Below are 72,089 nucleotides of genomic sequence, written 5' to 3'. Positions count from 1 at the left end.
CCATTTTGTTATAATAAAACAGCTGAACACTTCCAACAGGATTTTGCATTTCATGTTAGATTCCTTTCCAATATTTTCAAAATATCGTGTATTCATGCCACTGTTTGCATATTGTTTAATATAAAATCTTTCCCATTTTCATAATCAGCAGAAAAAAAAAAGGTGCATTCTAATAAAAGACGATCTATGGGTTCATAGTTACAAGTAGATATCTTCCATTCCAATACTCCCATAATATCAATTGTTTATCACGGTCCCCGGCATACATTTAAGTTTTAAACCATCAATATCTTTAGTTACTAATTAAAGAGAACTATAAGAAGTTGTACACATCGAAATGAATTAAACAGAATTGCATGTGATAATATTTGTTTATCCATGTTAGTTAAATATGCAGTCAAATTTTCAAAGTTTGACCATGGAAAAGCAAGTGAACCAGTTAAAAGAAGAATGGAGAGAGTGGTTGCCTACTACTCCTTGAACATCGAAAAACAATAATTTCAGAGGACAAGATAACAGTAAGTCATTTACTATACCACATCAAGAAGTATATTTGAGGCTTTAAAATCTCTATATATCACTTGATTGTCTGAACTATGCAAAAAAGCTAGGCCTCGAGCTACTCCCAAAACTATGCTCATCCGCTTGTTCCAGCTTAGTGGTTCAACACAGGAATTCCCTATAAATTTAAAGAGAGATTTAATTTTCTGTAAAAAGGCAATAATGTTGACAATCAATCACTTAAACACTTACTTCGGAAAAGATGGTGTTCCAAACTTCCTTTCGGTAAATATTCATACACAAGTAGCAATTCCTTGTCCTCCCAACAATACCCCAACAACTTAACCAGGTTGGGATGGGACAGCCTTCCCAAGAAGTTCACCTCTGACTGCAATTTTTAGAAGAAGCAGCAAATAAGACATGACCCAATAGGAAAGAATACCTGTCAGATAAATTTAATATGAAGAAAGCTAGACACACCATAATTATGATCCTGCTGAAAATATATTTTCAACAGCTACATACACTGACAAGATTATCAGATAGATCAACTACTACTATGAATCTTGATTCTAACATATCTAGATACTGAAAAGAGATTACACATGAGCAAAGTCACAAAATTTACGGACATTTCAGATATACGATTCAGCTGTGCGATTGAATGTCTTTATGCAAGCTAGGGTAATTGTTGATGTGATAATTAATTACTTGATTTGCTTATCCCATCAGAATTAAGGAGTAACAAGTAACACTTCAATCATAAATCTACTTTAATCTCTTTCTTTTTAATGACAAAGTTGGTCACAATTGGCATCAGGGTAGCTCAACCTCTTGGTTTCTTTAGTCCTTCAAAAAGAACTTATTGGCTGTAATGGGCAAGGTCATTATCATAATCTTTTCGCATGACTTGCAATGACATTAGCAAGATTTAAGCACGTAAACCCTGATCAACAGTTTCAATATTTCACCTTCACCATGAAAATGCCAAGATCCTGGTTTTTTAATTTTTTTTTCAACCACTGAAGACTAAACTGTTGAATTTCGATCATTAATAACAAGAAATGCTAAAAAATTGATTTACAATGTGCAACTTGAGAAAACAGGTCATAGCAAGTAGCAAACTAGCACAGTATGCATGGAAGACTAAAGTCACAAAAGAAGGTGACAACACCAACTGCCTCTCCATTATCAGCAACTATCAAAGGGGTAATTCTCTTCCTCTTTATTGGGTGCAAGTCCTTATCACAACTACAACTTTTACTTTTAACCCTCTACAAAGTTCCTCCAGCTGACCAATTCTAGCTAAACACAATCATTAAGTAAATATTTCTCATTAAACTTCAAAATAAAGAAGCATTATCACTGCAAAATCCCAATGGCGAGTCCAAATATTCATCATCGACAACACTAGTTATTTCCCGAAGGGAGCATAGCCCAGGCCAATATAACTCTACACAATACATCTTGGACCCAAATGCAGTAATTGATAATACATGCAGTGTTGTGCTTTTACATCTTCCTTTTTCTGGATCAATAAAGAATATTCATAGTGTAACCCCTGTACTTTTCACTTTTTTCTAAAATGATTCTCACTAATTCGCCACGATAATTGATAACCTAAACTTCAAAAATACACTTTAGAAGATTATCTATGATGATCTCCTAGTTGTGAAATACGGTTATTGTGGAAAAATGTCTATAGTACATGGTTACCACTTACCACAGATAATTTTGCCAAATATGGTAAAAAAAATTACTAACATATTTCAGTGCTAGATTATGAAATCAATTGATTACCTGCCATTCTTCAAAACCCTGCATACTCCCTGAATTCAACTTTTTAATGGCAACAGCAATCTTCAACCCACTTTTAGAAGATACATCATCAATCCAACCTTTGTACACCCTCCCAAACCCTCCTTCACCCAGAAGAGTTTCAGGCTTGAAATTCTTTGTAGCATTCTTTAACTCCCCAAAACTAAAAACCCTCAAATTGGGTTTTTCCAACAATTCTCCACTAGGAAATACATCCCCAGAACTGAGATGATCTCCAAAGGAAAACCCACTATTTCCTGAACTACTGCTCTCTGAAATCCCTATTCCAGATGTAAATCTAGAGAGTCCTGGAACATGCAAACAAACACAATTCCACATCAAACAATCACATTTTTTAGTAAATTTAACATAAAAGTCATCAAGATACCTTTTTTAAAGCAAATGAATTATGTATGTATGAAATGAAATACACATTATAGTCCTAAAAACTAATTCAAAGAACAAAAACCCAGAAAAAATAAAAGACCATGAACTACAGAATTGTCAAGAAGTTCACACACCCACAAAATGTAAAACCTTTGAACCATAATTTTCTCAAAGGTTAATGACTAATTATGAGAATTCCACCCAGAAAAGAACATGATAATGCTATAATGGTCAAAAAAGCACCAAAAAAAGGGGAAAAAAGAGCACCTGAAGAAGAAGTTGGTGTCAGTATATCATGAGGTAAATCAGACGTGGTGGATCCTCCAAAGCAACTTAATAAGTTACCCATATCAACAAACTTTCTTTTTTATGGTGAAAAAGTTGGAAACTTTGCTTCACAATTCACATAACAAGTTGTGTAACCCAGTTCTGCAATGGTGGTGGCTGTCACGGAGAGAGGAGAAAGGTAACATATGAGAGAAATCTTGTTGAAAATTCTTCCGAAAGTACCGTACATGTACATTTATTACTTGTAGTTTGTCCATTTCTAATTTTATAGAGTAGTTGAAAGTTCTATTTTGGAAAACTTTGGTCAACTTTCTTTTTGTTTTCTGTTAGAAATTTGCGAGAAAACTAAACCTTCCTTATCGTATTAGTTGTATTATTGAGTACCGACTTTTTTTTTTTTTTTTTTTTTTGATAAGGAAAAGAAAACTTAGACGGACCTCCTTAATCAGGAGGCCAGCCTAAAACATCCTTTCGGATGATAAGAGAGAAATCAACATCATACGGAGGAAAAGAGTACACGAGTGAAGGAGTAGTGACCACGGTTGGCCAGAAATCCGCCGCCTATTAGCCTCCGAAAGATGTGAAAAATTTGCACACTCTGGAATCGCCGCAGCTCCACATCTACATCAAAATATATTAGCGATCTCCCAGGGAACATTCCAAGCCTTTTTGAGGGCATTGATGACTGCAAGATTATCCCCTTCTATAATAATAACAGAGAAACCAAGAGCCAGAGCTGCACGAACACCTTCCCGAAGACCCCAGGCCTCAGCTTGCAGAATCGACAAAGACATACTAACGACTTAGCTCCCGCAACCTGAACCTCACCAAGATGATCACGAATAACAAAACCAAAAGAAGCCTGGCCATTGCGCAGCTTCGAACCATCAAAATTTATTTTAACACAACCCGGAGAGGGGGGGGACCAAATGACAGCATCACCCGAACGGGGGACTTTAACCAACCGAGTCCCCGGACGAGAAGGGGAGCCACCATCAACAAGCCCCGATCGCAACCACCCTTGAGAGAAGCGATGAATAACAACCGCTGCCGAAAGAGGGGAGGAGGAGGAAGAGACACTTGATTTCTAAAAAACCAAATAAACCACCTCCAATTGCCAAAAGGTTAAACACAGAAGCAGATAAACTAGCAAAGCAATGGTTGATGAGATGGCTAAAACCAAAAGTCTGGACTTGGTCAATAGAAGGTAGAGCAGGCCACGCATAGGCCCATGCAACTTAGCAAAAGTATCTAACATAAAAGGACAAAGGAAACAGAGATGAATAATAGTTTCAGAGTGATGATTACAAAAAGGACAACTTGGGGACAAAGATGTGACTCCTGTCAAGACGATCTTTGGTGGGGATCATTGCAAGCTTTCCAAAGAAAAAACTTAACCTTGGGAGGAACCGAAAGCGACCAAATCCACTCATATAGGGAACAAGAGTGACAGAGGAAGCGCCTTGGGCTAAAAGAGCCCTGATTTAACCGAGTATTCACCATCCGCTGACAAGCCCAGAGCAGAGAGTCCGGATGAGAATGAACGGGAATGAAGCACTCAGAGATGGTTCCACTAGATGACTAGGGAGGAAGTTAGTTAACAAGGGTCGATTCAGAGAAGGCAAAATAAAAGAACTAACCAAAAGATTAGAAGAGCCCGGGGGAGGGAGAATATGGACGCCAGCGGATACTGAAAAATCCAATTGTCTTCCCAGAATCTAATGCTCCGACCATCCCCAACTGCCAACGAAGCCCTTGGGAAAAGACCTCCCTTAATCTCATCAAATTTTTCCACTGCCAAGAGGCTAGCGAAGGACTCTATGAGAAAGTAGCGACCCATTCTTAATATATTTCTTGGAAACTAGCTTAACCCATAAACTTTGATCATCCTTTAATAATTTCCATAGCATTTAAGTTGTAAAGCACATTATTAACACGAGCCGTTCGAAGACCCAGACCACCAAACTTTTTAGGTTTACAAATTCTATCCCAACCAATGAGGTTAGAATTGCCATTGGAAGGATCCTTATTCCAGAAAAAATTCCGATAAGATTTGTCAAGAGAAGAAAGAACTGATTTAGGTAATGAAAAGCTTTGCATTTGAAAGTTAGCTTTAGTGGCCAGATTGGACTGGATAAGGACTGTTCTGCCTGCCTGAGAAAGAGAGTTGGCCTTCCATTTAGGTAATTGATTAATCACTCGGGAAGTGACTTTACCAAAAGTTTCTTTTGTCACTCGAGAGGAAATAATAGGACATCCAAATATTCCCTAAGTCCTGCGATTCATCCATGCCTAGAATGGTAGCAAAATTACGTTTGGCAAATTCAGACACATTAGCTGTGACTTGAAAGGACGATTTATGAAAATTAACGCAGTTGCCCGGATTGAGAGCAATATCTATCAAGGATATCTTTAATCAGTGAACAGCTAGCATCCGAGGCTTTAGCAAAGATCATAGTATCGTCTGCAAAAGTCAAGAAAGGGATGCGAATCCCCGAATGACCAGGCGTAACACCAATTAATTTATCCCATGACTGCTGGCCAGCGCTAATTGACGCGCCAACAGTTCAGCACTAAGAATGAACAGATAGGGAGATAGGGGGTCACCTTGACGAATCCCCCGAGAAGCTTGAAAGGAGTCCCCAGGCACCCATTCACTAGCACCGAAAAGGAGGTAGTGGAGATACACTCCTTGATCCATCCTATCCAGCGAGAACAAAAACCCAGTTGGGCAAGCATTTCAAGAATAAAAGGCCACTCTAGACGGTCATAAGCTTTTTCCATATCTAGCTTAATTGCAATCCAACCCGACTCACCACCTTTTTTCCGAAAAGAGTGAAAGACTTCATGGGCTAGGAGAATGTTATCTTGAATTAGACGTTCCGGGACAAAAGCCCCCTGCAAGGGTGAATGATCTTCCCCATAACGCCTTTGAGGCGATTAGTAATGACTTTGGAAATAATCTTGTAAATAGTGGAACAAAGGCTAATTGCCTAAAATGATTAGCTGAGGCAGGTTATCAATTTTAGGGATAAGCGCAAGGAAGGTATGATTAATTTCCTTTAGAATTCTTCCAGAATGGAAAAAGGCTTTGACCGCCCTTATGACAGAGTTTCCGACGAGTGTCCAATACTTTTGAAAGAAAAACGGCGGAAAACCATCAGGGCCATTGAGTACCGACTTTAAATAAGTATATTAGTCATTATCCCACCCGAAAACAATGAGTATTTGTTTGCAAACTATTCAAAGACTAGAGATTAAGGTTGAAGCGTGAAATTAGAGCTGATCAAATTAGTCCGACCCAGGTCGATTTTTGGACGGGTATTGGATAGATCTTTTTAATCTGCAGTCGGGTTTGGCCGGACTCGATTTTTTTCCTTTGGGCCAGATTTTGGGCAAGTCAAAAATGATTTTTTTGTATAATTTTTTTGTCCGACCCGATTTTGATTTGAAAAGCCCGCTCATTTTGGCCCGAAATAGCGAGCTTTAGGCACAAAATTTTGAACCGGCCCATGACCAACGCTAGGTGAAATAGTGGCATCGCTTTCCATCTCACATTCCTGAGTTCTAAGAAAAATCTCATATAACTCATTTGAGGATTTCCTCTTATAAGTCCCCTTCATCTTACCTCATTTCTAAATCATGGTAAAATTGATGGACTTTAACTTTGTAAGTTATGTCAATATTGGTAATGTTTGCTTACTTCCAATGTATCACTTCTTTTCATAAAATTTTATTACCATCAATACGCAAAACTTTGAAAAACAAAAATGTTTTAAGATGGATTCTCATTGGCATTGATATTAACATGAAATTTTTGGTAATTTATTTCTATTGTCGTCAATTATTATAGCCTATCAAAACGGGTGGTTAGGAAAGTTACCACTATTTATCTATGGTCGTAAATTCAATTAAGATTTCGAATTTGGCTCTAACCCTATCGAATTCGTAATTAATGTTTCCATGCTTTGAGTCCAATTATAATTTGTAGTTCTACCAATACCAGGTTTAAATTTTGTTAGTATAGATCCTATTCGGTAAATTAATGAAATTAATCCCTCTGTGCCACTTTAGTTTAAACAATTCAAACCATTGACATCTTTAATCCTTAGGAGATCTAAACGAATCTACAAGAGCTCACATTATTATTTTTTTACTCTTATGGTTCATAATTCGAAAGCCTTGATCATTCAAAATCGTTGTTTTTAATAAAATCTAATTTGACATATAAGCCTTGATATAAAAAAAATTACTCCAAATATGTAAAAATACATAACCATATCATAAGTCTTTAAAAGAATTCTCAAAAGTTGACTATAATAACTCATAGATCTTAAAAAGGATGTAAAATATTTATAAACTTAACTCAACTATTAAAAAATATTAACGACAACCATATCAATTTAAAGAGATGCATTCAAGAGTGGTTAGGAAAATAAATTTATTTTTTGTAAGTATAAAATATATTTTGACCAAAATAAAGGTCTAAATGAATCATATTTTTTTGGTTCCAAATAAACCAAATTCGAATCCAATTTGAAAAAAAAAATATAATTTTAACTATATGGATAAATTGAAATTCAGATTATTCCTAAGTTACACCCGTACTCTTCCCCTCGTATGCGCAAATGGACTGGTCACATATAATATCCAAATATAAAACAATAAAAAAAAAGTATAATCTTGTCGCATTTTTTCAAAACAAATCATAAAATCACCAATTCAACATATTCATGATAACAAATTCATGATTCTTGAGATGGGAGTATCATGACTTATACAACAAGTTGGATGATATTTTTATAATTTAAATTTGCAATCAGAAAATGAAAAAGAAAACGAATTTTGATCCTCCACAATATCACAAGTGGATATAATAAAATTATTGATAAGTAGGATAATAATAACTTCATTTTTTATTTATTTCTATTCCAATTACAATATTTTTACGATTTTAAAAAACTATTTCGATTTTAGACGTCAAATCAAATTCAGATTATAGGATACGTGGTATAAAAGTAGAGATAAATAGGTTATAACCTAGTGGTGGATAATATATATAATTACCAATTATTGTCCATGAACACGAATTATGATCATGTGGATAAAGAATTTAAAAATACATTTAATATATTCATTGATAGAATGAATTCACGCAAAATTGATGTAGGAGTTATAACTGGTAGAACTATTTTAATAAACTAATCTGAAAGTCATAATGTAAATTAATAATGTCCTAAAGTTAAAATTATTTCTACAAAACCTAAATCCACATCCGTGTCTAACTAGCGCATGCAAGGTGACTAGTTCATTCCCACTCAAATTTCAACATATGTACAAAGAAATATATAAAATATAAATAAGGTATTAACCTCTAAACTACCAATTATGAGACAAATAGTTTTGTGCTCTTTTTGGAGTGAAAAAAACAAACACTCCACCTACTAACACCAACAATTAATGCCTTGGACACTTATTAGTGCATTTCTCTAATCTCTATTCTATATGGGAAGAGGGGTGAGACACCAAAATATTAGAAACCCCAGTTTATCTTCATTACATCTCTATTCTAACTGCTACTTTAATTTAAAAATAATAAAAAAAAAACTACCTAATTAATTTAAAAAATAAAAAAAATCATTACAAAAATAAAATCATCAACAATTCAAATATCCCTCATTTATTAAATATAATTAACAATTAATTTAATTCTCTACATTCCCTGAAAAAAATTTCTACTTACTTTCGCACGCATCGCGTGTATATAAAAACTAGTATCTGCAAGTGGGATTCAATTATTTTAAAAGGGAGTGGTTCATGTATATTTACTTCTTCAAAATAGAATTCATGGCCAATCGAGAGCCTACAAGCAGGGTCGGCGTTTGGCATGATCGAAGTGATCGACCGCACAGGGCCTCAGTTTGACAGGGCCCCAAAAGCTCTGTACTTATAATGTTATTAACAATAATAAATCAAATAAAAGTGTATGGAGCAGTGGTGTATTTTGGGCCTTAGTTACATGAGGTGAAGGGATCGAATCCTTGTAACTACAATTTAAATTTTGCACTCTGGTACTCTTTTGGTGAGTCTTTCCATGCGGATTTTAAGGCCTCTTTTTAAGAATCCGCATAGGACCCCTAAAATCCTAGCCCCGGCCCTGCCTACAAGTGGCCAAGTGGGTGCACATACACTTGGGAGAATGTCATATTTTTGTAATTTTCTTTTTCGGCAACGAAGAATGTAATACTTTATATGGCTGCTGTGGCCGTTGTCATATTAGAAGGCATTGCTAAAAAACTTTGACGACAAACGATTTGGAAGTCAAAAAGGAAAATCAGAAAAGATATCAATCACTACTGAAAAAGTTTAGTTGACTAAAATAAAGTGCAAAGGCAAATGGGTCACCAAAATTTATTTTGAAGATTAATTATCTCATGGTCATGGATGTAAGCTCACTCCAGTAGAGAGATAAACAAGAGTTTAAGGCTATGGTTCCTGTTGTCAAAACATATGCAACATAAATAATACATCAAAAATCCACACAAACAAAGACCTTCGAACAAATTGATATCAGAACTATTAGGCCAGTCATAACTTCAATGCATTTGTAATACGGAATAAATTGGCCAAGAACACAACAATAATAGTGTTATGAATTCAATGATTTTTATACATTCAAATGATGATAACGCCGAATCTCTCCTACATTTCGGGCTGATTCTAGTTGGCTTTTCGGGCTGGGACAAAATCTGGCTTGTTTTTCAGACTCTAGGTAGCCCGTAGCCCGGATTTTTTGCGCAAAAAATCGGGTCGGGACCAACCACAGGCTGGAAAAACGTGCCCAAAACCCATCCAAAATCGTGTCGGGCTAATCTTGATCACCTCTACTTTCACCTATCGACCTTCGTCGACATGGGACCAACGATCATTACACCATCACCATCAAGCAAACTATGATGGCAACTTAGCAGGGTAGCAGATTAGAATTCTAAAAGCAAAGTAATATAAATTTTTTGCAGAAAAATTTTGTAGGAGAAAATGAGGATAGGGGTTGAGAGAATATCCACTGCATTGATTATAGATTTAGGATCATATGAAGTATCTGGTAAATTGTAGGAGTTTTCGACACCCATCACTAAGTCACAGCCTACTTCTGAATCCCAAGTCACTGTTTAACAGCATGAGCTCAATGTTGCAATCTACCTGAGCTCAACCTAGAGGCTACTATCTAAAAGTGTACAATCTACCTGAGCTAGAGTACAACTCACCACCTGCAATCCTTTACACAACCGCTTACCAGTCACCACACACCTACATGCTGTCAAGTAAACCCACTACACAGAATACAATTAAGCAAGACGGAAAGACATTTATCTATGCATCTGTTGCAACCTATTGTCATATCCAAAATGCTAACAAAACCAACTGGAAGGAAAGAAGCCATCAAAGAGAAAGGCACCAGGAAAGATGATATGCACGAATCCATATGTTTGAACCCTTGTATTATGAAGCATAACACCTAAAATAAGTCACAGTTTAAAGTCTACACTAACAAACTGACAAAGTACAGATTATACCGGTGAGGATAATAGCATAACAAAACAGTAAACTTTAATCTAGCAAATGAAACTGCAGAAATGATGTTTCTCAGCTACATTGCGCTCATCATTGCCTTGATCTTGATTCAGCTCGCCTTGCTTCTTCTGATGTTGAGGGAAACAGCTCCACATAACGTGAACCAATAGTCATCTTATCCTTGCACATGGCTTTCTTAGCCTCATCTGAAGAAGAAAACTCAACATATGCCTCTCCAGTAGCTTTACCATCTGCCCGGCATGCTATATGGATTTTATCCTCAATCACATTAAAATCTCCAAAGAACTTCAATATGTCTGCCTTAGTTACAGAAAAAGGAAGACCACGCATCCTAAGGATCTCAGTGTAATCCAATTGATCCTTGTCAACAGACCTCCTAGATCGACCTGGCGGGGAGTTTGGGCGGTCATTATCATAGATTCCTTCATAACTCACTTCACCAGCCACAGCATTGTAATAGTCCTGCTTCTTACACCTGAAAACTTCCACATATCTACGGCCCATGTTCTGTCTATCTCTGTTGAGCGCTAGGTCAGCTTGCACTCCTGAAGCTAGCACCACAAATGCTTCCCCCGTAAATCGCCCACCCTTGTTGACCAAGAGCACATCCACAATATCCAGGCCAGCAAAGAACTTAAGGATGTCAATATCAGTACAGTTGAAAGGAAGACCTCTAAGGCGAACGACAGGAAAGCCAGAAGGTTGAAAGCTGCTTCCGTAGTTGTAAGGCTGGTATCCTGCTGGACTGCTTCCCACTGCGAAGTATGGATTTGATTCCATCATTCTTTGTCTCTTTGAGCCGACCTCGTACCCGTCCGATACCCCCCCGCTTCCCAACATTGCCCTTTTCATACCCAACAAAGAAAAAAAAATCCCCCACTTAACCTGTTAATATAACCAAACCCAACCCAGAATTTCCTAGGAGTAATACCTAAAGTCTCAATCCCAGATATAATTTCAATTCAAAAGCATTATAATTTATAAAAATACATCTACCCTCTTTAAGAGCACAAAAACCCTACTCATAATAATTCACCGCCGATCCAAGCAATTCCAAACAACAAAAATCATTTTGAAAATTAAGTGTAAAAAAATCAACATTTATTTTCACAAAATTAAAGCATACACAGTATATAACAAAATCATAAGGGCAAAAAAACAGGCATAAATTGCTTCTTCTTTTTTTTGCTTTTGGAATCAAACAATCAACATAACTTGCAGACAAATTCTAGTATATAGTCAAATGGAGTTCGTAAACATCAAACGCGCACAGAAATTAACAAGTTAATGAAACGAAATTAAACAAGTTCAAGACATATAAAAAACCCTAAATCATGAAATCAGAATAAATATAAAGAAGAAGAAACGAAAAGAAAAAAGAGATTTTATGAACATACCCTCTGGAAGAGTAGCCAGACCCATAACTGGAACCATAGTTTGATCCGTACATCGTCTTCTTAAAAGCTTGCTGAATCACCAAAGAATGGAGGAGAGAGAATGAGAATAGAGAGAGGAAACCCTAAGAAGATGAAACTTTGAGCTTTCTTTTCCAGATTTCTTTAGTTTAATACGGGCCGGTAAAACTGTCTGCGCGGTTTAAGTTGGCCCATCAGCTGATATATTAGGAGGGTAAGTTGGGATACTCTTACATAGTTACACTTACATCCCCTCCCACTTTACAATTTGTTAGATCACTTTTACCCTTATTTTATTTTAAACTAGAAGTGATCATGGTTGGGTTGGATTCGGGCCGGGTCATGATTGAAAAAAGACCATTGATTGGGTCAGGTTGTGCCAAAAATGTGACCATGTACGGGATTTTCGGGTCGAAAATGGATCGTGTCAAGAAAACTGAGAAGTCATTTTTGGCTTGCCCAAACCAAAAAAATATCGACCCGGACCAAATCGCGGGCCAAAAAAATCTGTACAAAACCCGTCCAAAAATCGGGTCAGGCCGGGTTGAGTTGATCAACTCTATTTTAAACTAATAAAGTGATAGTCTGATAGGTGTTGTAGTCTAGGTTTTCGAGTTAAGAATATATTGGTAAAATATGGTGGAAATCAAAGTACTCAAGAGTTCACATATATAATAGATATTGGAGTAAGAAATTGTGAGGGCTGACATTAGGTTTGGAACCTTTTCATGATATAGTAGTAATATCTAAAAATTAAATAAAAGATGGATGCGTGACTTGATAGTTTTCTGTGATTTTGCTTGTTATATGCTTTTTTTCCCATTTTTTAAATACTTGTATGGTATGGGTTGAGTTTGCAGTTTAACAAGGAGATTAGATAAGAGTAAATATACAGATTCACTAAATTAATGTGGACATTGCTTCTTACACTTTTCAACTTCATTCATCGTACATTACTATTAACATTTATAGATCTGAACATGTCCAACTATCATTATAATTTTTTTACTCTTCAAGTATGATTAACCATTGTCGTCACTTCCTGTCAAATATAATTTCATTAACTTTATCATATATATATATATATATATATATATATATATATATATATATTTCAATAAAATAAAGATCTATACTATTATCTAAAGCAGAAGACAAAAGTTGACGTGTCAAGCTCACATTAACCGAGCAATTCTAGAGCTCCTCACAATTAAACTCTCAATGAGAGTGTCCACGTGGCAATGCATAATATTTTGGCCGAAAATTAAATGAAAAATGCAAAGGAATTCGGAAATTAATTGATTGATTTTTTAAATTAGGCAATTAATATCATGATCTCATATGAGATTTCCGGAAATCAAGGATATTCCATTCATATATTAATGTGATTGACGTTAATTATGGGTACAATTATGTAATTCAAAATTAAAATTAATATTGGTTGGCCGAAATTTTTAATTGCCATATTGGGTTTTTACGAATATTTTACTAACCAACTAAATACGGGAAGTAATTTAAATTATCAATCAATCTTATAAAACCACGAATATAAATTTGGCCGAAAATTAGCAAGAAATTAAAAATTATGTTTAAATTTGGCCGAAAATTTTGGAGATTCACTCCATATGGAAACAAGCAATTACAATCTTCAATCATGTGCAAGTTGATCACCTAAATCAAAATCATTCCTAATTTGAATGACGTGATTTTAGGGATTGATTCAATCAAGCTTTAATATGGAAATTCGTAATTTAATGATATTTTATTTTTATTTTTTAAAAAAAATCGTGTTTAGGAAGACATCCTTTATTTTGCACTATAAATACCCTAATCATATTTGCATTGCACTACAACATCAAATTCATAAACCCCAAACAGTTTTCATACATCATCTGAGGGAAAAAAATTATGTCAAGCATCATTCACGATTTGCAACAACATCCAATTTTCTGTAGAAGGTGAATTCGTCGCAACATTATATGGGAATATCAATTCGTTATTCATGGCTTGCGTGAATGAAATAGTGTATCATATCTCACATGGTTGCTTAATATTTTTGCATGGGATTGCATTAGAGTTTTTTGTAACAATGTTTAACATTATTTGTCATCTTATTTTTGTCGTGATTGTAACACAATTTGTCATTAATTTCATTAGTTTCCTCTATATCATTCTTTATATATATATATAATATATTATGGTCATAGTTAATTTGTATGAAATAGTGTAAACGGCATACTAAGAAGCTAAGGAATTTACATTTTTTTATTACTATTACATGCCCATAATTGTTATAAAAAAGAAGAGGTGATCTCGAATTTTGATTGATTTCTTTCCCAATCTTTTCCTTTACTTTTTAAGTTAGCAACAAAATCAACATAAAAATTTGTTTAGTTTACAAACTAATGCAGAATCACATAATTTCGAGTACTAATTGTGTTTTAAATATTCACTATATACTATTTTTGCACGTGATTACATTAGATTTTTTTGTCGCAATGTTTAACATTATTTTTCAACTAATCGCTATTTGCCGAGATAAATGAAGCACTAATTAAAATAAATAAAGAAGACGTATATAATTTTAATTTTTTTTAAGGGGAGGGGAAGAAGACTTATATATAATACAAAATTAACCACACCTTTTTTTTTTTGCTTTAGAGAAAACTATTTATAATGCACTTTCATATATTTTAATGAAGTAAATCGAGGACAATAATTAACGTAAGATGTCCACCATTCTTGCGCCACAATACTTCGATCAAGTGACTACAATAATACATTACCACTCCTCCTTAGATAAACAAATAATCCAAATTAAAAATTAATATAATTAAGTTAAGAAATAGGGATTTGAGAGAATTTAGCGTAACGAACCATAAATATAAGTCTAAGAAGAGGAATTAAGGGGATGTTACTATGTTATTACCATGGCAATTAACTCAGTTCTATACTATAATAATACCATGATTGTAATACAAATATTTAACATATCTACAGAAGGTGGAAAGAGTTCAAATTGTGCAATACCATAATGGTGGATTGTAATACAATTATGGTAATATAATTTATTTACCACCCTAATCCTTGGTAATCTATTAGATAGGAACTGTATATATGACAATGGGAGGCACTATCAAACGTGATTATTGGGATAGAATCAATTATCAAACGTATGCATGATTGTGTAATTTTTATTTGATATTTACCTACCTTTCATAATTATCAAATACTCCTCCTTTTTTTATTGTTACTATAACACCCCGATAATTTTCTATTTTTCAAAATCCTTTTAAATATAAAACTTAGAGAATTATCAAAGTATTTTGCAGTGGAAAATATAGCAATGCACGGGTTCATGCTCCTAAAACACAGATATAACATTTTTTATAATTCAATTCTTAAATAATGATATATACTCATATATTTAGTAGATTTAATTATATAGGTGTAATTTACTTTATTTAGTTATGAATTGCTATATGATACATTGCGATTATATCTAATTCAGTAATAATTATATTTGAAGATTTGAATACATTACAATATGCATAAATAGATAAGAGTTCGAAAAAATGAAAAAAATTGAACTTTAATGCTATAGACTTTAAAGTGCAACCATCAAATTAACACGTAAAATCTAAAGGTGAATGGGCGTTTGATGCACAAAATAGTTAAAACACTTGGCATAAATAATATAATAGATTCAAGTGCACTTATAAATCTTAGCTAATCAAATATTATAGAACTACTTTCCCAACTTTATTGAATATCTATCTATATATGTAAAACTAATTTATATGATATAGGATCCCCAATGATCATACCTCAATATAAAACTAATTTTATATAAAAGCTATAAGTGTTAACTTTTCCAACTTTATTGGGTATCTATCTATATATGAAAAACTAATTTTATATGATATAGGATCTCCAATGATCATACCTCATATAAAACTAATTTTATATAAAAGCTATAAGTGTTAGTTCAACAACAATTAATCGTCATGAATATTTTTTATTTTAGATAACATGCGCGATGTTCAGTCAATGAAGTGTAGACCAACATAAGTTGGTTAATTGATAATTTATCACAAAAGATAGGGGTTGAGCAATACTATGAAATTCGAAAGCGTAATGGTTTCATGGAACGAGTGTCAGTAGACAGTAATAGTGCAAATTGTCATTTTATATAAAGAAATAGGTTAAGCGAATATTTTTTCATTAGATAGGTTGAACTATACTATTAGAGAATCTAATAAATTAAATGGTTCTACAAATTTATATAAAAGAACACTAACCAAAGTGATATACTATACACATAGTACCATTCTGTTTACTATTCTATTCCTTATTTAAAAAAAGTTCAATAAATTCAGTCAAATTCATATAAGCTCAGATAAAATCTAATAAAAATTAATAAGCTCGGATAAGTTTAGAAAAAGTCAGTTCAACAAAAATAAGAAAAAAAAGTTCGACGTACTCATAAAATAAGGTATAATGAATTCGGAAAATTTTGTTCACATAAATTCGATTATGGTCTACTAATGACTAATAAGTTCAAAAGGGTAGGATTATTTCCAAATATAGGAAAATTGTTTGATTATATTATTGAGACATTTAAGCAATCCTATTAATCATATTATATAAGTTAAAATATTCATAAATTCAAACTTGACGTGTTGAATTTCCTTATTTACAAAATTATAAGTGTTAACAACATTAATTGTCAAGAATATCTTTTACTTTAGATAACACGCGTAGTGTTCAGTGAATGAAGTGTTACACCAATATTAGATAGACTATTTGATACTATATCAAAATAGAGGGATTGAGCGAGACTACGGAATTCAAAAGTGGTTATAGTTGCATGAAGGAGTGCCCGTAATAGTACAAATGATCATTCTATCTGAATCTTTGAATAAAGAAATGGACTAAGGGTCTGTTCTCTTCGGCATAAAACAGCTGAACTGAACTGAACTGATTGGAGCTGAACTGAACTGAACTAAACTGATTGGAGCTAAACTGAACTGAACTGATCTTAACTGAACTGAATTGAATTGAATTGAATTGAATAAATATATAAATAATAATTATAATGATAAGTAATAATAATAAATAATATAATAATAGTATTTTGGATATTTTTAGATGATAGTTACAAATAAATAATATTAATATTAATTAATAATAATAATAATTAATAATAATTATTTTATATTATTTGTATTAATATATTAATACTTGATATTGAGAATAATAACAATAATATAAAAATAATGATTGGATTGGACCGCCAAAATTGCAACATAAACCGTTTTGACGTGATTTGATTGGTTTATGGCCTAAAAAATGTGGTTATTTGCGCTTTGAGTGTTCCTCCTAATAATAATACTAATAATAATGAGTAAAGTGTATAAAACAAAATAATATAAAATAATAATAATAATAATAATAATAATACTTAATAGTAATGATATAAAAATGAATAATAATACTTAATAGTAATGATATAAAAATGAATAATAATAATAATAATAAGAGTAATTAGTAAAATAAATTATACCAATATAATAATAATATTTAACAAAATGGTTATAGAACTGAACTGAACTGAACTATTTGATCTGATCTGAACTGAACTGAACTGAACTGATTGGAGCTGAACTGAACTGAAAATAAGCTGGGGAGAACAGGCCCTAAGTGAATACTTTTCATTATATAGGTTGAATTATAGTGTTAGAGAATCTGATAAATGGTTCTACAAACTAAAATAAAAGAAAAATCAAAGTTGTATACTATACGATCGACATGGTACCATTCTGTTTATTTTTTATTCTTTACTGAAATTAAAAAAAGTTCAAAAAGTTCAGTAAAATTCATATAAGTTCGCATAAAATCTAATAAAAATTAATAAGCCCGGGTATGTCTAGACAAAGTCAGTTCAGCAAAGAGAATAAGAAAATGAAGTTCGATGTACTCATAAAATAAGGTAATAATAAATTCAGATTTGTTCGAATAAATTCGATTAAGGTCTAATAATAACTAATAAACTTAAAAAGTTATGTTTATTTCCAAATTTAAGAAAATCGATTGATTTGTTATTGAAACATTTTTTCAATATTATTAAACATATTATATAAGTTTAAATAGTCATAAATCCAAACTAGATGTGTTGAATTTCCTTAAATATAATATTTAGATTTACAAAGTTATAATACAACAAGGATTGCAAAAAGTAAAAGGGTTAGTTCAACAACAATTAATTGTCGCACATATCTTTTACTTTAGATAACACGCGTGATGTTCAGTCAATGAAGTGTACACCAACATCAGATAGGTTAATTGATACTATATCACAAAAGAGAAGGGTTGAGCGAGCCTATGGAATTCGGGAGCGAAAATGATTACATGAAGGAGTGTCAGTTAGTATAAATTGTTATTTTATCTGAACCTTTGAATGAAGCAATGGGTTAAGTGAATACGTTTTGATTAGATATATCGGTTGAACTATAGTGTTAGAGAATCTTATAAATGTTTCTACAATCTTAAATAAAATAACAACCAAAGTGATACATTACTATACGATACAATACTAATTTGTTTTTTGTTTAGTCCTTATTAAAAACAAAAAAAGTTCAATAAATTCAGTCAAATTCATATAAGTTCACATAAAATCTAATAAAAATTAATATGCTCGGGTAAGTACAGATATAGTTAGTTCAGCAAAAATAAAAGAAAATAAAGTTTGATTTACTCATAAAATAAGGTCTAACAAATTTAGATTTGTTCAAATACATTAGGTTGAGGTCTAATTTAATAATGATTAATAAGTCAAAAAGGTAGGTCTATTTCGAAATGTAAAAAAAACGATTGATTATATTATTTAGACATTCACGTAATCCTATTAATCATGCTATATAAGTTTAAACAATCATAAATCCAAACTTGATGTGTTGAATTTCCTTAAATATAATGTTTAGATTATAATAACAATAGTTCTAATACTCCCTTACTTTTTTTTTATTCTACACACTTTACTTTTTGATATCTTCTTTTTAATATAACATTTTTGCATTTTTAATTCTTGAGAACATGTTTCATCAAACTTTCTCCTCTTTTGGGAGTTATAGGTAAGAAGATATATGAAAAAAAAATAAGAGGTAGTATTTGTAATTTTTGGTGTGTCATGATTACTTATAATAAAGAAATGTATCAAGTAAAGGAGACTAACATTATTGAAATTTGTAACAAATAAATGTCTCAAGGAATCCAAAAGCTATAAGTATTAGTTCAACAACAATTAATTGTCACAAATATCTTTTATTTTGGATAACATGCACGATTTACAGTCAACGATGTGTACACCAACATCAAATGGATTAATTGATACTATATCGCAAAAGAGAGGGGTTAAGCACGACGAAGGAATTCGAGATGGTAATGCACGATGTTCAGTCACGATGTGTACACCAACATCAAATGGATTAATTGATACTATATCGCAAAAAGAGGGGTTAACACAGACGAAGGAATCGAGAGCGGTAATGATTGCATTAACGGGTGCCAGTAATAGTGCAAATTGTCATGTTATCTTAACCTCTTAATGAAATAATGGGTTAAGCGAATATTTTTTCATTAGATAGGTTGAACTAGAGTGTTAGAGAATCTAATAAATGTTTCGACAAACTTAAATAAAAGAACAACCAAAGTGGTACACAGTACGATACAGTACCATTCTGTTTTTTTTTCCGTATTAAAAACAAAAAAATGAATAAATTCAGTCAAATTCATATAAGTTCACATAAAATCTAATAAAAATTATTAAGTCTGGGTAAGTTCAGAAAAGTTAGTTTAGCACAAATAAGTAAAAATTATAGTTCGACGTACTCATAAATTAAAATAAGGTTTTATCAATTCGGATAATTTTGTTCAAATAAATTCGATTAAGGTTTAATAATGATTAATAAGTTCACAAAGTTAGGTTTATTTCAAATGTAATAAAATCGATGATTATATTATTGAGACATTTAAGTAATTCTATTAATCATACTATATAAGTTAAAACATTCATAAATCCAAACGTGATTTGTAGAATTTTCTTAGATATAATATTTTGATTTACAAAGTTATAATACAACAAGGATTGCAAAAACTATAAGTGTTAGTTCAACAACAATTAATTGTCACGAATATTTTTTATTTTAGATATCATGCGCGATGTTCAGTCAATGAAGTGTACATGGACATCATAGTTGATTGATATTATGTCACAAAAGAAAGGGTTGAGAAAGACTACGAAATTCGAGAGCGGTAATGGTTGCATTAACGAGTCCAAGTAATAGTGCAGGTCGTCATTTTATCTGAACCAGAACTCTTAATGAAGCAAGGGTTAAGCCAATATTTTTCATTAGATAGGTTGAACTATAGTGTTAGAGAATCTAATAAATGGTTCGACATATTATCCATATAAAACTTTTCTCTTCTTGCAACATTATGTGGAATACTAAATGAGCTATTGTTAAAATAAATATCTTAACGTCATACTAGGAAAAAAGGAACTTATATTGACAAAATAACGTGAAAGGTTTTCAAATTCCTTTGATAGCTAGCAAGGAAGGAACAATTTACCACATATATGTCAGTTTTCCTACATATATTCTATATGTTTCGTATAATTATAGAGTTGGCAGAAACTGTAGATAAAGTAGGAGAGACATAAGGAGATCATTTGGGTAAATTATTTGTATTACATATGAACTCAAAATAATTATTTTGAAGTCATGGTAGAATAATGTCAAAACAATCTATAATTTAATCGGTACATTCTATATGATATTCTATGATATTTATCATTTTTTCAAATAAAATATGAAAATTTTAAAATTAGGAGAAAAATTGATAATAAATTGGTCTTTATCTGTATGAGGCATTAGGAAAGCATATAGCTTCCTACTTATGTGATATTAAACTAATCAAACAAATATAAATTTTAATTATATTATCATACACGTGATCTTGCCTTTTTACTACAAAGAATTTTATATTATCCAAAATTATGTTATAATTTATATGATGATTGGGACGTAGCATATTAGTTAATAATAAATTATACATAATGTTCGAAAATCAAAATGTATTACTTAATGGGAGAATTCATTTCTGGAAGGATGTGTATACGAAGTTCAATCGATAAGATATAATGAGCAAATCCAGGGAAGGATGTATCATCATATAGATTGAACTTCGTTTATTGAGCAAAGCCAAATTCCAAATTATGCAAAAAAAAAAAAAAATCATAACTTGCTTATGTAGCTTCCATCAATCAAGGAAATAATTTGCATATATGATATAATTGACGTATTGCTTATGGACTAAAAAGGAAACAATTAGTAAGATAATATAATTTGTGTATGTGTTTTAGGGAGTTGGGGTTTACATATCAACATTTATTTTTGAAAATTTAACTTTTTTTTCTGAATAATTTATTTACCGAAATTAAAAAATTATAAGGATCTATCATATGTTAATGCGTGATCACGGACCATTTTGCAAAAAAAATAAAAATGACATTTTTCATGCAGCTTGATTTATGTGCCACATATATGCCATGTCAGTTAAACAATATTACTAGGGAACTCTTTGAGTCTCAACAAGAGAAAAAATAGGCAACTATTAAGTTAAATAAAGCTAGGAGTTAATTAGGTGACCAGTCAAATAATGAAGTATATATTAAGAAAATAATATGAGAGAGTATTATACTTATTATTCGAAATAAGTCATAAGTCAAAATCGTATAACGCATTTAGTGGCGGATCCAGGATTTTACAATTGATGAGTCACCATCGTCTACAACAAAATGTCAATCAATTATCAATGCATGAATTTAAAACTTCATAAAAAGTTTAATTTCACTCTAGAAGTAATACTCGATCCAATTTTTCGAGATTTAAACCATATTCAAAAAATGTATTTTCACTAAAAAAACAAATAAAATTAAAGACGAACAATACAAGATCCTCAAAACATGAGTTTTCAAAATATAAAACTAAAGATTATCTTATTTCAACAATGGGTACATTAGTACCACAACTTGAAGTTATTTACCGCACCCATCTAAAATTCTAATTTTATCAATTAAAACTCATTGATATACCTCCTTGCAAATTAACAAAAATCCATCAACAAATTACAAATTTAACAAAAAAAATTTATGCAAAGTGAATGGCAAAAAAAAGGTACATATAAATTATCGCAAACAATGGTGTTCACTGGGTGGCCTAATGCAATGGTAGTGCAAGGCAGCAAGATAGGTAGGTGAGAGGGATTGTAGTTAGCGGGAACAAGAGTGTCTCAATGACTGAGTACGAGATGTGGTCAAAATGTATGATCTAATCTAATCCTTTAAATTAAATGAAGTAGCAGGCAAAGCGAAAAAATCAATTTTTTAAAAAAGATTAATAATGGGTCACGTGATCCACAATGATATTAACTACATCAACTGCTAAACACAAGGGTCATAAGCAATTCTCTAAGTAAATAAATACATGATTATAAAACTTTAAATCAGAAGATATACTTATACAATAATTTAAGAAAAACAACATAAAATCTTAAATTTATGGAACAAATTTTTCCATGCAATTTGCACGGATCTAATAGCAAATCAAAATTTACATTTATGTATATACTTCTTTTTTTATTCCTAACTTTTATATCATCTATTTGATAGATGAACATGTTTAATTGTTTCACCCCCTGATTTTAGGGGAAATAACATAAAATCTTAAATTTATAAAAAGAAAAAACTCCCATGCAGTTGTACCAGTGTAAAATGAAAATCATGACTAAGTAGGCAGCTACACTAGGTGGCCAAATATGATGCATCGATGGTGCAAGAAGGTAGAATATGACTTCCATAAGTGGTTGTTGAAACCGGCGTATGGTTGAGTGTTATTGGTGGTGCGAATTGTGATTTTATCTAAAACTCTATGAGAAGCAATAGACAGAGCAAATACTATTTTTATCAATTTTTTAAAAAAATATAGGTGGGTCATGTGATCCACCATGGCATTAACTACATCATCTACTGAACACACGGGTTATAAGTCAGTTTCTAAAATAATCTCAATATATGATTATGAAATCTTAAATCACAAGTTAATATTCACTACCATGATTTTTAGCAAAAACTTCTTAAAATCTTCAATTTATAAGACAAAACATTTATCGTGCAATATGCACGATGCACGAGAAGTTACTGTTATTTTCGAAAGCAATGTTGGAGAAAAAAAATTTACTCCAAGAATGACATTAACCCTGTTTGACTTCACTAAATTTCCTATCAGATTCAGAGACGATAATTTACTTTAATTAATGATTTGTTTTGCTATGACTTTAAATAAAAGTGAAGGACAAACTCTATATCATGTAGGTATGTATCTTCAATACATGTTTTTAGAGGACAATTTTATGTTGTCGTTTCCAGAGTTACGAGCAAAAAAGGTCTCAAGATCCTTTTGTTGGATGAAGAAAATTGTTTGCGTGCAAATACGCCAAATGTAATTTACAAGGAAGCGTTCGCAAACATATAAATTGATTTGGAAATTGCATTTGTAATTTTTTTTCATCACCACTCATACTTTATGTTTTATGATTTTGTGTAATATGGGAAGTTAAGTCAATGTTATTATGTGACTTCTTTTATATATGTAATAAAACAATAAATACTCCCGTGCATTATGCACGGGTCTTAATACTAGTTGATAACTAAACAACAATTTTTATCTAAAAGCACGTGTGATGACAATGACAATAAGTAACATGGTAACACAAGGAATAGTGACTTAGGATTTTAGGAAACTATAAAGTAACGTATGACCTTAATCCCACCAGAGCAAATATTTTGCCAACAATGATACATTTAATGGCATAGAACACATTTCAACTTTTGGAAATGGACTTACCATATGTATTTGGCAAAAATGTTTCTTCAAACTTTTTTTTTTTGATTGAAACTTCAAATTAATGTTTTTTATATTTAGAAAAGATTTAATAAGATAACAGTGATTGATTATATTACAATTTTGGCTGATCTGACTATGATTAGTTTTAGTGTAATTATAATTAATGTTGAGATAACTTTAACTAATATAAATATAAATGTAACCTTTATAAGTTGACAATATTCATTATTCAAGGATCGAAGGTAAGAGTTAGAGGTGCTCATGGACCGGATCGGATCCGGGTTGGGTCGCGACAAACGAATTACCCATTGATTGGGCCAGATCGAATTTTTGTGCCCAAAGCCCGCTATTTCAAGCCAAAATTAGCAGGTTTTTCGGGCCAAAATTGGATCGGGCCAATAAAATAGACTAAATAGTCGTTTTTGGCTTGTCCAAAGACCATCCAAAGCCAAAAAAAACTCGGGTCGGACCCGACAGTGGGCTGGAAAAACGGGCTAAAATCGACACATGCCAAAATGATCAACTCTAGTAAGAGTTTAATCTAATGACCTACTACTTGATGTTTGTCTAAACAAGTTATATTACATATAAGGACGTACGGGAACAAAAATGTTCATGAACAGTTCATAATTGATTTGATAAAAGTTTGGCATGAGTTGGGTTTGTTTGTCAATGAACCAAACTCAAGCTTAAATCTTATATAGTTTGACAACTAAACAAACCAAACTCAAACTCAATGATGTTCTTCCAAAAGCTCGTGAGCTTGTTAATTCGAGAAAAATCATGCATATTTATATAATCGTCAAAATTCGTTTAACACCAATACCTATAATATAATATAATGGAAGACAAAAAGAGAGAAACTTTATACATAACTTGTCAAAGCAAAATGTTATACAGCATTGATTTTTTTTTTTTAAATAATATACTATCACTTATTATTAGAATAGAGTTGATTAGTTTACCGAGCTAAAGCTAAAAGCTCAGCTCTAACTCAAAGAATCTTTATCATGCTTGAAAGGAACTTGAGGTGTAAAAGGAAACTACGGCCTCGTTCTTTTAAACTAAATTAATGAAAATTCAGTTCAATTCAATTCAAACAAATTACTTAATATTTCAATTCAATTTAGACAAGTTCCTCTCTCAATTTCAATCCAGTTTAATCCAAAAGAATAGAGCCTGAACCAAGACAAACCACATTAAAGTTCGGCTTGTATTCACTCCTAGTCTTATAAATTTAAACGAGTATACAAATTGTTTCCTAATTTTTTTTTAAATATATATTTTTTTAAACCAAAAATAACATTGTTACAATAGATATGAAACTATCATAAGTAGTCATCGTAGCAATAGATGAATGGAGGAAATACAAGTTTTATTTAGTCAAGAATTGAGAAAATAAAAAATAAAATACTTTGTTACAGTACTTCAAAGCCTAAAAAAAGTTTCTGTAAAAAAAAGGGACATAGATGTTTTTCTTACTTGTATTTTGGTTTTGAAGCGCGAAAAACAGTACAGCAGTCCAAGATCCACTCCAAGCCTCTTTACTGTCATATATCTCGATCTCTCTACTCCCAGGTCAGTTTTTCCCCCCTTTTAATTGATAATTTGCTGCAAACTACAATGATCCAAATTAATGCTATCTATTTCTCGATTGTTTTAGTCCAATTCGCGTTTGTGGTTGATCAATCGGATGATTACATAGTTGTTAGGATGATTTCGGAAGCTGATTAATGACAAATTGTCGGCTAATTTTACCAATTTAGATTGAATTTTGCGGATTTAGGTTTAACTTTTCTCATTCATGATTCATCGAATTAATCTTCAAAGTAGGGTTTTCGCTTACTTGTCCACTCGATGATAAATCAGCTTATTTACTTTTTTTTCAAATTCCTAATGTGATTGGTTTAGAATGTTACAAAATTCATTTTTTTTTTATAATTGTATGATTTTGTCGTATTTTATTATGAAACCTGATATGTTCCTGATAACAACTAACAAGCATCATTTGAGAGCTTTAAGGTGTCCGTGAGATTTCTATGTTATAAAACAATAGACTGAGGAGAGTCTTAGACGAATAGATGGGCACCCGATATGAGCTCAGCTCCAGCAAAACTCAGGGTTGGGTTACAGGAGAGACGGAGGTCAAACCGTGAAGGGGTTGTAAAATGTATCTTAATGGGTGTGTTTTTTTGATTGGAGTTCAAATTCCAGCCAAATGTAGGGTTGAGTTAGCTTGATTTTATGATGCAATTCTAGATGTTGGTTGATTTTAGTTTCTATATAGAGGAGAAAGAAATGTAGATTTGATAGGAGATACTGGTCTAATGTCCAAAATACAGGTGTGTAATCTAACTTGGAACAGACCCAAAAGGAAAGAGTGTAAGCTGATATGGAATGAAGGGTGTAGTATTATTCGAACTCTAAGTCTATGCTATTTCTGTTGTTCCGACTTGGGTAAGGGTCCTTCGTTAGAGTAGGTTTAGCTTATGACAATGAATTTGTTCCAGGAAACAGGTAGATGTTGACCCAGGAAGGTGATGTCAATGGAATGATAGAAACAACAGCAGAAGATGATCTAAAGTTCGTGAAACAACTGACAGAAATGAATTCGGATGATAGTCATCCCAGGGAGAATGGTGTCTGTGATCTGGATGATGCTGGCCCTGATAGTGCTCAAGATCAGCTGGTTCAGATGATTGTTGAGCTCAAGTTCCAAAACGAGTATTTCAAGTCTCAGATCAAGGGCTTGCACATGCAAACTTTAGTAATAGAAGCCACTGAATCTTCCCAACATAAACAAACAGCCGAACTAGATAATGCAGGATCAGATGATGTAAAAGCATTGCAGGAAAAGATAGAGTTGTTGAATAGAGAACTGCAGGAGGAAAAACAGACACGGTTTGCTGCAGAAGAGGCACTGAAGCACCTGAGGGAATCATATTCAGAGGCAGATGCTACAGCCCAAGAGTTCTCAGTTAAGCTTGCCGAAGGTTCGTTGTTGAGTTCTCCCTTACATTATGTATGAAACTATGCATTGCTGAGGGGGATTGTCTCAATTTTAAGAAGGTTGTATGACATTTTAGCTGCGGACTTTTTTAGACGTTCTGTTTCTAGCTCATTGACCTTTATATCTGAGCACAAGTCCATGCCAGGCTGTCATAGTATGCCAACTTTGCAATATCTTAAAGTATGACCTTTTGATCGGAAATATTATTTAAATGTTTTAGATTGTTTTGTTTGTAGCTCAACAAAAGATGGAGCGGGAAATCAAAGAACGCGATGATAAATATTCGGAGCTTGATTCCAAGTTTAGCAGGCTACACAAACGGGCAAAGCAGCGCATTCAAGACGTTCAGAAGGTAAATATTATCTGTTAACTTTGTACCTAGAATCCAGAAATATGTACACTTGTACATGTATGATGTATATTCTCAGCACTTTTTAATAGTTCAAATATGGAGTTGACCATGTAAAAACAAAGGCTAGAATTGAAAATAAACCATATCCCCATATTACTCATAAGCTTCCTAAGTTCCTATGCGAAAGAGTAGCTATAAATGAAAATTTAAGCGTTCAATATAGAGTCACTCATGGTCTTGGGGAAGATAACTACTACTTGTGCTACACATCAGAGTTTCTATTTTAATTTCTATATCTCAATGTGCTGGATGGCGCTTAGTAATAAAGCCCTCACAATTTTTGTATGTGTATGAATCATTTTACATGGAGCAGAACTTGATTTGACTCTATTTACATTGCTATGTTTCAAATCTTTTCTGGTGAAACCTGTGAAGGAAGTCCTAACACCTACTGTTGATATTAAATTAATTCTATAAGCTTATTAATGGTATAAAGAGAGAACCTGTAGCAAAACTTGCACTGAACAAAAATGAAGAAATTCCAATAAGCCAACCTGAGATGAGTAAACAAAATTTATACAAGGTAATCAATAAAAAAGTTATCTGTTTATGAAGAGTTGACTAATTACGAGTTACTTATGTAAGATTATGCTGCTGCATGTGGCATGTGATTTAAGGCAATCAAGGCTAACAATTGTTGGCGAAATCCAATATGGCATAAGAGCAAACAATGAGCCACCAACCTTATAAGACAAATCATAACTCCCACATCATTCTTGAATTCTTCTGCCAACAGCCTACCCGCTTGACTGTATTGGGGTCAATTGGATTAGCATATGACCTTACAAGGACCACTTAGCATAGAGCACAAAACATATGCAAGAGATGATGAGCTTTGAGAAAAGACACGTTGAGCAATGGATGGGCTGCCTAGTACATATGCAAAGCCATACTAAACCATTTAAGCCACTAGCTTGCTATACCATGTCATGACCATAAAGCGTGTGGTATGCAAAGTTAATCTAATTCAAGGATCAAGTCATGCTCACTAAGGGTGGCCTAACATTGAACCAGAAGTTACTTTAAGTTGTATATAGAAATAAAGCCATCAAGGCATGCTGCTTATCAGTTAACTACTTAACTATTATACACATCACTGCTAACTGTCAACATCAATCAACTCTTTGATAAGCATAATGGACCTTAGTTGATGGTGAATATTTCTACTACAAAAAGCTGTTTCACAGTTTAAGACTTAGAAGTCTATCACTAGGCAAACTATATAGAAGATGGTTTTGTACTTTATATTCTTGCTCATAAATTTTAATGTATTTATCAGTTTGGTTAAAGGAAACTAAAACAAGAATAAAGGAAGAGTAAAATAAAGATATATCATGAACCAGAAAAAATGGAGGGAGGTTATGTAATGGGGAAAAAGTCGGAGGATTTTAGAGGGAAGGTCCGAAGGAGAGAGTGGGATTGATAGATGAGACAGAAGTTCAATTGTGAACACGAGTGATTGGGATGAAATCTGGCAATCAGTAATGCACTGATTGTCTTTCTTCCTGCATTTATTTGTTATCTTATATATCTGATGTACATAGCTCTGTCTGACTGAAAATTACATTGAGAATTAACATTGACTCTTTTAGTAGACTAGTTTCATTTGTTTGTAAAACTCTAAATCCAGGAAAAAGATGATTTGGAGTCACAATTTCGTGATTCAAATGAGAAAGCCGAACGGGCTACATCCCAACTTACCGCACTGCAGCAAGAGCTGGAGCGCACTCGTCAACAAGCAAATGAAGCACTAAAAGCGATGGATATGGAGAGGCAGCAATTAAGAACCACGAACAATAAGTAAGAACCATCTCAAACTTTTTAGGTTGCCTTCTCTATAAAGTTTTTAGCCAAATTCTATGAGCTTTGCTACTTCTCCGTTCAGGAGAAATGTGAGCAGGTTTATTGCGTTTAGCCGTTTATTGGTTTTGCAGTTCACTCTTATGATGTCATTACTCGTTGCAATTTTGTTGTTTCTGTAAAGGCCAACTAGCTTATCTAGTTGGGTTGGCACCCAAAACCAGAATCGTATTCCATCCCCACCACCACAATTGTGGCTCTATGAGTCAAAGATAACTTCTTTTGTGTCTTCTTATTCAGGCATCATGCCTGCATTTGAGAACTTCAAATATGGAACCTAAGCGGCTAATCTTGAATTTTCTATAACATGGATGTCTTTCAACTAAAAGTGAATTGGACGTAGAGGTTTAACTTGATAATTTATTCTCATTTAAAGATTTTTATGCTATTAAAATCTCCTTGGTCTGTCATCTGGTGTGTTTTACTGAAAGTTGAGGAAGCATACATTTGGACCTTCTCAGATCCAGTAGGTTGTTGACGATTTTTTTTCCCCAAAGGAAATAAATTCAGTTACATACTATCTACCAAGTACCGAGTACCCCTTTTTCGTCTGTTATGATCTGGGTACTGTAATATATTTGCTTGGATATTCTACAATTGATAAGCTGCTGTAACTCACAGGCTTCGAGATAATATTGAAGAGCTCCGTCATTCATTGGAACCAAAGGATCATGCTCTTGAAGCACTTCAACAGTCACTTTTGGAGAAGGAGCAGGTATATTATAATTGTCAATCAGTTCTGCAAGGCTGCATGTCTTCTTAGCTTTACTTTTAGAGAGATAAGAATATAAGATTTTTCTGTAAAGCATTTATCTGAATTATCTCCATTATCCATGCATCATATGTTAAATGACTTGATGAATTAGTAGTTGGATGAGATCTTGATCATCTGCAAACTTAACTTCCTGCAGTCTTCTAGCTAATGCATGTTTCTTATTTCTTATACATGCATCTAAACACAGTTTTTTCTAATATATATATTTATTTTGTTTCATATATGAAGAGAAGTAGGCTGATATTCATGTGTTTCATCTCTCCAAATGCAATTTAATGGCGGAATTCCCAGCCCTTTTCCTTTGCACATATATTCTTTTAGTTATATGTCCTATAAGCGATTTTTTTCAAATTGTTTCCTATTGCCATTTAAATTCCACTCTAGGCGATTGATTTTCCTTATCTTCCTATGTTGTGCTGCTTGATGCTAAATTAGCGGAATAATTGCCATGTTTTGTCCCCACAATGTCACTATCATGATTGTTCAAGGAACACATGTTAACTAGAGTTGTCTGGCTCTCATTTTCGGCAGCCTGTAAGAACAAATATTTTCCACTTTGTAGGGCTAGCAGATCTTTTAATGGCTTGGGCAATGACTTGGTAATATATTCATGAATTGTGATATATTACCTCCATTTCAAAATACATGCACTATTTCTATATTACCCACAAACCAAGGGTGAGGAGAGAGAGGGTTGTGATTTCATTTCAAACCCATGTAATTACGTTTTGAAGGAGTGGATGTATTGTGAAACATCCAAAAGAGGAAAATGATCCACGTATTGTAAAATGGAGGTAGTATATACTAAGAATAAGATTTGAAAAAGTGACAGCGCTATGATGTTTCTTAGTACAGTGATCCGTACACTTTAGCAAATTTCTGTGTATATATACACACCAGCAATAATATGGAGAATGATTAATTAATCAACTGTTACTTGCTTGTTACTTGTAGTCTAAATGCAATATCAAGTTCACATTAGTACTTTTTCTTTTTGGTTGATAAGGCTGGAGATGTTCTGAAGCATCAACCATTTATTTATTTTTATCTTACTCTTGCAGATGTTGGAAAACATGAAAGGATTAGTACGAGCTGCTGAGGACAAGAGGCAAGCTTCTGTGGCTGAGCTCTCTTCCAAACATCAGAAGGTGAATATAGTGTGGAATTGCTTTGACATCAAGTTGACTTTGGGTTATCTTGGTGTTCGACAGACTTCCCTTACAACATAGCATCTTTTATTTTAGTGACTCAGACATTTGTTTGATCTTATTCTATCTAGAATATAGAAAGTTTGGAAATGCAACTTGCTGAAGCAATGTCTGAGCTAAACAAGGCAGCAGAAACTGTCTCTTCTTTACAGGTAAAATTTGATTGATTAAAGTGAAACTGCACTTATCTTCTATACATTTGTCTCTTGGCATGTTCAAAGGGATGTTAATTCACCAGGCATTTCTTGGAATAATGATTTTAAATATTGGCCGATACATATCAATGTTTCAGCTCGCAAAACCACTATTTTCTGAGTTGTAAAGGACTGTTTGTATTGGCTGAAATAGAGGTGTCAAAAACTGGGCCGACCCACGGGTGAACCCGCATGCGACCCAGACCCAACCTGTTCCGAGCCGAGAGTGGTCGGTTGGAAAGCCGACCCATTCCGACCCAGTGTTCACCGTGCCCAGTTTAACCCGTGGAATTAGTAACCCAACCTGAGTTGGGCCGACCCAGTTGTACCCGTACCCAGTTGCACCCGTGAATAACGACCCAGACCCAACCTGATTCCGACCCAAAATGACCCGCACCCAACTTCACCGCCAATGACCCAGTTAAACCCACCAGTTATCACCCAACCAGCTATCACCCAACCCAGTTACCACCCAACCTTGTGACCCAACCCAGCTATCACCGCCAGTTGTGACCCAACCAGCTATCACCGACCCAGTTGTGACCCAACCCAGCTATCACCGACCCAGTTGTGACCCAACCAGCTATCAGACCCAGTTGTGACCCAACCCAGCTATCACCGACCCAGTTGTACCCAACCCAGCTATCACCGACCCAGTTGTGCCCAACCCAGCTATCACCGACCCAGTTGTGACCCAACCCAGCTATCACCGACCCAGTTTCGACCCAACCCTGTTAGCACCCGACCTTACTATCGGTGTCAAAAACTGGGCCGACCCATGGGTGAACCCGCATGCGACCCAGACCCAACCTGTTCCGAGCCGAGAGTGGTCGGTTGAAAAGCCGACCCATTCTGACCCAGCGTCCATGCATGCCCAGTTGAACCCGTGGAATTGGTAACCCAACCTGAAGTGGGCCGACCAGGTTGACCGTGCCAGTTGCACCCGTGAACAACGACCGAGACCCAACCTATTTCCGACCCAAAATAACCCGCACCCAACTTCACCCGCCAATGACCCAGTTAAACCCACCTAGTTATCACCCAACCCAGTTGTGACCCAACTCATTTATCACCCAACCCAACTGTGACCCAACCCAGCTAGCGGCCGAACCAGTTGTGACCCAACCCAGCTATCACCGACCCAATTGTGACCCAACCCAGTTGTGATCCAACCCAATTACCACCCGACTAGTTATCACCCGACCCAATACGACCCGACCCAACACCATTCTGACCCAATACTAACCGTTCCAAAATCATTCTGACCTAACTTCACTATGAGTAGTTAAACAAATATTGTTTAGTTGGTCAATTTTCTTTTTAAAACCCAGGATCTACTACGGATGTTGCATTGATGGGGATGATAGAGTAGTGTTATACTGACTTACCTTATCAATTTACAATGATACATTCATTGTTTCATCCGATAATAACTTGTTTTAATTTAGATTAGATTTGAGAAATGATAAATCTATTCTAATGATGCTTCAATTATTTAAAATCGTGCAATAACATCGATGATCGAGCCCTATTAGTAGTATCTTTCAAGATCCACAATTGAAACATTAACGATGAAAGTCGATCAATCTATTCTAGTGATAATAACATCGATGATCGAGCCCTATCTTGTATGACGATCAACCTTTTGATGGTTTTGATTAATGTCAAAGACAATCAATTTTTAATCATTTGATCTATGTGAACCATAACTTTACGAAAGTCGGTCAATGTTTCATCCTCTAATGATAAATATAGTGATATGATAATTTGGTATTAACTATGATTTACTTTCATAGTTTCAATGTTTCATCCTCTACTGATATAGTGATATGATTATGTATCATCTTCATATTCGATTAAGTGATTAACGTTGATCATTATTACTTGTTCAGTTGTTCCTTGAACGATGCAAGTTGAACAATTTTATAATTATGAATTACGATGCTTTCATTAATGATTTAATGTCAACCTAATTCTTAATTCTAACTTTTCTTGTTGCTATATAGTGACTCATTGAAACTTGAGAGTAAGAAAGTCACTAACTAACTAATTGTTTAAGTTTAATAATCTATTGACTCTAATTAATAATCAATATGGACTTATGCCCTAACGGCTTAACCCTTATGGTTGTTACTTGAATACTTCTGCAATCATGAATAAGAAAAAAAATAACCCGATGGGTAATAGCCAATGGTGAATGGCCCAACAATATAACTATATAAATTATAAGTCTCAGTTTATAAACTTTTTAAATTAGTAATATAAGTATTAATGATTCAATGTATTATCACAAAATTCACAATGACTCAATCACAATTCACAATATCAGTATATACTATATCACTATATCACATGTTATAACTTATAAGTTATAACATCCCGACCCAAGTCATTCCGAGAGCCGATTTCTTATGACCGACCCAAGTCAATACGCTGCCGGTTCGAGACTTCAGCTGACCCAAGTCTTATCGAGAGCCAATTTATTCCGTCCCAAATCATTCGGAAAGCCGATTTCTTTCGACCCAAGTCATTCCAAAAGCCGATTTATTCCGAGCCAAGTCATTCCGAAGCCGAGAAATTTCGACCCGTCATTCCGATATCGATTTCTTCCAACCCAAGTAATTTCGAAAGCCGATTTATTCCGACCCAAGTCCATCCGAAGCCGATTTATTTCGACCCAAGTTATTCCAATATCGATTTCTTCCGACCCAAGTAATCCAAAAGTCGATTTCTTCCGACCCAAGTTATTCCGAAAGCCGATTTCTTCCAACCCAAGTCATTCCGAAAGCCGATTTCGTCCGACCCAAGTCATTCCGAACCCGATTTCTTCCGACCCAAGTAATTCCGAAAGCCGATTTCTTCCGACCCAAGTTATTCCGAAAGCCGATTTGGGCCGACTTCACCTTATTCCGCTCCGACCCAAATTCACCCAACCCAGATCGCGCCGACCCAATTTCAGCCGACCCAGTTCCGACCCAGTTCCGGGAGCCCCTCACCCAGTTGAACCCGACCCAAGTTCACCCGACCCACCCAGTTCCGACCCATGACACACTCTCACCCAGACTATTCCGACCCAAATCATTCCGACCCAGGTTGGGTCAACCCAAACCCAGCCAGTGACCCAGATTGACACCTCTAGGCTGAAATGGTCGATGCAGATCCATTGCAACTGATACAAGGCCCATATTGGCTGCTAAATTGCCGTTGAGGCCAACATGACTATTATGAAGAATATACCAGGTCAACTGTGACTCTTTGCACGACACTGCTATGTGAAAGCTTTTGCGACGCAAAACTGTTTCAACAATTGCGATTGCAGTTCTGATATTAGAACCCTGAAGGAACACAAGCGTTGTGCCATTTATATGTTCCCTACGTGAACATGGTGAATGGCTTCTGCTTCATCACTTTAATCGAGTGATTAATTATAATGACGTGCCGTTAATGTTTGGGTTTTACAAAATCTTTTATGGTTGTAAGAAATTAATGAGAAGTAGCTGGTGAATTTGCCTATTGAGTTAAGGAACTTTTGTGAGACGGACAAACCGTTTAGCAATAGTACTAATAAGCAGGAGCTAGACTTCAATGATATTTGACCATCAACTTAGTGGAGAAGGGCGTCACTGGCTTCAGTTGCTTGTTTTATTTTTTCAAAATTCTAGTAACACTGTTGGAGAGTTTTTTTTTTTCTTCGTTTTTGGCTCCTCAGGCTTTGAAAACTAATTTTATAGCGGGATAAGTGTTATTCTTGCTGCTTTTCAGCTGTAGTATGATATATTCCGAAGTCTTTTACCTTGATCTGTAATGTCTGCAACTAATTCTTCCAGGTATCTGTTGCTGAAAAGGAATCAAAATTGGCTGAAATAGATGCTGCTACTTCTGGTGAAGCAGCTAGACTAAAAGCTGTCATTGAGTCTGTTAAAGGAGATCTTGCTCATCAGAAACACGAGCATGTAAGTATATCTTGTAAATTTCATGATGCTGTATACCACCTCTTGTATTGTAGGCCCAATGACGTCAGTAACTGGAGAAACAATTGTCTCTCTTCCACTCACTCTCTCTCCCATCCTCCAACACCATGACCACTTTTAGAAACCTATCACCTCCACCACCACCGAAGTTTCCCAAGTGCTCACAGCCGAAATTGCCAGCCACCACCAAAAGTTCTTGTGGTCAAACTAGACCATGAAATCTCCACCTTTGAAGCTTTGATTGTTGAATTTGACCATTTAGACCCAAAATCATACTAAGACAATTCCAAATAGAAAAAATTCAATCATTTCAATTTGTTAGAATAAAAAAGAGAGGTACTATCTATCCCTTTTGAAGGAGTATGTATGCATTTCTCATTTTTCTCTATCCTTTTTCTCTCTGTTGCTAGTTTTCGGTTGGTTTCGAGTAGGTGGGGTGGTTTTCCAGATGATTTGGTACGTGGGGTGATTTTTGGGCAGTTAGTTTGGGGTGGTAGAGGTGGTTTCAGAAGGTTGGGTTGGGGTGGTAGGTTTGTTTTGTTTGGTGTGGTGCGATGCGGTGGTTTTGGATGGTTTAATTGGGGTTATGGAGGTGGTCGTGGTGGTTGTTTGGAGTGGGAAAGGTGGTTTTGAGTAGGTGGGTGGCTGGGGTGGGTTTCGGGTAGCTGGGTTCTAGTGTTTGGATGGTTTTTGAATTGGTTGGGGGGGGTTGAAGGGTGGGTGCGGGGTAGTGCTGTTGTTGGGTGTTGGGTGTGGGTGGTGACATTGAGTGGTGGTGGCATTGGGTTGGGGGGAGGCTGATGGTTGTGGTGGTGGATTTGGGGGGAGGCTGGTAGTTGTAGCGGGTGGGGGGGGGGAGGTTGGTGGTTAGGGTGGTCAACTTGTTTCCCTTTACCCTCCATGAAAGTGGGTTGGGGGGGGGGGCATCATGGTAGAGGGATATGGGGGTAATCAAAGGGGTAAAGGGAATGGTGAAAATAGCTAAAGGAACATTGAAAAAAGACCCTAGAGAATGGAAAATGAATCATTTTAGAATTTGCTGGACCTTGTGATGGGAAGTCTCAATTTTTTTCAGCATTCTTGCGTTGTCTTCTTCTTTTTTTAAAAAGTACCCTTCTTGGAATGGTTGCTCCACTTATCTTTGTTTTTTTTTTTTTTTTTGGTATTGTTAGAGAGTTTCTTAGTAGTTTGTAGTGCTTTTGTGTAAGAACATGCAGGTTTTGAGATGATATTATTCTGGAACTCATTTAAGAGATTTCTAAATATCGAATCTTGACTAATTTTCTTTTTCTGCTGCCTGCTCATTTATTTGTCATTTGTGATCCAGGAGAAAGAGAAAGAGAACTGGGAAGCAACCTGCGAATCACTCAAAGCAAGACTAGAGACTGCTGAGAGTAGCCGCGTACGGGCAGAAATTGGAACTGCTAAAATAAAAAGTAACATTCGTTAATAACTGCACAATTCGTATTGTCCGACACCTCCCAATGGGGTACTTTGAAGAAAAGCTTGAGTTTCTGAGTTTTTTTTTTTACTATATCTGAAGGTCAGCTTGAGTTGCAGTTGTCTGGACAAGCTCAATTGCTTAATGATAGAGATGCAGAACTGGCAGCCTCCAGGGAACAGGTAATGACCCTATCTTTTTACATGCAAAAGCTCAACTGGCATGTTTCGCTTAGCAGAACCATATTTCTGGAGATTTTGCATGCTTTGGTTCTCATCCAAGTTTTATGTTAAAGATAAGAGAACTTCATGTTACGAAAAGAAATGGAGTTATATGTATTACCTTGGTTTAGTATATTCTAGCTAAGATTCAATTATAATGATGATTTTACACGGGGTGTTTTTTCTCTTGACTGATCTGCAATGCTTTTACAATGTTAATTTGAGATTACTATCTCTAGTGCTTATTAATCGTGCTTCTATCATGTTTGTGTAGATCAGTCGACTAGAAGCTGAATTTTCTTCCTATAAGCTTCGTGCTCACTCCCTTCTTCAGAAGAAGGACGCAGATCTAGCAGCAGCCAAAGACTCTGATCAAATCAAAGCTTTAGAGGAAGCATTAAAAGTATTCAATCTTATCAAAGTTCCATCGCTGTTCAACGTTCTGTTTATTTTATCCCTTGCACCTCCCATTTATTTTGTGATGTACCTTTGGTGGTAAAGTTTGTAGCCTGATTCAATGTTGATTGATGCGAAGATCATGAATATCTTTTGGTAATCTGCATGCTCCTTTATTCTTCAGGATGCTGAGTACGAAATATCATCGATTTCTGCAGAAAGGGATAAGGCTGTCAACGAGCTTCAAGCTGCTTTGGCCAATTATGATATAGAGCTTTCAACACGGTACTTATTATTGATTTTTTGTTGTCATTGTCATTGTGAGAAAGCTAATTTATTTATGAAAAGGTCGTCATTTTGCATACTGAAAATGTACCTTCAAATAAGCACCAGAATATCAATGTAAGGATTAATCTCATTGGTAAATCTACTATAAAACTAATCTAAATAGTGAACTCTATATAAGTTTCTAAATAGGAGATTAACGCTATCTTGTTCTATTAAATCTACCAAGCAAGTTTCTCCTACCTTTTGCATGGTGAGCGAATACTTGATGCCTGTTAGCTGGACATTCGGTATTAGTAAATGGTTGTCATCATATGTTATTTTTTAGATGATCGACATGTTAGAACCAAGGATTTCAGTTTTCACGTATTTAAATCTTGTATCTGAAAGATCAGTAGGCATCAGCACCAGATGGCTCTTGAAATACTTAAAAGATAGACTATAGAGTAGGATTTGGTGGTTTTGTGCAATTGACTTCAACTTATGGCAGAATATATGGATAGTTAGAAGTTTTTGGAAATATCTGCTTATCTTACTATCTTAGATTCAGATAACTGCAGATTGAATTGATGCGTGACAATCCCCTTCTCTTTGAATTTTAATACTGCCGTTCTATAATTTGTGATGATTGTACATCACATCTGGATTAGCAATAGCATGTTGATCTTGTACGGCATTCTATTTGTTATATTCCATTGTATCGAAGAACTGTGAAGTCTTTTTATTGTCCCTAAATTCAGTGCCTGCTGTAATTTCTGCTATGCAGTTTGTGAAGGTGTCAAAGCCTAGGGATCCTGAGCGACTGGAGATTTTCTATCTTGTTTATTTTCCTGATAACGACTATGGCTTTATATATTAGTAATGTACACACTTAATATAGGTGACCTGTTAATTTAGGGGACCATTTAAAGCAGGAGACATGAGAATACTATGCTAATGATTAATATTTTCGAATATATGTGCATATAAATGCTTCTATGTGTCTAAATTTCAGAGACGCGGCTCTTAAAACTGCTGAACAGCAGATAAAGAACTTAGAAATTAAGCTTGATTCTCAGACTCTGCAGTACCAGTTAGAGAAAGATGCTTGGGAACTAAATTTGCAAAAGTTGGAAGAAACATGGCGAGGTAAATTTTGATGCTTGATGCACTGTAATTTATCAATGCATGATTTCGTTGATTATTTATCTCAGATTCCTTTAGATGCCAACTTCACTAAGGTAAGATCTTGTTATACGATAACATTACAGGGAAATATGAAGCGATAGAAGCTGAAAAGGAGGCATCCAGTGCACCAGATCTGTGCAAGGAAATTGAAGAGCTTAAACGACAATATAATAAATTGAAAGTACATTTTGTCGCCGCTTGTCTTGACATTGGATGATGGACCATATCCTTCACTGGCTAATTAAGTCTCGTTTGCAGGAAGAGCATGATTCTTTTCGTGATCTTGCTGATAGAATGATGGAGGACAAAGACAAAGAGATTTCAAGGATTTTGTACGAAAACAATAAACTACAGCGCTCTTTGGATTTAGAACTCAAAGTATGTTCCGTTAAAGTTTACCCGCAATTTTCATTTGAGCTTGGATGTTAATTTATATTCTTGTCAATTCTACTTTGTTGTTCTACTTGATTCATGGAATTGTTTACTCGTCTTAGGGAGGTGATCATGGTACTCAGAGCAAAGGTATGAAATTTTTTCCACATCTTCTGCAATGACCGTTCTTATGGTAGCGGCTTATAATTCCTACATCCTCAACACCATTTGAACATGTTTATCAGGCTCACATAACCAAGATAGCTCAAGCACTTCCACTGCAGAGCAGCAGATTCTGGTATGTTATACCTTATGTTTTTAGGTATAGGAAATATTTTATCTATCTTAGGAACATTAACTCTAATTACTGCATTCTCATGTGTTCGTGGATTCCTCAATTCTCATTAAATGACCGCCTTCATAGGATCTGATTTAGGACTTTAGCTTTTAGGTGTATATGTCTTCATGCTCTTTCAGTGCTTTTATGCTGTTTGTTTACTGTGTCTTCTTCAACAAGTTCCTTGATTGTTATTTTTATTAAAATTAGGAAAGTGTTCTGTGGATAGCTGAATGGCTTGCTGCTATTTCTACAGAATTAGATTTGGAAATTTTTGGTGCATTTGTGTATAGTGGATAGGAATCTGTGTGCTAACTCCCTGTTTTCTCTCTCAAGATGTTGGCTAGGCAGCAAGCTCAGAGAGAAGAAGAGTTAGCTCAGTCACAGCGGCACATCCTGGCACTTCAAGTCGGTAAAATTCCATCATGAACAACTTCAATTTAGTGTCATAAATTCTGATTCTATTTCTCCGTACTCAGGAGGAAATCGAAGAGCTTGAGCGTGAAAACCGTCTCCACAACCAACAGGTATATGCGCAAGCTTTACTCTCTCACATCTGATCAATTTGATCCACTTTCTGCTGGACTTGTATCCAGTGATACAATGAGATTGACTCTTTATCTAGGTGAGGGGAGCCAAGGAGGTGTTGCTTGGCTGTTCTTAATATTTGTAGAAATACTCAGCAGTTAGAAGTTGGAAAATTTTCCTTCCTATTTCATTGCTCAAATGGTCAAGACTTCCATACAGATGGTTAGATTCTGATATATTACTCTACATCTAGAAATTTAAGTAGCATAAGGATCCTAGAGTGACATAGAAAAATATTAACTTTAAATATAGGGACATGATTACAAGTATCCACAGTTACGATATGGGCAAAAGTATTACACACACACAAGCACGAGCACACAGTAACTGTATATAGTAGGAAAATAACTCCTCCGCTATAATATAAGTGCAACACGAGGGAGGGGAGGCACAAGAACCAAGGTTAGGAGAGAGATAGAGGGAAATAAAAACAGGACCCATGTGATGAAGATAGAGATAGAGAGAAATAAAAAGAGGTACCCATGTGATGAAGAGAGATATATAGAGAACTCAATGCCAAATACAGTAATGTTGCATTTATTTTGAAACATCACGAAACGGTAAGTGTTGCATTTATTATTGAATGGAGGAAGTATTAGATATCTGTTGTTGGCCAAAGTTGAAGTGTCCCATACTCATTGGGAATGTCAAGTATCAGTAATGGGTACTTGAATTGAAATGAAGAGTCCGAGCATCATAATCCTCAAACCAAATGTTAAGAGTAAAAGATATGGGGACATGAGTACAAGTACTCAGAGCACGATATGAAAGCAAAGATGCAGTACACAAGGACAAAGATCCAAGATGTTCTTGTGTTGCATGAGAATCGAAGTAATTTTTTTTTTTTTTTTTTCTTTTTTTTGCCTTTGGCCGAAATTGGAGTGCTTAAGTGTCTCTGCTCATTTGGAATGGCAAGTCTCTGTCATGGATACTTGAGCTAAATTTGAAGAGTTTGAGCATGGGGTCTTAAACAAAATTTCAAAAGTAAAAGATTGTGAATATGACCATATTAATTTATATGCATTTTAATGGAAGATAAAGATACTCATTAGATTCCTTTTAGAAATCTAGTTTCAAGAGAAGTCATTTACATACACTATGTATTAGCTTGGAGCAATACTTTGTGTAATGAAGTATATATGTGGTCAATGATCATTCTTGAAGATCACAAAGGTCAAAAGGATTAGTCAAAAGTGCAAACTTTTTGTTTTTTCAAGTACCACAAGAATGTAGTTGCCAAGATTGGAATCCATAACTTTGCTTTTTGTTATTATCATCTTAATCTAAGAGGCTGGCTGTTCGTGAGTGGTGATCTGTATTTATAATCCTTTTGATGCGTTAATGAGGAAAGTTCTTTCTACCGGGCTCATAACTTTGCGTTCATTGCATCTTTCCTTTCCTGTCAAAACCTGAAGCCCTAATAAAATTGTGCTTGTAGGTTGGCATGTTGAAAGAGGAACTCCGGATCATGGATAGATCGCAAAAGAGGGAAGGGGTGGATATGACCTACCTTAAAAATGTGGTCTTGAAGCTTCTTGAAACTGGTACTTGCTCAAGATGTAGTGTAGACTTTATATTCTAAAATATCTAGGGGTCTACATAGACAACAACCCAAACTCATTGACAGCCAATTTTTTGTGGGACTCTTGATATATGATAATGGAATCTTGAATGATGTTTGTGTCAAATATTTAACCTTGTTAATTCCTTATTCATAGGTGAGGTGGAGGCACTACTACCAGTAATTGCAATGCTTCTGCAATTTAGTCCTGACGAGGTGATAAAATCTGATTGCCTACTGTTTTAGTATGTAGGAATGTATTTTATGTTTCCTTTCTAACTCATTGGATGGTGGTAATGACCTTTCCTGATCCTTTTAATGTGACAATCTAATTTTTTCATGTTGCATGTAGCTCCAAAAGTGCCAACAAGTTTATCGCAGTTATGCGGATGCATCAGCTAGCTCGGCAAGCGAGGCACCAAGTCGTTCGCTTTTCTCAAGATTCTCATTTGTATGACTTACAGAGTACAATCTAAAGAAGGTTTCGGATGCACGGATGTTATGGCTGTGATTTTTCTGGCCAAAAATCGATATAGCGGGAAATCGTGCTTCAAATTTTTGTATTTTTTCATTAATTATGTACATCGCATTTCTGTAATAGAAAATAGTTTTGTCTATGGATTTTGGAATTTTACTGTAAAAAGAACGACATATTGGTATACATCATGTCAAAAGGGAATGAAAGGTAGATCATTATAACGGAAGCTTTTACTTGCAGAAGTTTTTCTCTCTACTTTCGACTGTCTAGTTCAAGTTGGAACTTTATAAATTGTGAATGTTGCTCATAGAAGTGCAACTAATTTTGTTTCTGCAATGACAGTTTCCCCTCACACCTGTATACTGGCAATGGGTTGTATCGACGTGCAGCCATACACTGCAGTAAGGGGTTATAGTGAAGGTTTGTGATAGAGATCTCTGTCACTTTTTTTTTTTTGCCCGACAATTATCTCCTCAAATGGTGTCGTTATTATATACTCTTTCCGGTCTTTATTAGTTTACTCTTTTCTTTTGCACATAATTTTAGTAGAAATAATTTGTGGGTCATGGAAAGAAAGATAAACTATTATTATATATTAAAGTTGAATGTATGTGATGAAAAGTTAGTCGTTCCATTCTAAAAATAGAAACAAAAGAAAGGCGTACACTAATAAAGGACATCTCAAAAAGAAATAGGGGTAAACTAATAAAGATCGGAGGGGTATTTTTTGTATATAAAAGCTGACTTCTGAAAAAGCTGCTTACGTTTACGTCTACTGGTGTATAATGTATAAATTATGATATTTGTGCGACCCATATGGATCCTTGAGAGATCCAATGCTGCTTCAAAGCTGAGAGCCTTTACTTTAATGTTAGTTTCCGCCTGTGTTCTGTTAATTTGAACTTGGAGTATTACCATTTAGGCATTTACCAAAGAGTTCCAGATGTGGGACTCGGACATAACATGTGACTTGAATTCACCTCTAAACAAAGGTAGCACAAGTTTGTTAGAACTTAGACCCTCCCAACACGCACTTGTATGATTCAAATGAAACTCACAACAATAAATGATTGCGTTTTGATTGAAAAAAGTAAAGGAATCTCTTGACTTGAAATAAGCGGAATTTTTCTGGTATATGAAATTGGGTATAAAATCTCTAATATAGTCTTGATGTGGCCACATTTGTTTCTCCGAGTAACGTTTATTAAATCATACGATTTAACTTCATTTATTCATAAGAGTAACGTTATTTTGTTTATAAAAGTAATCCAATTCATTTGCACCAGTAAAATCAATTGATCCAAAAACAGTAACCCCATTTTGTTCTTTGAGCAACCTCGATTATTCGTTTTCACTATTACTAGAATAACCCCATTTGTTCTAATAGGAGTGACCTCATTTTCCATTAGAGTACTCTCATCCGTCAAGTAACCCCATATGTTCATCACTGTAACCCCCACGCTCATAAAAGCTTTATATGTAAACTAACACACCATCATGGCCATGTATAAGACTTTGTGTACTCATCATTTATTGAACCATATGTCCATCTGCTACCAATCTTAAATCCTCGTGCATGCATTTTGTTATTCTTTTCTGTATTTTTATCCCGTGTGCACCATCTACTAATTACCCCAAGACCAATGACATTAACTGAGGGAAACTAGAGGAGATACCTCTAACGATACTTTCCACTAGACTCTCAACAATCAACAACCAAAATATTTCTAATACAACCATTGTAGATGTGTCATACAATCTATCGGTAATGTTAAAAGTATTTTTTCTACTTCTTGAGACCCTAAAAATCCATCCTATTATTTTTAGGGTTGTGAGAAAGTGATCTTGCGTGTAATAATTGTATGAGAAATCTTCATTATGATAAGTATAATTGGATTAAACTCATCCCATCATATTATTTAAGGTGCCATCGCTTTGTCGTTTTCTCCCTTATTATGACAATACTAAGAACTGTACTAAATTGACACCCCTCATAACCCCTCATATGTCAACTCGATCCAACTACTTTTTCATTTTGCGTCAAATGAAATAGGTTTTCAAACCCTTTCCTCAATATTCAAGTCAGAAGTCCCCACAAGAATTCAAATACTTGTGATCGGCTGAAGTAAATGGAGACTTTTTTACTCTTGAGTAAGAAATAAGAGAATCTTGACTACCAGAGTCTCTAATGAGGTCTGAATCAACGACCTCAAAGTCACAAGGAACAACCTTTGCCAAGCAAGTACTACTACTTGGTATCGTCCATTTGTCTTACCCACTTGAACCAAAGAAGAGTTCTAAAATACACTAGAGAATTAATATTGTCTGCTGAAGGTTTGCACTGGATGCTAAAATGCATTCCTTAAGAAAACCTATCAGTGTCTTCCAGCCTTTCCTGTACATGGTACAAGGTTGGCATTATGAAGAAACTATGGAACTTCAGAAGTTAATGTTCGATGTTCCTGGTTCTCCAGGTTATATTATTGTCTCATTATTCAAGAGCGCGTATTAGTATGGACTATGGAGATCAGAGTCGATCAGTAAGTCGGTATGGCAGACAGCGCGGTTGCAAAACAAAACGAACGTTTCTCGCCAACAGCTTTTCTGTGTTATCACTCCCCTTTCTAAGGGTACTAATAAGTACTAATACTATTTTAGGCAAGTTTAAGAAACAATTACAGGAACTGATCACCATCAACAACAGCATGAAAGAGGATGATTGCATAAAACGAACACACCAGCAAAACAGCATAAACGCCTTCAGAGACTGATGCATCAATTCCGATACAGGACTACATACAAAGATTAAGACTGAGCAAAACACTTCCAGCAAATGGTAATTATCATTAAGTTGTGCATACAACAATGTGATACTCCTATAAACTAATGAGGATCATAACATTGATTCAATTATTCAGCCAGTCACAGGCTCTTGTAGTTGGCCATACAATATTCAAAAAAGAAATCCTGCTTCTACTACTAAAATACTCCATGATCATTCATGATCTCACCAACAACAAACAAAACAAAACAAAACAAAACAAAACAAAACAAAACACTCAGATATTCATTCCCTAGCAAGAAAGTTCCATAGATATATCCCAAAATGTGTTCAAGCATGCCTAGCTTGAAAATCCTTCATAAAAGCAACCAGCTTCTGAACACCAGCAAGAGGCATAGCATTATATATAGAAGCTCTCATCCCTCCAACAGACCTATGACCTTTAAGAGCCACCATCTTCTCCTTGGCAGCCTCCTTAATAAAATCGGCCTCGAGTTCCGATTTCTCCAACGTAAACGGAACATTCATCAAAGACCTGACTGATTTCTCAACCGGACACTTATAAAACCCACCACTCTCATCAATAGCATCAAACAATATCTGAGCTTTAACCTTATTCTTCTTCTCAACCTCAACCAACCCACCTTGATTCAACAAATCCTCAAAAACCAACCCACACATATAAATCCCATAACAAGGTGGTGTATTATAAAGTGACTTATTATCAGCATGAATCTTATAATCCAACATAATTGGTGTGCTTTTCTGTGCATTTCCAATCAAATCATTCCTAACAATCACAATTGTAACCCCAGATGGACCCACATTTTTCTGTGCACCCGCATAAATTAACCCAAATTTACTAACATCAACAGGTTTAGAACAAAAATTAGACGACATATCAGCCACCAAAAACCCATCTTTGTTAACAGTTTCAGGGTATTCTTTAAACTCAACACCATAAATTGTTTCATTTGCGCATATATGCAAATACCTTGCGTTCGGATTTTGCACAAACTCTGACCCATCAAATTTCGGAACTCTGACATAGTTGTCGGATTTACCCGACCAAATAACGGAAACATCGGCGTATTTTGCGGCTTCTTTAGCAGCTTTGTCCCCCCAAGAACCAGTAACTAGGTAATCAACTGGGTCAGTTGAGTTAGTGCATAGGTTTAAAGGAATGGCGGAGAATTGTGTTGTTGCGCCACCTTGAAGAAAGAGAATGGTGTAATTTGATGGAATATTTAAAAGGGTTCGTAGATCTGATTCAGCTTTTTCGATTATCGAGGTGAATTCTTTCCCACGGTGGCTCATTTCCATCACACTCATGCCGGAGTTACCCCAGTTCATGATTTCAGATTGGGCTTTTTGTAGGACTTTTTCAGGGAGGATTGCTGGGCCGGCGGCGAAGTTGAATACGCGCTCATCTTGGGCTTTGGGTTGGGCTTTGGGTTGGGTTGTTGGTGCGGCGGAGCAGGTTATTCTGGAGATGGGTTTTCGGATCTTGATGTTGATCGGAAGGAAATGGGTTTGGGTTTGGGTTTGGGTTTGTGTTTGGTTGAAATGGGTTTTGAGAAGGAGGTTTGTTTGTGCGGAAGAGGTGGCTGCCATGGCCATGTTGTCGAGAAAATTACAATGGAGGGAGGAGAGAGAAAATCTTTGGGGGAACTTTTTTGGGTTTGTTGTGAGGAAATATCTGAAGTGGGATGCACACTTTATGCTGTATAGTACGGCTGCGGTGCGCCTAGAGAGTAGTTGGCGCTTCGCCTTCTTTTTTTCAATTCTTGGTAATTTTCACCTAATCACCCCATTAAACCCTTGTACAAGTTTTAGTAAGCCCAACTTTTAGTAGGGTACACTCGAATATATGATAAAATAAAAGTTACTTCCTCCGTTTCTAAATAAGTGCAATATATGCATAGTATTTACTATTCACAGTTTGAACTTTAATTAGCTTTGGTGATTTACATTTTAGGAAAAACATAGTCATGTGGGATCTTGTTAGATTCGTTTGAATGTGAATTTTTTTGATATCAACTTTTTATAATTTTTACTTATTGATAATTGAAGATATTAATGGTTAAAATAATGCATTGGCAAACGTGAAAACAAGAAATGTTGCACTTATTTAGAAACAGAGGAAGTATTTATTAGGAATTGGGGTCGGGTTAAGTAGTAAACTTTTCAATTCTAAGTTATTTACTTGAGATTTAAGGAGAGGCGGGAATCAAAAGGAGGCGGGATTTTTGGGGTGTATGGCTTGTAATAAGCTTTTGAGTAGGGGTCTTCTGAAATGGCAGCCTATTAAGACTCTATATATATGATATGTATTAGGTGTAGGATTATTATTTCTAATATGTGATGATGAATGAGAAAGATGACTGAAATTGACCTAATTTGAAACTTCTAAATCTAAACCTTTTTTTTTACATTTATTTTCCAATTTCAAAACATTATACATCTATCCTCGGTATTTAAAACTACTCCATTTTTCCTCAATATATGCTCTAAAAATAATAATGTTGCACAAATTTAGAGACAAAGAAAGTACTTATTATGTTTATGAATTATTTTCCTCGAGCTCTTTGTTTTTGTTTGATTTCCATCTTTTTCGTAATTTAAAAACATGTTTATATGTGTATAATTTTACTCATATACCATACACTTGCTCTAAGGATTAATTTTTGTACATAATAGCTATTGATTTTATACAAAAATTCTCCCATTCATTTATCATATCATCTATCGATTTTGTTAATACACAATTCTCCTATGCATTCATCATTTCATCTATCAATTCTCCTATGTATTCATCATTTCATCTATCAATTCTCCTATGTATCTAAAACTACTCCATTTGTCCTCAATATATGCTCCAAAAATAATAATGGTGCACAAATTTAGAGACAGAGAAAGTACTTATTATGTTTATGAATCTTTTTCCTCGAGCTCTTTATTTTTGTTTGATTTCCATCTTTTTCGTAATTTAAAAACATGTTTATGTGTGCATAATTTTCATCTTTTCCTCCTTAACTCAATTTCTTCTACTACTACATGTCTACATCAATGTTCTCCGTCTCAACCTCTTTAATTTTCACTGTAATTTAAACAATCGCACAGTTTCTCATATACCATACACTTGCTCTTGGGATTAATTTTTGTACAAAATAGCTATTGATTTTATACACAATTTCTCCCATGCATTTATCATATCATCTATCGATTTTGTTAATACACAATTCTCCTATGCATCCATCATTTCCATTTTCATCTATCAAGTTTGCTACTTTGAAATGAAAATACCAATTGTCCCAACTATATCTAGTTAGAACTTAGAAGGTCTAATTAGGTTTAGGTATATGATGCACCTATCAATAGTTATAAGAGTTGCTTTTTCTCTTGGTCTTGTTCAATCATCTTGAAATGCTTATATCAAGTGCTCTATGCAGGTTGGCAAAAAAGAAACTGTTCATAAAGAGTGAATTCATAACTCGATAGTTTATCATACCATAAAGTTGCATTCTCTTGATCTTGTTTAGCCATCTTCATATGCTTCCATGTCTTTTGTGCAATTAATAGTTCAATCTTGTGAAGTGCATTGGTTTTCTTGTCTTTGTTCATAGGATCATGTTTAAACAATAATAAACATTATCTGAAAGTATATGAACAAATTTTTGTGTCACAAGCTACTGAATTCATTTGCACAACAGATGTTACACTTTACAAAATTCCGAAGTAGAAAGTTGTGATAAGAGAAATATACGCAATTGAGGTTATATTTATTATAATAAAATGATATGAAATACAAGTGGATGTGTTCGTGAAACATAATCAACTGACCAAGGTGGGTGATTATGTCAAAATCAATTTCTAAAAGCCAATCAAGATCATTAGCCATATCAAACCACCAAAAAATAAAAGAAAAACTTAATAGTTGTTCCATTGTCACTGTAATTACCAAATCTCTTGTATAGTTAGTAAACTATACATTATCCTTTGTCCTTAGGACTCAACTGTTGAGAAGAAAGGTTGCTGGGTTAAATTTTGCTGCGTAACCAAATCTTGAAGTTGAGTACTTCTTATACACCCCAGTCAGCTTCCCTATTCCTGCCTTCTGGTGGAAGGTGACAATAAGCTTTGAGCATTCCCTGCAATCCCCAGGATATAAATGAGAAGATCACTTTGAAAATCGCAACTGAAAATTAATTATTGAAACAAGGAATAGAACTCACAAGAGTTGTCCTTCTGAGTAGTTTGTGTAGAATTCACAAGTCTTGCTCCATCGTTTAAAGCCATAAAGACTACATTGTGCTGTGTAAATTGCAGCTGCTGCTAACACTGAAGGTGGGAATCTGATTGTTTCATACTCCACAAGCGAAAGCTCGATTAAATAAGAGCACAGCAGCTCAAGCTTCTTGTCAGATTCTGCAGCTTTCATAAATCTTCTTAAGAAAACATAAGGGGTTGGCAAAGACATGTTGAATTGCAATGTGTTTAGCATTATTCTCTCCTGCAAAAAGAATGATAATGAAGGAAAATCAAGTTATTGTTAACTTAATTCTTCGTCGAAAATGAGAAACAAAATTAGGCTTCTATGAGGGTAGTTTCTCACCATTTCAAGAAGATCTTCCCTAGTATAAGCCTTATCAGAAATGAGAATCAAGTCCTCCACAACTGGGACAGAAACTTCTTCATACTTACAAGCCAAGAGCAATGCAACTAAACCCACCAATTGAAGCTTCTTTCTCACCATAGTATACCTAGCTAGGAATCTGTCTATGAGACTTACAGTGAGAAATAGAGTCTCATCCCTCAGTTCAAATTTGTAATGTACCTGTTCATTGCTTTAAGAATCAGCAACAACACTTATTATAACTGAAAAATGATTGAATTTCAGGAAATTCTGCCCAAAATAGATCTTAGAAGGTAGATTTATTAGACCTCAACAAGCCAGTCAATAAGTATGGCCCTCATCCTCTCATTAATGTCAAATTGCTGTGATATGTAATCTGGAGAGACACAGCTGCCAGCCTGCAAGATTATGAACATGATCAGCATTGCTACTATTCACCTTGTACCATATCTAACTCCTAAGTAGACCAAATATTTCACACCGTCTATGATACTCGGACTAGGGTACTTGTGTTAGACACGGTTATGTGCCGATGTGCCTGACTCCTCTACACAATAATTTCCCATGTAATTTACCCGTGTAGAGGCGAATCGGTCAACAACAACCACCACCACAGTCCAAAGGCATAGTAATTTACACAACTTCCATTGATCCTAATCCCTAACTAACCAAAGACTACATACATAGAGGAAAATCTTAGATTTCCATATCCACATATGTCACTTGTCTTACAAAATTCTGTCACAGCAAGCATATTTGGTGAATGCTTACCTCCATTTTCCTATAATAAGAGTAAATATCATCAATATATTCCACCACAGCAAGTGGGTTTTTAGCATCAGGGACATCAATGTCCAAGATTGGGTCTTCAATAATGTCTTCCATCTCAAGATCCTCCTGTATTTCATTTCAATTTCCAGCAAAATAAGATTGTCTATGAAATTTGCTTTATGTAAAATTGTACCCAAAGATTCAAAAGATGAACTTAAACAATACCATTTCATTGCTTTGAATTGGTGCTACTTCAGGTTTTTCCAAAGACATTGGCACAGGCAAATCTGTCGCCGCCTTACATTCCACATCTATGATTTTAACATCTTCAACTTCAGTTGAATTTGGAATTGAAATGTCTGATTTATTGGATTCCTACATTTATGTTTGAGCTCACCATTAGTACCATAATCTCTTGTACACAATACCCTTACAAAGAAGGTAAAGAAAATTAGAGAAAGAAAATACCTTTGAACAAGATTGTTGGTTTAAAGAAGGGGCAATCTGAGCAGCAAATCTCCTGAAAAAAGAAGCAATTTTCTTACTCAATCAGAAATTTTGAGACTTGCCCAGTTTTCTTACTTCAAAAACCAAAAAAACCCAGAAAAAAAAGGAACCTTGTAATTGGTCTTTGTACAGGATTAGGGATGTTCTCATCTTTCAACATACATTTTCTGCAAAATCAACACAAATTATTACCACCAATTCAAAACTAATATGGTATTTTTGCAGAAATTGAAGAAGAGAGAGAAAAAGAGGTTTACTGGGAATTGGGTCTTTTGTTGACAATACATGGATATGGGTTAGATCCAACCAAATTCGGGTTAATCGAACCCAAAGCTCTTCTTGTTCTTTTTTGCTCATGCCCAAATTTTCTGGCACCTGTTTTTCATTGATCTTTACATTAATCAAAACAAATTTGAAAAACCCACTTGGAAAAACAATCAATTAAAGCTAAAAATCAAGAAATCCTAAACTGAATTAATCTTAGAATTATCGCCAAAAACTCAAGAACATCATCATCTATAAATTAATTTTTGTTGCAAAGTTTACCTTGTAAACTGACAGTAGTTTGATTTTCATCAGTCATCATCTTTGCTAATTTATCAAATAAAACAAAGAATAGATCAAATCCCAGAAAACCCCTCTTTAAATTCACCCCTTTAAAATCAGAAAAAGGGAGTGATTTTCTTGTGAATTATTTCAAGTTTCTTCGTTGAGTATGAAGAAATTTAGGCACTTCATTTACTAATTTTAATTTCAATCTCTTCTGTGTGTGGGTTTTTTCAGGTAATTAGAAGAGAAGAAGAAGAAGATAAAAGGAAAGAAATAAAAATGTTGCCCTAAAACGGAAACAAGAAAATACACTCCCTCTGTCCCTTAAATTTTTCAAATACAACGGCTAGTCTTATATGGCCGTTAAGTGGACTATACAAGTAACCACACTTTTTGTTTCTTTTATTTTCCTCCAGCTTAAGGGTAATTTCGGTTAGTCCAATCTAATACTAATATGGTTTTTGAATTCTTAGCCCAAATTTAATCTTAATTTTCTCCTAAGTCCAATATTAACCAGTTTGGAGTTTGGACCTAATATTAACAGTCCATATTGTTTGCTTCTTTTTTTGGTAATATGATAGTTAAAAGATATTATTTTCTAATTTAAAATTAACTCTTACTATTGAAAATTGGTCCAGGATCCATTGTAGAAGTTTAAGATTTTTCTATGGGGAAATTTGGAATTATATGTTGTACCTCAATTTTGAGAAAGTTTCGAGTAGTATTCTTGACTTTTAGAGTGTGCTTTAACGGTGTTCTTGTACGTTAGTGATTCTGTTATTTATGCAACGAAAGTTTTTAAACTGTTATTGCAATAATGCACGATTAGCAAGTACACCAATAAATTTAATATCCATGAACTATTAATTCTTTGGATTTAATCACTAGAGTTAATGAGTTATATGTTGCCTATCTAACCTAATAGTTCAATATTCCCTTTAGACTACACTAATTTGTTGCTTGAAATGATAAATAAAATTATATAAGTCTTATTTTTTTTGATGGATTGCTTTGTGTTTATTGTAATTACATTAACTAATAATAATATAGATCGTTATTGTTACTTAACTAATGGAAATACTAAGTTAGATTCACTTGGGATATAGCATATAATTTCAATGAACACATGAATATTGCCACAAAAACCTAAAATTTTATTTTGAATTCCTAAAATATGACCCCATCAAAAGACTTTAAATTTGCAAGATTGACATCACCATAATGAAAGTCTTATAGCGGACCAAATATATAAACTCAATTAAATTTATATTCCCTCCATTCCATAAAGTTTTCACAAATTCTTATATACGACCGGTCACACCAAAAATTTCGCATGTGGCCGGCCCTGTCCATTTTGAAATAATAAGCCCAGCAAACAGTAACACACACACCTTTCACTTTAACTAGAATCACCACTAATACAAACCCGCCTCTCACACAAAGTCCATGCCATGGCTACTCCCTTTTCTCTCTCCTCTGCTACAATTTCACTCTCTTCTCCTTATTCATCTTCAACTTCTCTCCTTCAATCACTTTCGAAGCTTCAACAATGGTGACGCCGTAGAACTCCGTCGACGATGCACCTCCTACTGCTTTCGAAGCTTCAACAATGGCGAACTCCGCACAATTCTCACTCGTTCGTTTCTCCCTTGGAATCTTTATTCTCAAGTTTTAAGAAAGCCTATGTGTTTTCTTAGCAATAATGAGTAACCTCATTTAATCTTATGAGTAGCCCCAAAGGTTCACAAAAGTAACCGCATTTATTCAAACGAGAAACCTTATTCATTCATAAATGTAAACTGATTAGTAACCTCATTTATTTAAATGAGTAACCTCATTTGTTCACAAAAGCAACCTCGTTTTTTCATATGAGTAACCTCGGTAGTTTACAATATTAACCTTATTTAATAATATGGTGACCCTATTTGATCAAGTAACCCCAATTGTTGACAAAAGCAACCCCATTTTATTATATGAGTAATCCCATTTTTATCATATGAGTAATCCAATTAATTTATACTAGTAATATCATTTAATATATGAGTAACCTCATTTAATCTTATGAGTAACCCAATTAATTCATACTAGCTAGTAACCTCATTTATTTATACACGTAACTTCAATTAATCATACAAGTAACATCATTTAATCATACGAGTAACCCCAAAGGTTTGCAAAAGTAAATGCATTTGCTCATAAGAGTAACCACATTTCTTTATAGGAGTGACACCCTTTTATTATTAAAAGTAATCACATACTCATACAAGTAACTCCATTTGGTCATAAGAGTAACTCCATCTGTTCATAAGAGTAACTCCATTTGTTCATAAGCATTTGTGCATAAGGGTCAAATTTAAAAGATCATATCTCACAGAACACTTAATATTTTGGGAAGATTCAAACTGGAAATGAAAATTTGGCTCGATAGCTTTCCAACGCCTGGTCAAAAGCTCAATTATGATGATATAAGAGTGAGATATGACCATTTGAAAATGAGCAGACGGGCTGAGAGGCTGTCGTGCACGGCCACACCTGTAATTAGGGGTGTTTATGGGTGGTTAATCATCCCGAATCAACATTTCGGTTCAGTAATCGGAAGTTTCGGTTCACTCTTTTGCAAACCGTAAGCGTTTAAGTCAGTTACCGCTTAAGTGGTTAACCTTTTTCGGTACGATTTTCCGGTTAACCATTAATTGTTATTTAATTTATAGTATTATGTTTTACTTAATGTACTATATATTTTCAATTTTTTTGCATATATTTTAATATTGTATATATTATAATATAAAAAATATTATAAAGTGGATAACAAATCCATTGAAAAATATAACTAACACAATATAATTTACTTCATTTCCTAATTATAGTGTTTATATGAGTGCTAGAGTTTCCAAGTAATTACATACTTACTCTAATTGTTGTAACTTAGCAACAAATATTAGAATTAATGTAATTGTTTGAAAATGTTTCACAACAATTAAATAGAGAAAAAAAATATTTCGGTATTTCGGTTAACCGTTCACTCAAAAATCATAACCATATCGTTAAACCATTATTTTTATCGGTTTGGTAACCGTACCGTTGAAACTTTTTTTATCGTTACGTTAACCACCCATTTAGACCGATTTTTCGGTATTTCGATATGGTTTTTCGGTTTCGATTTTTATGAATACGCCTATCTTTAATTTGGCCACATGCAAGACGCGCTGTAAGTTTTCCCCACTTTTCATCTAATTATGTTTCATAGAGTTCTTCCCATTTTTACTATATTATATTTTTGATAAAGATTTGTTCCCTTATTGCCCCTCCTTACCACACCATTCGGTCCCACTTTATACTTACTCTCTATACCTCTCTCCTCCATAAAGTAACTGTGTAACCCTACTCTTATTTATTTAGTATTATTATTTAGTTTTGGGGTAATAATAAATGCAAAAAAAACATTGTGGAACGGAGAGAGGATAGGCTCAAACAACTAACAACAACAATAACAATAGTTCTTATGTTGATTAATGTTGTAATCATATAAGACTTTTTTTTAGGGAAAAAAATAAATAACGATAATTCTTCATACATAAAAAAAGCTTTATATAGAATTTTGTATCTTTTTGTATCTGTCACAAAGTCCAGCTAGATCCAGATTGAATTACTAACTTTTTGATTGGATTTATTTTTTCAAAACATATTGGGCTGGAATAAGAAAAAAAAACATAGTCAAGTGGGATATCGCTAGATTGATCCAAATATAAGGATTTCAAATATCAAATTTTTATAATTTTGACTTATGCGTAATTAGCGATATCAACGTTCGAAAAGACGTTTCTACAAACGTCAAAAACGAAAATTGTGTAATAAAAAAAATAGAGAAGGTATATGTAGACACCCTATGAGTATAATGCAAAATTTGCAAATTATATGGACGTGTATAATGTAAATTGTATTCACAATCCTAAGCCTCTCTTTGTTTAGTTGAGCCGTTGAGGAGCCAAGGCTAGCCAACGGTCACATAATGGGGCTGGCATGTGACACACCGCATGTGGCCCGAGGAAGGACTAAAAGTTACTTCTTAAACAAACATGAAAGATAACATTAAACGCGAAAATATGATAATAATGTCATTTGTGTGTGAACTGATTGATTTTGGGTTTGAGTTGTCTTACCGTTAATCTTTTCGGCAGGTAACAGACGCTCTGGTGCACTAATAACAGGCTCCTATGCTTGTAGCCTGTAGCTATCAAAATTCGATCTGATCCGACTCGACCTAATCCAAATTCGATAAAACCGACTTACATATATATAATGGTTGTTTGAACAATTTTGGTAACTCGAATACGATTGTGTCTAAACCTAAAAAACCTGTTTATTAACCTGACCTACTCAAAGAACATTACATTAGTTACAAAATGAAATTATGAGAAATTTTTGCAAAACATACCTTCAGCCTTCAACTTGTTTTTTTTATTTGAGGTCAACGTTATTTGTATAGTTGATTGGCTATAATTGATTTTTTTTTTAATTATAACTTGTTATATAACTAACATATACTGTGTTAACTTAGTTATATATGAGCCAAAATTTGGAAAAACTGAAGTATCAATCTAAATCCCCTATTTATGTTGTAGGGTCAATCCAAATACTTTGGTTTTTAAATAAGCATTGTTGACTCAATACCTAACATTATATTATTCTGACTTGATTGTAATTGTATCGATTGGTTTACAAGTCTATCAACACACTTTTTTTCACTTAAAAGTTGCTCCAAACTAAGGGAAAAAGGAAATAACTTTAAAAGGTATGCATATGAGACTCTCTCTATATGACTTTTTTTTTATCAAAATATCAACCTTGTTGTCGAATTATGCACAATAGGTCCAACTTTTGGTTATTGACAGAGGGGTAGATGAGCAATTAGTAGATTATGGACCAAGGTGTAGGATGAGCATCCTACACCAGCTCCAAAACGCAAGACAAGAAAAATGAAACGCACCATTCAACATGCAAAAAAGTAATTGATTTGATAGCTATTGTACATTCCCATTACATCCAGTGTATATGTCGAAAATACAAAAAGTAACTGATTTGACAGTTACTGTTCACCATTTAGTAACTGATTTGATGTCCCCCCATATACTGTTCACCACTTCTCTCTTTTCCACACTCAACTTCCTTGTACATTCTTGGCTTCGTGGTTGTTCATTAACAAAATCAAAATGTACAATGACAGCCCCCCAGCTTAAAGTAACCTAATTCCTGAAGCTGATGTCAAGTGAGTAATTTACAATCTTTGTACACTGGGTGTGTTGATGTTTGTTCACTAATGAAATTCAATATGTACAATTATAGTCTCATACCGAAATTCACCACTTCTCTCTTTTCCACACTCAACCTCCTTGTACATCCTTGGCTTCGTGGTTGTTCATTAATAAAATCAAAATGTACAATGACAACCCCCCAGCTAAAAGTAACCCAATTCATGAAGTTGATGTCAAGTGAGTAATTTGCAATCTTTGTACACTGGGTGTGTTGATGTTTGTTCACTAATGAAATTCAATATGTACAATTACAGTCCCATACCGAAATATGTCAAGTGAGTAACTTCCAATCTTTGTACACTGGTGTGTTTGATGTTTGTTCACTAATGAAATTCAATATGTATAATTACAATCTCATACCGAAATTCAATAAAATCACAATGTACACTGATGGTTATTGCTTTGATCACTGAAAATCCCCAAATGTACACTCGTATACTACCTCCGTTTCTTTTTAATTGTTACGGTTTCCTTTTTAGAACGTTTCTTTTTAATTGTTACACTCTTACTTTTACTACATAAGGTAAGTTTCTAATCATTGTTACCCATTTGTTGTCCCCTTGTGGTCCCCACTCTTTAATCCCAACCTACCATTTAATCCCAACATTACCTCCCCACCTACCCCATTTAATAAAACGACCCCTAATTAACACCCCCTAATCTTCCCTCCATCTTCCCAACTTCTTTTTCAGATCTCTCTCCTCCAAGTTCTTGAACATTCTGGGTCTCTCTCTCTCTCTCTCTCTCTCCTCTAGACTTCTTAAAACCCTAAAAGATCTGGGTAAAAAATCAACTTTCATTTTCGTCATTATCAAAACGCTACATAAATTCGGATCTCTCTCTCCTCCAAGTTCTTCAACAATCTGGGTTTCACTCTCTCTCTCCTCTAGATCTGTTCAAACCCTAAATAATGTGGGTTTCACTCTCTCTCCTCTAGATCTGGGTTAAAATCAATTTTTTTTTTAATTTATGCTAAACAACATTCGCGTTTTTTTACCAGTTGTATTCGGATCTCTCTCTCTCCTCCAAATTCGTGAACATTCTGGGTTTATTTTTAGGGTTCTTGAGTACTTGTTGAACTCAGTTGTTTTTCATGGAGAGTTCTTCAAGATCTAAGCGTCGGAGTAGTGGCAAATCTTCATCCCTTCTTTCCATCTCTGTTCCTGTTACTGAATCGCCATTTTCTTGGGATTTTGCTCAAGATACTGAAGATCCATATGATATGGGTCCATATTATGCTCCAGATACTCCTGATGCAGAAAGTGGTGGGTTGTGTGGATTTTCTTCAACTGTCACGGATGGATCTGAATCTGTATGCAGAACAAAGAGAAAAAAATCCGAAGAAAAAGTTGTTGTGGAGGAAACAGAGGTTTGCTGCCCCTCTACTGTGTCCAAAGATTTCATTTTCGATCTACTGAAAATATATATCCCATGTGTAAAACGACACCATATGAGATAAGTTTCCTTTCCCTTTTTTTTGGTTTAAAAATTATGTAGTTATTTCTGCTTACCTGTGGGAATTGTCTGCTGTTGATCCTTAGAAGGATTTATTCGCATGTTGTTTGTTGTTGTTTGATTTATTGATGTTGTTAACTCATGCGTAAATTTTGTTAATTGTAAGTTGTTGTTGTTGTTGTTGTGTTTTTCTGTAAATTTTAAGTTGTTGTTGTTGTTGTGTTTTTCTGTAATGCATCTGGGATCTTATTGTTGTTGTTGTTGTTCTATTTCTCTTTAATGCATGTGGTATGAAGTTGCTGTTGTTGTGTTTTTCGTTAATTTTTAAGTTGTTGTTGTTGTTGTTGTTGTGTTTTTCTGTAATGCATCTGGGATCTTATTGTTGTTGTTGTTCCATTTCTCTTTAATGCATGTGGTATGAAGTTGTTGTTGTTGTGTTTTTCGTTAATTTTTAAGTTGTTGTTGTTGTTGTGTTTTTCTGTAATGCATCTGGGATCTTATTGTTGTTGTTGTTGTTCTATTTCTCTTTAATGCATGTGGTATGAAGTTGCTGTTGTTGTGTTTTTCGTTAATTTTTAAGTTGTTGTTGTTGTTGTTGTTGTTGTTGTTGTGTTTTTCTGTAAATCTTATTGTGTTCTTGGTGTTCTGTTTTGCTGTGATTCATGTGGAATCAAGTTGGTGTTGGTATTCTGTTTTTCTGTAATTCATCTGGGATCTTGTTGTTGTGTTTTTCTGTAAATCTTATTGTGTTCTTGGTGTTCTGTTTTGTTGTGATTCATGTGGAATCAAGTTGGTGTTGGTATTCTGTTTTTCTGTAATTCATCTGGGATCTTGTTGTTGCTGTGTTTTTCTGTAAATCTTATTGTGTTCTTGGTGTTCTGTTTTGCTGTGATTCATGTGGAATCAAGTTGGTGTTGGTATTCTGTTTTTCTGTAATTCATGTGGGATCTTGTTGTTGTTGTTTGTTTGTTTTCTGTAATTCATGTGGGATCAAGTTGGTGTTGTTGTTCTGTTTGGATGTAATTCATGTGGGTTATGTTCCTCAATGATGAAGGCAGCCCCTGTAGGAATAAACTATGTGCCCTCCTGTGCCAGGTTAACATTGAGCCACCAACAGCTTATGCTGCTTGACGAGGCACATGGTAACTTAGCCGGGAGATGGAATGTAGTTGTATTCAATGCAGATATTAATAAGCCTGAGAGGACAATAATTAAAAGAACCAAAAGTTTTGATACTTGTATTTCATTAAGACTTCACAAAATAAGAAACTATGCTTTACAAAATATGGGCTGCCATTGACCTTGCCTAAGATATCCCATGTTTTACAAAATATTCCTAACTTACTGCAGAATGTTTTTGAACTTAGTTGAAAACTTGACAAAAAATAACAATTTCCATTCCATATGCAACTTCATTCTGCATTCCATGTGCAACTTCTAATACTCCTATTCTGTTGCTGCCTCTACTTGTTCTATTGCCTCTACTTCTGTTGCATGTACTTCTGTTCTGCCTGTACTTGTGGCGTTGCCTGCTCATGTAACCAAGTTCTTGCTTGATCCAAAAGTGTTTGGGTTACTTCAACTTGTAAGGGAAGTTGGCCAAGACTTTCCAACATTTGCTTGTTGACATGTGGATATGTGTAGTTGTTATTCCCCCTTACTTTCAAAATTTCAATCATATGATACTGAAATGAATGCCACACATTAGCTAAAGTCTTTGGTTGCATTTCTTCAAATGACTTGTTAACTGCTTGCAATAGCTTAAGTATTGTGTTTGGCCTTTCCTTATGTTGGAGTGTTTGTAATGCTCTAAAGAAACCAAGATCCAACATGTTTAGCTCAGGACTATTTGGTGGCTGCTGCACCAAATGAAAAACAAACCCGTTTTGTCTACTAGCTAGTATCCATAATGGGTCTGATGCAGTTACATGTGGCTTTGCGTTGTCTTGTTGTATGTATATCCTTGCTCCTGTGTGGTGGCCACTTAGACATTATTGCTGGTAAGATGTGATTAATTAACACATCTCTCATTCTCTCCTTGGTGACATTGGTGATTGCTTTTGTCTCTAATGTGCCGGCTGGCCTATTATTAGAAGACCTTTGTGCTGCCACTTCCTCCACAAATGGGAAAATACCAATTTTCCCATCAAAAGTGCATTGCCCCAACATGTTGTATGATGGTCTAGCCACTGCAGTTTCAAACATCACCTTAATTATATGCCTTTTTGATTGGCATGTTCTGTGTGGATTAGCTTCATTTGGATGCAAATATAGCCTTTGTGTTTTTTGATGCATGTAAAACCACTTCTCATCGATGTGGATGAAGTTGAAGAAATCATTGAACATTGGCTGCCCTCTTTCTACTTGTGGTTGTTGTACCATACATAGAATCCAAATGACCCTTGAAATCTGATTTTCTGGTGATAATTTTGGACGCATTGGATTACTGTGCTCGTATGCTGCCTTTTTTAACTAGTCTGCACACAGTGCTTGCACAGACACCAAGTTTGTTTGCAAGATCCCTTAAATTGGTTCTGTCCCTAAGTGGAATTGAAGTTAACATTTCTTCTGTCAGTGAAAACCGTTTCCTGCCCACTATGCCTGCCATCTTCTTCTTAACATTGATTTGTTGTTCTTCACAATTTGGTTCTTCATTGTGTTCCAGATTGAACTTGCAGTTTTGCGGGACACGTTGAATTTCTCAGCAGCTTTCGAGATTGCACCATATGGTAGCTCAGTCCTTGGCTTGTGCTAATAAAGCTCAGCCATTTGTTGCCTCTGTTCATCACTTAACCAAGGCCGAGGATGATGCGAATCAAGTACAATGACATCTTCATTTGTGATATCAACCATTTAATGCACCTGAGGCCAAAAAAAAAAAACCACCCCACCCCCCTTTGTGGAAAAATAAATGTGTTAAGTGATAAATAGAGGCAATAAATGGAGAAGAAGGAAGAGAGAGGATAAGTTGCTGGGTGGAGTTATGGCTCTTAAATGGACCCTTTAAGTGTGGAAGTTGAAGTGTAAAAAAGTTTGGAATTTTTTTCCCTCCAGATTCTGAAATTGTAAAGGTAGTTTTTATTTAGATATTGGAGGGAACTTGAAATTTCCCTCAAAAAATTAGACATGTAACCCGCCAAGATTAATGTAAAAGTGTTGATTAATTTTTCCCCAAAACTATCCCATGTGCAGATTTTTCTCTCTCCTCCACAATTTTTTATTATTCTTTTGTACTTGTCTCTTTCTACTTTTCAGATTTTGTAGCCTCTCTCTCCTACTTTTCAACTTTTGCATTGGTTCTAATGAAAAGCAAACCGTAACAATTAAAAAGAAACGGAGGTAGTATTATTGTACACCAAACCATATGCATTTGTACATTAAAAAAATTGTTTCACGTGATGAGAGAGAAAGAGCTGGTCCACTTTCAAAAATACTTCCAAAAGTCAACCACATGGGCATGGTGTAGGATCTAATTTGCGGTAGATGAGGGTGTGCAAGGAGCCCAACAGCACACGGCCTCCAAAATTATAAAGGCCCCAAAATATATTATTATGAAAATTTTACTTCATATTTGAAGAAATCACCCTTGTTCCCTACCCTTAATAAATTTGTCAATGATTTATCTTTAAATTTTCAACTTTCTATCTTTAGAACTCTAACCTTCTATGTTTATTTTTTATAAATTTAGGGGCCCAATTTTTATGTTAGAACGGGGCCAAAATCTTCAAGACGGTCCTGGTTATTGACCATGAAGAAAGTATATGCGTATATTCGATATGGGCCAACAGTGTCCATACCGGGGTATGTTAGTAATTTTGCCAGGAAAAGACAAAAAAAAGTTGACTTAGACAACTCTGATCATGTTGGAGAGAAATCAGATCAACTATTATATGAATCAGATCAACTACAATGTGAATTAGATCAACTATAATGTAAATCAGATCATGAATATATGTAAGTAAAAACCCAAAAAAAAAAAAAAAAAGGAAAAGTTGTATTTATTTACAACTTTGCCCCGGTATTTACAAATACCGGATATGCGGTTATCAGCGGTCATTGACCATCCCTTTCTTCCCCTCTCTTTGTACATCGGATTTCGACCAAGAACTTATGAATGTGTGTGTATGCCCTCCACATATAAAGAGGAAGGAAAAGAAAGGGAAGGTTAATTACCATAAATTAGACGTTTTGGATAGAATCCGATGACAAATCTTGGTACATTGGTCTGTTGGATCATTTTCTTTTTTATTTTAGGGTTTTTTGCATGGATATACGAGGATAATAGGACATTTTGTGGGGATATACCTCATTAAAAATTTTGTGAAAGTATTGGGTCAGACCGTCTGACCCAATATTCTCGTCAGACGGGCTGAGCCCAGTACTATAATATACAGCAAAGGAAAAAAGAAACCGTCTTCTTCGTAACCTTCTCAAAATCCGCCATGGAAAGAATGTTAGCCAAGAAATATTATGTCCACAAAGACTCTCTTTTAAGAGGGTCTTGAATTACATTGCCAGCAGAAGCAGCAAAGTCATTAAGATAGTGTTGAAGATTACTAAAGTTGTTACGAGTTGCTACAAGAAGCGATTTCTCATCTTCAAATTCTATCTGGTTTTGAAGTAATGTTGTTGTTGGGTCTTGCTGCATTTGGATGCTCATTATTTCTGCTTCCGCAACAGCCAACTGCATTTGCAGCTGTGAAACTTGGTTTTGCAGGTATGAAAATCGCCGTCTATTTCAAAACAGAAACCGGTATTATTGCAACAATTAGATAGTAACATGGTTAAGCAAATTCACCAACAATAATAACGCGTCCTTCAAGTGGAGATGGTGATAATTCTGGTGACACCATGAAGAAGAAGGAGAAAGTGAGAGAAAGCAGAGGTTAGTGTTTTGTTTTCTTTTCAGTTGGATTTTGTTTTCTTGCAGTTGGACTTTGTTTTCTTTCAGTTGGACTTTGTTTTCTTTCAGTTGGACTTTGTTTTCTTTCAGTTGGACTTTGTTTTGTTTCAGTTGGACTACCTGAAAAAAATGAAGACTACCTGAAAAAGAATAAAGACCAACTGAAACCCAAAGTAAGTCTAACTGAAGTACAAAAACCAACTGAAAAAAAAAGAAGACTAACTGAAAAAAAAATGAAGACTACCTAAAAAAAAATGAAGACTACCTGAAAAAAATTAAGACTAACTGAAAAAAAATTGGAACCACCTGAAAGTCGTCCGACCAAAGATTATGATCGGACGAGTCCGACACAATACGTTCTCAAAATTTTTTTGTGGTGATATACCAACCTAAATTTGAATTTTGTTAAAAGGTACCAAAAATATTATTTTCGGCGAGAAAGTCAAGTTTTCGGCCTTTGATTTGCTTAATTACGCTTTGTATTTTGTGTGATATTCAATTGTTTCTATTACATTCATTTTTCTCCAACTTCCTCATTGTCACTTTGTGGCTCGCTTGCGAGTTCCTACCAAGTTAGAGGTCGAAAAATTGACTTTCTCGCCGATAAAAGTATTTTTGGTACTTTTCACTAAAACTTAAATTTAGGTTGGTACTTGGTAAATTCCCACCAAAAAAATTTAGTGATGTATATTCCCACAAAATGCTCTATTACCCTGGTATATCCCCGCAAAAATATTTAATTTAAATATATATTCACAAACTAAATACGTTAAAATTAATAATTCTAATAACAATAATCTTAAATAATAAATAGTAGGTTTTAAACTCTCTAACTTTCTACTTTTAAACTTATTTAACCTATATTTTTTTTTACTAAAATAATAGAAATTCCAGTACAATCGGTCCGAACCGGAATTATCTTGGTTTGGATCGGATCGGACCGGCAAGAAACTCGGAATCAGGTTTCCTTGTTGACTGAGGACCGAAGTTTCGATCCGGTTTGATCCAAATTCTAATCTAGTCCGGTTCAGATTCTGGTCCGATCCTGATCTTACACAAACCTACCTGTGAATACTAGAAAGCAATGTTCTGCATGATTATGACGACTTAGGGATGATTGAAAAATCTTTTTATTTTCTGTCGCATTAAGACTTTGGCAAATTTGCGTATATTTAACAGTTTCCAATTTTAGTTACATGCACTAAATGTCCACGCCTCCCCATCTTGTTGACTATTAATTTAAGTTTTAGAGCTCCATTATTTCAAACTAGCTTTTTTTGCACGCGATGCGTGCGATGATATTTTTAGGCCTAATTATTACTAAGTAGTAAACAAAAAAAAATGCAAGTTAGTATTTTAAGCTCACCTCCATTTTGTGAATAAGATTCTTTAAAATACAATCAAATAGTACTCCTTCTACATCCTGTTATTTCTTTTGCAGTCATTAACTCTTTGCATTTAAGTAGCATTACAATATTACTCCCTTAGTTAAACTTATCTATATTGAACAAAAAAAAATTGAGTCCATATTATCTGTTACGTTGAATTTCCAATGCAACAATATTATAATTTGACTAATTTATACTTTGATCTACACTTGTATTTGAAACCCATATTATAATTTGGCTACTTTATACTTTGATCAACACTTGTATTTAAAACCCAAAATTTTGAGTGACGTGTTGTAGCCTGTAGGCACATCCTTCTAGAATTTTAACAAAAAATATTTCACTACCTTTTCCACTACTTGGCAACATCAGTATAGTTCCACTACTTTTGCCAGTCATTTTCTCTCTCCTCTCACTACAAATCTACAAACCATATTATCAAGGAACCTAGTTCATCAAACTATACACTATACAATAAGAAAATCAACCTTTTCAAGTATTAAGCAAAGCAGTAGATCTAATTCATCACAAATCCATCAGCCGTTTTTAACCACTTTTGAAGGAAGCAAACCAACTTCAGTTTTTTCTTGGGTCGATTTTCTGACAAAGAAAGATAATTTCTTAAATCAACTTCAGTTTTTTCTTGGGTCGATTTTCTATCATCCCAAAATTTAATCCGAAAAGTATGAATCAATTTCAGTTTTTTTTCCCTTGCCTAACATCTAAATTATGATTTCACAAACTTATATTTAAAATTTTCATCAGTCATATTTAAAATTATATTTGAGATAAAATTGTAAATTTTCATTCACAATTTGATATTGGAATTTTTTAAAAAAAACAAAAATCGTTTCTTTTATCTTGTTTTCTGATTTAACATGAAAATGAATTAAATTTAAATTGTATAAAAGCCCTTTTTTGCATTTCAAAATTTTACAGTTCTCTTGGTGCTTAATTTCACTATTTGTTTTTGCAAAATAATGTAATTTTTTTTTTCTGAAAATGGTTTTAGCAAATTAATTTAATTTTTTTTTCTAAAAATTGATTTTTGCAAAAACCTTCGCGAAAACTTTGATTTTGGTTTTTTTTTCAAAATTTATTTGTGAAAATGGTTTTTTTTGCAAAAGTTATGAGCAGAATTTTAATATTGGAATTTTAAAAAAAAAAACTAAATTTGTTACTTTATCTTGTTTCTCATTTCATGTGAAAATAAAGGGTTAAATTTAAGTCTTTTTTAACTAATTGCTATCATCCTCTCTTTTTTCTGTTAGTCGCTACATAACAATTGCTATTTTTTCAACTAATTTGAAATAACTTGGAAAATTAAAAGAATTATGTACCTTTTTGGAAGTTTGCAAATCGCCAATGGACAAATGTGTGATATCCACGTCGAATTTTTTTTTTTTTTTTTTTTACAGTTTTTTATGCATAGTGATATAGGTAAATAATAATTTGTAAGTGAAATTGTGATTATTGAGAACAATGATTTGTAAGTAATTTTGTGAATTTTTTTATGTATTTACGCCTACTATATAGTTTTGGTTTGTAAGTTAATTTTAGTTTTTTGTAATGTTTAGTGATTTGCGGGATTTCTTGAACGTGATTTAGAAAGGGATTTGTAAAATTTCCTAACATAAGTGATTTGGGAGTGATGTTGAAATTTAATTTCCGGTAGCTTTGTTTGAATCCCCATTTTGGTATTGATATTATTTTTGTAATTTAGTAAGGGAAAGAGGGGCAAAATAGTCAGTTCAAAAGAGGACATCATAGGTCCCCCCTTCCCTTATGTAATACACAAATTATTATAATAGACGGTCTAATTTTAATATAAAATTAGACAATGTAAACTTACGTTCTCCTAAGAAGCCCATTCAATTTCTCTCTAACCTAACACTATTTTAGGTATCTTGCACCATCCTAATCGTCCATTCTCTTCTCCTTCTTTTATTTCCCTTCTAAATTTCGAATCAGAACAAACAATTTTTAAAAATAGTCCGTCAGTCTTACAAATGGATTAAGCTAGTCACTAAATGGATTAAATCAGTCACTAAATGAATTAAAGAATGTTATTAATTAATAGATTAAACTGGTCACTAAATAGATTAAAATGGTCACTAAATAGATTAAAGTAGTCACTATATTAAGAAATATGATCTATTCTCTTCTTAATATTGGGCTTGGGCCGCGCCTACTTTTAAATTAAAAGTAGACGGTCTCTTACAAGACCAACTATATGTAATAGAGATATTTTTCAATCCTTCCCTTATCGTTATTGTTAACTTATGTTTATTTTTCTTTTAGGTGTGTCATGAGTGAGCACTTCCAAATTATAGAGTTACATTGAATTATACTCATGATTATGGACTTTCCCTAAGATACGTAATTAAATTAGCTCTTATGCTTTTGCTTATTGTATAGTGTCATTCTATTATAGTTGCGTTAAATGTTATTTGATATTGATTGAATCTAAAGTTTTTTTAGTCGACGAAAGTTAAACTTAGAAAGTTGTAAGCAATCCAATAAGATTTACATTGAATTACACCATGATCATGGACTTTCCCCAAGATACATAATTAAATTAGCTCTTATGCTTTTGCTCGTTGAATAGTTTCCTATTATAGTTGGGTTAAATGTTATTTGATATTGATTGAACCTAAAGTTTATTTAGTCGACGAGAGTTGAATTCAGAAAGTTGTAACCAATTCAATAACAATATTTCAATATAAAGGTGTTTATCCCTATGAGAACAATAGATTCCATTGATAAAAACTCTTACTCAAGAAAATATTATTGGTAATTTAAAGGCATATCTTTTTTTTTCGAGTTTAGATAGTGATTGATAAAGATGGAGGATTTTGCATTAATCAAGCTTATTTGCACTAATCGAGCTTATGACGATAATTAAGCCCTGTGCTTTTAGACTGAATTAATGGAAATTCAATCCTGATAAGTTTAGACAAATAGTTTCAAATCAATTCATTTTAACTCCGGATCATTGTAGTCCATTGGTTTCAATCATTTATAACAATAGTCTAGCTTTCTGGTGATGCATAATTTTGCTACTTGCTTAGTTACTTTGAAATGCATATATAACTAGTGTTTAACACAAATTGTCTTTGCAGCATCAACTATTGGACTTGTGATAAGGCCAACCTATCTAATTGAATTGTTGATCACCGGAGACGAGAGAACTGAAACAGTAACCACAATGGAGGCTCTCAATTTTGACGTGAACAAATCCTCGTTTTATTAAAGATACGAAACAGAATATAGTCTACCCGAACAATATAATTATGTTCCCTTTCGTTTCCCTTCCCTTATATAAACCAAACACTCGTTAAAATGAATGATATGGGAATATACAAGTGGACGTGAAACATGTGAAACTGACCAAGGTGGTAAAAATGTCAGAAGTAAAATCTAAAAGCCAATCAAGATTATTAGCCATGTCAAATTAGACCACCATAAAATAAAATGTGACTAGTTGTTCATTTGTCATTGTAAATTACCAAACTTCTGGTATAGTAAGTAACTATACACTATCTTTTCTTCTTAGACTCAACTGATGAGGAGAAAAGTTGCCGGGTTAAATTTTGCTGCATAACCAAACATTAAAGTTGAGTACTTCTTAAACACCCCAGTTAACTTCCCTGTTCCTGCCTTTTGATGGAAGGTGACCATAAGCTTTGAGCATTCCCTGCAATGCCCACAAGATTCGATGAGAAAAATCACTCGAAAATCGCAACTGAAAATCGAAATGAAACAAAACTCACAAGAGCTGTTCTTCTGAGTAGTTTGTGTAGAATTCACAGGTCTTGTTCCATTGTTTAAAGCCATAAAGACTACATTGTGCTGTGTATATTGCAGCTGCTGCTAACAATGAAGGTGGGAATTTGATCATGTCATACTCCACAAGCGAAAGTTCGATTAAATAAGAGCACAGCTGCTCAAGCTTCTTGTCAGATTCTGCAGCTTTCATGAACCTTCTTAAGAAAACATATGGTGTTGGCAATGACATGTTGAATTGTAGTGTGTTTAGCATTATTTTCTCCTGCAAAAAGTACAATAATGAAGAGAAAATCAAGTTATAATCTTGGCTTTATATATTTCATAAATTGAGATAGAAATTAGGAGTGTTTTTGCTTACCATTTCAAGAAGATCTTGCCTAGTATAAGCTTTGTCAGAAATGAAAATCAAATCATCAACAACTGGGACAGAAACTTCTTCATATTTGCAAGCTAAGAGCATTGCAATTAAACCCACTAATTGAAGCTTCTTTCTCACCATAGTATGCCTAGCTAGGAATCTGTCTATGAGACTTACAGTGAGAAATAGAGTTTCTTCCCTTAATTCAAATTTATAATGTACCTGTTTATTGATTGATTCAAGAACTTTTATCAGCAACAGTAAAAATCAATTTCAAAAACATTAATTGTTACTCTACAGTCTACAGTCAATGCAAAAACATTAGAATTTATGAGATTCTGTCCAAATTAGATCTTTGAAGGTGAAATTTTTTACCTCAACAAGCCAGTCAATGAGTATGGCCCTCATTCTCTCATTAATGTCATGTTGCTGTGATAGGTAATCTGGTGGGACACAGCTGCAAGCCTGCAAGGTCATGATTAATGAACATTATTACCAATTTTGCTAATATGGCCTCGCATATGATACTCGGACTTGGGTACTTGTGTTTAACACGTCGTATACATTATATCAAAGCGCGTAATCCTCTATTTTATGAAACTTTTTCCACATCGGACACTCCAGGCAAATCGAGCCAATAATCACCAACCACCCAAATGTACACAACTTCACTCCAAGGACTAATATTACCAATTCTTCTAATATGGCCTCAGCCTATGATACTCGGACTTGGGTACTTGTGTTAAACACGCGTATACTGTATACATATGTCAAAGCGCGTAATCCTCTATTTTATGAAAAATTTCCACCCAAATGTACACAACCTCACTCCAAGGACTAATATAGATAGGTAAATCTAAAACAACTGAAAGCTTACCTCCATTTTTCTATAATAAGAGTAAATATCATCAACATAATCAACAACAGCAAGTGGGTTTTTGGCATCAGGGCCATCAATGTCCATTATTGGGTCTTCAAATATGTCTTCCATCTCAACCTCTTCCTGTATTTTTATTTAAATTTCCAGTAAATAAATATGTCTTCCATAGAATTTGCTCATGTAAAATTAATTGTAACCAAGTTCTAGAACAATATTTCAATACCATTTCATTGCTTTGAATTGGTGCTGCTGCAGGATTTTCCAAGGACATTGGAACTGGTAAATCTGTTGCTGCCGTACACTCCACATCTATGATTTTAATATCTTCAAATTCACTTGAATTTTGAATTGAAATGTCGGATTTTTTTGTTTCCTGGTTTTATGTTTGAGCTAAATATTAGCTCCATAATTTCTTGTATTGAAGGTACAGAAATACAAAAACAAAAAAAGAAAGTACCTGTGAACAAGATTGTTGGTTTAAAGAAGCACCAAATTTCCTGTAAAAAAACCAAATTATCTAACACAATCAGAAATTTTAAGATTTACCCAGTTTTTTCACCTCAAAAATCTAAACAACCCATAAAAATTAAAAACAGAAATTGCTGAAAGAAACCTTGTGATTGGTCTTGGAATAGGATTGGGGATATTCTCATCATAAATCACACATTTTCTGCAAATAAAATCAAATCAACACAAAATATTAGAACAAATTCAAAACACATACCACCTCCGTTTTCTATTATTTTGCAACAATTAGACATTTTTCCTCTCTACTTTATGTCAAATCGTTGCACATAATAAAAAACAGATTGATATTTTGCAGAATTTGAATTTGAAGAAAAAGAGAGAGAAAATGTAGTTTACTGGGAGTTTGGTTGTTTGTTGACAATACAAGGATGATGCTGAGATCCAACTAAGTTCTGATTAATTACACCCAAAGCTCTTCTAGTTCTTTTTGTATCATGCCCAAATTTTCTGGTATCTGTTACTCATTAAATTTTAGATTCATCATAGAAAAAATCAATATTTTACACAATAAAATCAAACTAAAAATTATACCCAAAAATCAAAGAACATAATAATTCCTATAAATTTCTCATCTTTCATTTTATTCATCAAAAAACAACAACTTTTACCTTGTAAATTGACATTACTTTGATTTTCATCAGTCATCATCTTTAACAAATATTCAATCAAAACCCACAAACTGTTTTTTTTCCCTATTAAATGCACCCCCTCAAAAAGAACAAAAAAAGGGGAGTGATTCTTGTGAATTTCTTTTAACTCTCTTCGTTGATGATGAACAACTTCATTTACTAATTCTACTTTCTCTCTCCTCTTTATCTCTATTTCTCTCAGGTAAATTGTAATTAGAAGAGAAGAAGCAGAAAAAGGAAAGAAATAAAATGTTGCCTTAAAACGGAAACAACGGAACAATGTCTGAAAAATACACTCTTAAATTTTTTCAAATACAACGGCTAGTGAAATATATGGCCGTTGAGTGGACTATAGTATCACGCCGCCTTTTTTTTTTTTTTTTAACGAGTTTTTCTCACTTGTTTTTGTTGAGGAGCTAGGCTAGCTAACGGTCATATGATGGGCTGTCATGTGACATACCACATGTGAAATGAGTGAGGAAGGTAAAAGTTTCCTTTTCTTTTTTTATCTTTTAGAAAAAAAAACGAAAGGAATAATATTATATGAGAGAATATTAGTTATAAAGTTTATTTTAGTATGGAATATGATGATTTGGCATATGTGTGTCAATTAGTCTATGATTAGTTTTTGGTTCGAGTATTCCTTTTCTGTAGGTAACAGGACAGACGCTCTGGTGCACTTACAGGCTCTTGTGCACTTTTCTTTTTCCACTTGAAAATTCCTCCAAACTAAGGGGAGAAAGAGAAGAAAAGAAAATAGAATAACTCCTATTTTTTTAAAAAAAAAAATTGATATGATTGAAAATGGGTTTGGGCAATCCGGTACGGAGAGTTCGATCCACATACAAATCCAAAGGAGGTTCCATACTAAAACCAATTGGCAATAGTAGAAGTAGCTCCTGTAGGTTATATTGTAGTATTTTCTCTCCTCTTTCTCCAATGTGGGACAACTCATATGTGCACAACATACATGGGGTTCAACAGTTTGTGGGTAGATAATTTGAGAGTAGGGGAGATGGTAAGGGGAAACCGTCTCCTAAGGTGATTTCCTTACCACTAGACTAAATTTAGTTTTGTTTTTATTGTATCATATTGAGATATTGACGAGAATCACGTATTGGGATCCCATCTCCCAAGCTCATGGTGGGGAGTTCGACTCTCATTAATCCCAAAATTTGGTTGTTTGTGTGGATATGCTTGTAGGTAAAAATCTCCACTTTCCAGTTTCGGGAAGTTTCCTTGTTATTAACATATGATATTGTTTACATATAGTACAATACTCTATCTTTTAATTACTAGTGAGTATTTTTTATCATCAAAACTAAGCATTATAAAAAGAACTAAGCATTATAAAA

At 34.2% G+C, this 72,089-nt stretch overlaps 6 protein-coding genes across 9 annotated transcripts in view; 1 reads left to right on the top strand and 5 right to left on the bottom strand.

Moving 5' to 3' along the window:
* Positions 1-3,258, bottom strand: part of LOC104895211 (probable serine/threonine-protein kinase PIX13) — a 4,706-nt gene extending 1,448 nt beyond the window's left edge. Inside the window, exons 1-4 of the mRNA XM_010681657.4 lie at positions 2,974-3,258; positions 2,302-2,627; positions 754-889; positions 537-679 (exon numbers count right to left, since the gene is read on the bottom strand). Of these exons, the coding sequence (XP_010679959.2) occupies positions 537-679; positions 754-889; positions 2,302-2,627; positions 2,974-3,055 (687 nt within the window). The 5' untranslated portion in view covers positions 3,056-3,258. The remainder of the gene's footprint in view (positions 1-536; positions 680-753; positions 890-2,301; positions 2,628-2,973) is intronic.
* A 7,209-nt stretch (positions 3,259-10,467) lies between these two features.
* Positions 10,468-12,190, bottom strand: LOC104895210 (uncharacterized). Of its 2 annotated transcripts, none has more exons than XM_010681655.4 (2): positions 11,988-12,190; positions 10,468-11,434 (listed from the first exon to the last, which is right to left on the bottom strand). In XM_010681655.4, the coding sequence occupies exons 1-2, from the start codon at positions 12,038-12,040 to the stop codon at positions 10,660-10,662; spliced, it is 828 nt and encodes a 275-aa protein (XP_010679957.1). In that variant the 5' UTR covers positions 12,041-12,190; the 3' UTR covers positions 10,468-10,659. The 2 variants fall into 2 exon arrangements, with proteins under 2 accessions (XP_010679957.1, XP_010679958.1); XM_010681656.4 differs by having other exon boundaries at positions 10,468-11,345; positions 11,988-12,182.
* Positions 12,191-25,390: 13,200 nt separating this feature from the next.
* On the top strand, positions 25,391-42,473 carry LOC104895209 (protein GRIP). 3 transcript variants are annotated; one of them, XM_010681652.4, is made up of 22 exons: positions 25,391-25,549; positions 26,489-26,964; positions 27,218-27,333; positions 29,024-29,193; positions 29,875-29,968; positions 31,090-31,176; positions 31,308-31,388; positions 35,258-35,383; positions 36,729-36,837; positions 36,945-37,024; positions 37,338-37,466; positions 37,644-37,744; positions 38,739-38,872; positions 38,995-39,092; positions 39,170-39,289; positions 39,406-39,433; positions 39,529-39,581; positions 39,957-40,028; positions 40,100-40,147; positions 41,647-41,752; positions 41,927-41,985; positions 42,122-42,473. In XM_010681652.4, the coding sequence occupies exons 2-22, from the start codon at positions 26,493-26,495 to the stop codon at positions 42,224-42,226; spliced, it is 2,388 nt and encodes a 795-aa protein (XP_010679954.2). In that variant the 5' UTR covers positions 25,391-25,549; positions 26,489-26,492; the 3' UTR covers positions 42,227-42,473. The 3 variants fall into 3 exon arrangements, with proteins under 3 accessions (XP_010679954.2, XP_010679953.2, XP_010679955.1); XM_010681651.4 differs by having other exon boundaries at positions 25,392-25,549; positions 26,482-26,964; XM_010681653.4 differs by lacking the exon at positions 25,391-25,549 and having other exon boundaries at positions 26,788-26,964; positions 27,202-27,333.
* A 2,598-nt stretch (positions 42,474-45,071) lies between these two features.
* On the bottom strand, positions 45,072-46,796 carry LOC104895208 (phosphoserine aminotransferase, chloroplastic). The gene has a single exon (XM_010681650.4). The coding sequence runs from the start codon at positions 46,647-46,649 to the stop codon at positions 45,360-45,362; it is 1,290 nt and encodes a 429-aa protein (XP_010679952.1). The 5' UTR covers positions 46,650-46,796; the 3' UTR covers positions 45,072-45,359.
* Positions 46,797-48,792: 1,996 nt separating this feature from the next.
* On the bottom strand, positions 48,793-51,831 carry LOC104895207 (G2/mitotic-specific cyclin-2). The gene is made up of 10 exons (XM_010681649.4): positions 51,490-51,831; positions 51,201-51,318; positions 51,054-51,110; positions 50,905-50,956; positions 50,662-50,811; positions 50,437-50,562; positions 49,974-50,063; positions 49,645-49,866; positions 49,265-49,542; positions 48,793-49,180 (listed from the first exon to the last, which is right to left on the bottom strand). The coding sequence occupies exons 1-10, from the start codon at positions 51,527-51,529 to the stop codon at positions 49,042-49,044; spliced, it is 1,272 nt and encodes a 423-aa protein (XP_010679951.1). The 5' UTR covers positions 51,530-51,831; the 3' UTR covers positions 48,793-49,041.
* Positions 51,832-67,832: 16,001 nt separating this feature from the next.
* On the bottom strand, positions 67,833-71,070 carry LOC104895206 (G2/mitotic-specific cyclin-2). Its single transcript, XM_010681648.4, has 10 exons — positions 70,714-71,070; positions 70,442-70,559; positions 70,191-70,247; positions 70,035-70,074; positions 69,801-69,950; positions 69,575-69,700; positions 69,073-69,162; positions 68,698-68,919; positions 68,324-68,601; positions 67,833-68,247 (listed from the first exon to the last, which is right to left on the bottom strand). The coding sequence occupies exons 1-10, from the start codon at positions 70,751-70,753 to the stop codon at positions 68,109-68,111; spliced, it is 1,260 nt and encodes a 419-aa protein (XP_010679950.1). The 5' UTR covers positions 70,754-71,070; the 3' UTR covers positions 67,833-68,108.
* Positions 71,071-72,089: the final 1,019 nt, after the last annotated feature.

This window comes from Beta vulgaris, chromosome 6 (genome assembly GCF_026745355.1).
Source record: "Beta vulgaris subsp. vulgaris cultivar EL10 chromosome 6, EL10.2, whole genome shotgun sequence".
Taxonomy (NCBI): Eukaryota; Viridiplantae; Streptophyta; class Magnoliopsida; order Caryophyllales; family Amaranthaceae; genus Beta; species Beta vulgaris.
Note: the sequence above shows the minus strand (reverse complement) of the source record. Positions and strands in the feature narration are given on the sequence as shown.

Coding starts and splice junctions, on each gene's coding strand:
- LOC104895210 (XM_010681655.4), bottom strand. CDS start 12,040: ATGTACGGATCAAACTATGGTTCCAGTTATGGGTCTGGCTACTCTTCC. Junction 11,435..11,987: donor TCTGGCTACTCTTCCAGAGG/GTATGTTCATAA, acceptor GGGTATGAAAAG/GGCAATGTTGGGAAGCGGGG.
- LOC104895209 (XM_010681652.4), top strand. CDS start 26,493: ATGTTGACCCAGGAAGGTGATGTCAATGGAATGATAGAAACAACAGCA. Junction 39,434..39,528: donor TCATGGTACTCAGAGCAAAG/GTATGAAATTTT, acceptor CATGTTTATCAG/GCTCACATAACCAAGATAGC. Junction 41,986..42,121: donor TGCAATTTAGTCCTGACGAG/GTGATAAAATCT, acceptor TGTTGCATGTAG/CTCCAAAAGTGCCAACAAGT.
- LOC104895208 (XM_010681650.4), bottom strand. CDS start 46,649: ATGGCCATGGCAGCCACCTCTTCCGCACAAACAAACCTCCTTCTCAAA.
- LOC104895207 (XM_010681649.4), bottom strand. CDS start 51,529: ATGATGACTGATGAAAATCAAACTACTGTCAGTTTACAAG. Junction 50,957..51,053: donor GTACAAAGACCAATTACAAG/GTTCCTTTTTTT, acceptor TTCTTTTTTCAG/GAGATTTGCTGCTCAGATTG. Junction 49,543..49,644: donor GGGAAGATCTTCTTGAAATG/GTGAGAAACTAC, acceptor TTCTTTTTGCAG/GAGAGAATAATGCTAAACAC.
- LOC104895206 (XM_010681648.4), bottom strand. CDS start 70,753: ATGATGACTGATGAAAATCAAAGTAATGTCAATTTACAAG. Junction 70,248..70,441: donor AACAAACAACCAAACTCCCA/GTAAACTACATT, acceptor TTTTATTTGCAG/AAAATGTGTGATTTATGATG. Junction 68,602..68,697: donor GGCAAGATCTTCTTGAAATG/GTAAGCAAAAAC, acceptor TACTTTTTGCAG/GAGAAAATAATGCTAAACAC.